Source organism: Paramisgurnus dabryanus, chromosome 6, assembly GCF_030506205.2.
Source record: "Paramisgurnus dabryanus chromosome 6, PD_genome_1.1, whole genome shotgun sequence".
Taxonomy (NCBI): Eukaryota; Metazoa; Chordata; class Actinopteri; order Cypriniformes; family Cobitidae; genus Paramisgurnus; species Paramisgurnus dabryanus.
In genome coordinates, this window is record NC_133342.1 from 9,078,050 (window position 1) to 9,150,138 (window position 72,089).

Consider the following 72,089-nt stretch of genomic DNA (forward strand, 5'->3'; position numbering starts at 1 on the left):
GTGGTAGCGAATGTCTATGTGTTTAGTTCTTGAGTGATCCACTGGATCACGATTGCAATAGCTCATTGGTTGTCCTCCAGGATCATTGTAGGCATAACATCCATTCCGAGATCATTCAGTAATAGTCTCAGCCAGGTACCCTCTTGTGCAGCTTGACTGAGTGCTACATATTCAGCTTCGGCTGTTGAAAGTGCAACTGTTGCCTGTTCCCTTTCAGTCGGTCACTACGACGTCACGTCGTGACCGACGAATTGGGAACCGCTTCGCGGGTGACCTATCTACTTCGAGAACTATCAGAAACGCCAATGAACTTGGCATGCAGGTATTTGGATAATGCCGGCGCCGCCCCGCCAGGTGCGTATATAAGGCGCAGGTGCATAATACCAAATCAGCTTTATTGCTTCGAAGCCGGCAGACATCTGCTCTCGAGAAGCTTTCAACTGATCTTCGTAGATCCTGTTCTGTGAGGGGAAGAAAAGATCTCAGCTTGCTGAAGTTGGTTGGGCAAAGACACCTCAGCGGAGGCTCGCAGTGTTTTCTCCACCCTTCTCTCTCTCTCTCTCTGTCTCTTTTTTTAGGACTTGAGTTCGAGTGAGTGCGTTTGCCTCTCCCTGTGTGTTTCACCAGCTCGCACAAAAGAGTGATTTCCCTGAAAGAGCAGCACGTTTGAGCTTTGTGTTTTTTTAAAGACAGCCACTCATTCGTGTCACGGTCGGGGTCGTCTTTTTAAAGATGGATTTCCGTCCGTGCTCCGTTTCTGGATGCGGTGTGTTCATCGCCCCCCGGGATGGCCACGAGCGTTGTCTTTCGTGTCTGGGGCTCCAGCACGCAGAGGCAGCGTTGCGTGATAGTTCATGCTCCGTCTGCGAGGGCATGACTATGGCGGATTTGCGGAGACGGGTGTCGTTCCTCCGGCAACGGCCCCCGCCTTCCCAGTCTGCTAAGGGCGCAGCTACCAGACTTGCGAAGGATGACCTCCGTATAACGGTGCTGGGTCGGTCTGCTGGTTCGTCCAGCAGCTCCCAGCGCCCTGATCCGTTGCCAGCGGAGGTCTCGATGGAGACGAGCGGCCCGTGTTCTACGGTGTTCTCGCGCTCTGTCGAGCGTCCACCTGACGCGATGTCCACCGTAACGTCGGAGGGGGGGTTGTCAGCCTCGGACGTCGATCCGGATCCGCTCCCGCTTTCGGGCCAGGTTGCAGGTTTTGTGTTCGACCCCGAGATGGCAGCCATGCTCGCTCGGGCGGCGGAGGCGGTCGGCTTGGAGTGGACTAAACCTCCCCCACCTGAACCGTCCCGCCTCGATGATTGGTTCCTCGGGGGTGCCAGGGCTTCTCAGTCCTCACCCCCGGTGCCTTTCTTCCCCGAGGTGCATGAAGAGCTGACGCAGTCGTGGAAAACCCCATTTTCCGCCCGGAACCGGCCGTTTCAGCCTTCACCCCTCACCTCTCTCGAGGGTGGAGATGCCAAGGGGTACACTGGTATCCCGTCAGTGGAGCGGCCGGTCGCGATGCAGTTGTGTCCGGCCGGTGTCGCTTCCTCCTGGCGGGACCAGCCTACTCTCCCCTCACGGGCATGTAAGCACTCATCGGGGCTGACCGGTGCTGCTTACAAGACTTGTGGGTAGGCAGCCTCTGCCCTGCATGCCATGGCATTGCTGCAGGTTCACCAGGCTAAGGCTCTGAGGGACCTGCACGCGGGAGGTCACGACTTGGCGTGCGATGTCTACCCTGGTAGTCCAGGAACGCCATCTCTGGCTGTGTCTGGTGGACATGAAGGATGCTGATAAGACCCGGCTCCTGAATGCTCCGGTTTCCCAGACCGGCCTGTTCGGCGAGACGGTCGAGGAGTTTGCCCAGCAATTCTCCGTGGCCAAGAAGCAGACTGAGGCCATTGCTCAAATCATGCCACGTCGGAAGCGTCCTGCGCCTGCCCCGTCCACGTCTGCGCCTCAGCCTGCTCCTCGCCGAGGGAGTCCTGCGGCGGCCGCCTCCGTTCCTCCCCGGGGCTCTTCTAAGAAGCGAGGAACCGGTCATCAGCAGCCCGCCCCGCCCGCTTCGAAGGGTGGAAAGAGGAGATCGAAGCGGCCCTGAGACGGGCGACCTAGAGATGGAGGGGATCGCTCTTCGGGAGATGGTGAAGGCACCACTCCCCCCACCGGAGGAGGGCCAGTTGGGGAATCTTTTGTTTCAATTTTCTGTTCCGCCGACTTTTCAGTCGGCACCCACAATTTCACAAAAAGAGCGAATTCCACTTCCATCTCTAGGTTTTCAGATGAGCGCCGGAGACACGAGCGGGCTCATAACCCCCCCTCGTTCTCCGACTCATCAGAGGAGAACGAGAGCGACGCACGGGCTCATAACCCCACCGCGCTCTCCAACTTCTCAGAGGGTAGGAGACAGCTACGGGCTCATAACCCATCGTCTTCCTCCTCCTTCGCCAGAGGATGCATCGAGTGGTGTGAGGTGTCTTCAGCAGAGCCCCCCTTACTCACCCACCCAGCAACGGACTCAGGTGAGTGTTATCACACACAACACTGCTGTCGGTGCGGCCATTACGCACACACCGGCGATCACCTCCATTGCGCCTGCCGCGGGTACACCGATCGTGCCTTTTGTCCCCCTCGCTCGGTATCTGGGGGGTGGGAACAGCTTCCCAGCCCGTTGCGTTGGCTTTTACGCACGATTCGTCTCGGCTATGCGATCCAATTTGCCCGGCGTCCCCCCAAATTCTCCGGCGTTCGCTTCACTGCAGTGAGAGCTGCCGATGCGCACGTCCTCCGTGCGGAGATCGCTGTCTTATTAGCGAAGGAAGTGATCGAGCCGGTCCCTCCAGTCGAGATGAGGTCGGGGTTTTACAGCCCTTACTTTATTGTACCCAAGAAAAGCGGCGGCTTGCGACCGATCCTGGACCTGCGTTCGCTGAACCGTGCACTTCACAGAATGCTGTTCAAAATGCTGACGCCCAAACGCATATTTCCATGCATTCGTCCAAACGATTGGTTTGCATCTATCGACCTGAAGGACGCGTACTTCCACGTATCGATTCTCCCCCGGCACAGGGCGTTTCTCCGCTTTGCGTTCGAGGGGCGAGCATACCAGTACAAAGTCCTCCCATTCGGGCTCTCTCTGTCGCCCCGTGTATTCACCAAAGTAGTGGAGGGGGCTTTAAAACCCCTGAGAGAGAGAGGTGTGCGCATTCTCGCGTATCTGGACGATTGGCTAATAATAGCTCAAACACGTCAGACGCTGTGCGATCACAGAGATTTAACTTTAAAACACCTCGCTCGTTTGGGTCTTCGGGTCAACTGGGAAAAGAGCAAGCTTTGCCCCGTGCAGAGAATCTCTTTTCTCGGAATGGAACTGGACTCGATCGATTTGATAGCTCGTCTAACAGAAGCGCGTGCACAGTCGATTCTGACTTGCCTGAATACATTCAAGAGAAAGAGCGCGGTCCCGCTGAAACAATTTCAGAAGCTCCTGGGGCATATGGCAGTAGCCGCAGCTGTAACTCCGCTCGGACTGCTTCATATGCGACCGCTTCAGCATTGGCTTCACGATCGAGTCCCGAGGAGAGCGTGGCTGCGCGGCATTCACCGTGTTATCATTACACCTGCGTGTCGTCGCACTTTCACTCCGTGGTTAGACCGTGCGTTTCTCCAAGCCGGTGTGCCTCTGAGACAGGTCTCCAGGCATGCGATAGTATGCACAGATGCTTCAGACACGTGGGTGGGGGGCCACGTACGATGGGCTTGCGGCTTCGGGGGTCTGGACGACACCCCAGCTGCATTGGCACATCTGCTGGGAAATGTGGGCTGTATATCTTGCGCTCGTCCGTTTCAGCAACGAGTTACGGGGCAAAGATGTATTAGTTCGAACAGACAACACTGCGACCGTGGCGTACATCAATTGTCAAGGCGGTTTACGCTCGCGTCACCTGTCGCATCTCGCCCGTCACCTCCTCACTTGGAGTCAGAAGAATTTGAGGTCTCTTCGTGCCATTTACATTCCGGGCACGCTCAATGTAGAGGCGGATGCGCTCTCTCGGGCTGCGCGTCCCGGCGAATGGCGGCTCCACCCCATTGCGGTTCAGCAGATTTGGAGACGTTTCGGCAAAGCGCAGATAGATCTGTTTGCTTTCCCAGAGACGACCCATTGTCGCCTGTTCTATTCACTAGCCGACGACTCGCTCGGCGTGGATGCATTGGCACACAGCTGGCCACGAAACATGCGCAAATACGCGTTCCCTCCGGTGAGCCTCATTGCGCAAACCCTATGCAAAATCCGGGAGGACGAGGAGAGCGTGCTGTTGGTGGCACCGTATTGGGCAACCAGGAGTTGGTTTCCAGAACTCTCTCTCCTCGCGACAGCCCCTCCTTGGAAGATTCCCCTGAAGAAGGACCTTCTTTCTCAACAAGAGGGCACATAATGGCACCCGCGCCCCGACCTGTGGAACCTCCATGTGTGGTCTCTGGAAGGGGCACGGAAGATGTGAGTGATTTACCGCAAGAGGTATCTAACACTATTGCTGCTGCTTGAGCGCCGTCTACGAGACAGGCTTACGCGCTTTAATGGAACCTGTTTGTCGACTGTTGTTCTTCCCAAAGTGAAAACCCCCGAGAATGCCCGATTAGTGTTGTGCTTTTGTATCCCCAGCATCGTTTGGAGAATAGGCTGTCACCATCCACTATTAAGGTCGATATCGCTGCGATATCAGCTCACCATTCACCCGTAAACTGTAGGACAGTGGGTCAGCACGACCTGGTCATTAGATTTCTCAGAGGCGCTCGAAGACTGAATCCTTCGCGTCCTCCCTCTATTCCTCCTTGGGACCTGTCCTTGGTGCTGAAATCACTCCAGGAAGCCCCATTTGAGCCTCTGCATTGTGTGAGTGTTAAATGTCTTACTATGAAAACATTAACTCTCCTTGCTTTGGCTTCTGTTAAGAGGATAGGGGATATTCATGCATTTTTGGTCGATGATTCGTGCCTTCAGTTCGGGCCGGCTGCATCCAGCGTAACACAAGGCCCCGGCCCGGCTTTGTGCCCAAAGTTCCCACCACTCCTTTCAGAGATCAAGTGGTGAATCTGCAAGCGCTGCCTTTGGAGGAGGCAGACCCAGCCATGGCTTTGTTATGCCCTGTTCGTGCACTACGTGTGTATATAGACAGGACGCAAAGTTTTAGGACCTCAGATCAGGTCTTTGTTTGTTACGGTGGTCAGCAGAAAGGAAAAGCTGTCACCAAGCAGAGGATGTCCCATTGGATTGTGGATACTATAGCCCTTGCATATCAGAAGCAGGACGTGCCTTGTCCATTTAATTTACGTGCTCACTCTACACGCAGTGTGGCATCATCTTGGGCACTGGCTCGCGGTTCCTCGCTAACAGATATTTGTAGAGCTGCAGGCTGGGCGACACCTAATACGTTCACAAGATTCTATAGTGTTCGTGTCGAACCGGTTTCCACTCAGGTTCTTTCTACTAACTCGTTAAGAATGCCGAGGGTCGGCTCGTGTGTCGGCTTGGAGCCTCTATTTTGGTGCTGTACATTTGCACCAATATGGAAGGGCATCGGGACAAAAACGTCACAAAAACTGTTTTTGCCTCTCCTCCACCGCCCTGATAGCTGGTGTTGCGGAGCATCCGCTGTCAACCTATCACTGATGTATTCTCTGTAAACCTGTGTAGGCTAGGCGTCCACATTTGTCCCCTACGTGGGGTTCATTTGTGTGTATAGTCCGTGGGTTTCTAATCCTCCACGTTTTTCCTTAGCAGAGCCTGCTCTGCATCTCTCGACATATAATGTATTGTTCAGAGACTTTTTTGAGCAACCTGTCGGTTGTTTCATATATTTTTATGTCATCCATTTAACCTTCTTAGGGGATGGCTTCCGCAGTGTTCTAGCTCCGCTCAGTTTAGACGCTTCCCCAGTTCGCTGCTTCACTATCGTGGGTTAAGGAACAGGTAGTGACCGGCCTTCTGCATTTCGCCTTAGGTTCCGCCCCTCTATGTGGAGGGCGGAGGGCTTTTGCAGGCACTGGAAGGGTTCAGCTGCAGTGGCGTTTTGGTAGGGATTCCCAATTCGTCGGTCACGACGTGACGTCGTAGTGACCGACTGAAAGGGAACGTCTCGGTTACGTATGTAACCCTCGTTCCCTGAAGGAAGGGAACGGAGACATCACGTCCCGTCGCCACAGTTTGCTGTTCCATTGCTGTTTTCAGGCCAGGCACTGTTGCTCGGCTTCTCAGCAATAATATAGCTGATTTGGTATTATGCACCTGCGCCTTACATACGCACCTGGCGGGGCGGCGCCGGCATTATGCAAATACCTGCATGCCAAGTTCATTGGCGTTTCTGATAGTTCTCGAAGTAGATAGGTCACCCGCGAAGCAGTTCCCAATTCGTCGGTCACGAGACGTGACGTCTCCGTTCCCTTCCTTCAGTGAACAAGGGTTACATACGTAACCAAGACGTTTTTCTGTGCTTTCCACTGCTTCTATTAATGTAAAGCTGCTTTGAAACATCACCAATTGTGAACTTGTACTTATAATGTACTTATAATGAAACATTATTCACAGATCACATCTCTTACCTGTTTCTCAGTCCTCTCTGCTGCAGCTGATACAGTTTTATGTTCATTGTGTTCATCCACCATACACAGATAACATATACAGAGCTGATCAGTTTTACAGTAAATCTCTAAAAGTTTCTCATGTTGAGGGCAGATCATCTGCTGAAGTCGTCCAGGGGCGTCTATCACTTTGTGTCTCTTTCCTGACTGAAGTTCTTCATGACGTTCGAAGTGAGTTTGACAGTAAGAGTTCAGACACACCAGACAGGACTTGACTGCTTTGTGTTTTCTCTCAGTACAGACGTCACACTTCACATCTCCAGCTTCAGCATAACTGTGATCAGGACGAGCAGCTTGTAGTTTTGTCTTCTTCAGCATCTCCACCACTTCAGCCAGCATGGTGTTTTTATTTAAATCAGGTCTTGTATTGAAGGTCTGTCTGCACTGAGGGCAGCTGTAGTTTCTCTTCTGATCATCTTGATTCCAGCAGTTTGTAATACAGCTCATACAGTAACTGTGTCCACAGGGAATGGCCACTGGATCCTTCAGTAAATCCAGACAGATTGAACAGATGAACTGATCCTGAATCACTGAAATACTGGATTCTGCCATTTCACCGTATTTACTTACAAACAATAAAACTAAACACACAACAGCCCAACAGTTTCAGTTTCTCTGAACTCAGGAATTTCCTGGTTGTGTTTATGAAACGTGTGCAAACAGTCGTGTCAGTCATATAATAAACAAGTCCACTAGATGTCAGTCTCATACAGAAAGTCACAGTCTCGAGCAGCCAAATCTTTGTGAAAATGCTCTGCCATAAATGCATAAATATGAGTGAAATTTGTGGTGAAATAAGAGAATAACAGATCAAATCCCTCTGATGTTTGTCACTAAACTGAGTCAACATTCAAGTCAGTGTGAGTGTTTGTCCTCTAGTGATGAGATATTTACACATACAATTCACATTTAAAAAAGAAAAATAAATAGAAGTTTAAACTACAGATAATTGATTATACACATTATTAAATGAATGCATTAAAACAAACATAATCTCCTATAATGTTTAAAATGACGGCCTGGTTTTACAGACAGAGATTACAGATAAAAAATCTTACTTACTTCAAAAGTTACTTCTCTCAAAAATTATTACATAGTTAGTTTCTGCAAATGTTTTGAGTAGGGGAGAGAGCAGAGGCGAAAGTACCATTTTTTATAAAAACTTGATTTTAAAAGATAATGTTTGAGAAAGAGATATATTTTTGCTGTGGTCAATAACTCACAAGGGTGGTCTTTCAACACCAGGTGGAATTTTGAACAAATGTAAAATAACTTCAGTATAATTTCACTTTGAACATATGGAGCGCATTGTAACTTTTGACCCTGACAGCAGGGACGAAAGTAACACACAGGTGAATCAAAAGTAACACAACAAAACAAAATAGATTTTTGTGTTACACTTGTTCTTAGTAAATATACATCACTATGAGCTTGTTAATATGTAACTGCAAACATATTTTGTAATTTATCAATATTTGTAAAAAATAATTAAACATTTTTTACATTTTCACTTTAAATTTCAGTTTTATCAAATGTTTCCAAAGCAACCGACAGTACAAACTTAAATTGTTGAGAATAAAACATTTTTTCAACAGTTTGAACAATATGAAAATGAAATTAAATCAAATTAGAATAATATAAATTCTCAACATATACAACAATATTAGCGGGACAAAAGTAACAAGTGTTACTTTCATCCTGACAGGATCTCTTCACATTTAAACCCGATTTACTTTTATTTTGAAAAACGTTGTCAAACTTCAGGATGTGTTAGAACACTAAATAACCTGTAGATTCATCAGTATTGTAACACACGAAAAACACAACGCGTTATATGAAAAAAATGACAGCTTTAGTAATTTACATATTATGGTTAAAACACCTTTCTGGATCTACACGCAGAAAACGGTGAGTAAATAACGCGATAATTGTCAGCTCTGTAAAGGGTTTCGTGCTAAAGATGCTGTCATAGTTTAGGATGCAAATGTTATCAGGGCTCGGAGAAAATCACTTACTTTCGGCCCGGTTCTCCCCTATTATCAACTTATTGAGACAGTGTAGCAGTAGTAATGGTATTGCAAGTGTTATTATTATTATTTTTAGTATAAGTATTTTTAGGCACAGCAAATTCACCAATGTTAATTTAACTCTATGAGAGTCATTTTAACACTTTTTGGTGTATATATAATCCACACTGGCCATAGTAATATTAACACTTTTAAAAGTATAAATGAATTAACACTGACTGTGAGTTCAATATTTCACTCTTATGGGAGTTAATCAAATATCTAAAAAAAATTAATCTAACTCTTTAGAGAGTAAAACAACACTACCCTAGATTTAAATTAGCTTAATTTCAATCTAACAAACAAATAGTTCAGATAAAAGTTGTAATTGAAAACTCATTTAATTTAGTTTAAACATTAAAAAGGCAAATACATTGTCAAAACATACACTGCCTATAAAACAGTAAAATAGAAATGCATCAAGTAGAACAACGTGTTCTAGTCTTACAATGGTTTAAAACTTACACTGCCTAAAAACGGGACCAAATGTACATATGTACTCAATGGAAATAAACATCAAATGGAACAATGTTATTTAGTCTTACAGTAGTGTAAACACTGCCTATAAAACAGTATAATTAATAACATGAACAAAATATGCACTATTTGCACTCTTGGTTTCAAAAACTTTGTTCAATCTTCTAACATTACAAAACTCTGTAAAGGCACAACATACAAATTCACATTTGGTCCATATGCACTTTAAAGGTCATAGGGTTTGTAATGCTTAAGATCATCAGCTGGAACAACTGCATCAAATTCATTACCATCAACCACTCTGAATGCATTATAATGCTCACTGAACAACTCTGTAACAAGTTTGTCAACCACAAAATACACATTTTCACCTTACTGAAAAACGGAAGTTTTTTTATTTTTTATATTAGTGCATATAACCAAACCAGGTCTATATTCAGTGCCATCAAGTTTTACCCAACTGGTAGAGTAAATGTCAGTCTGCACTGTGACTTGTAAAGCTCTGGCTAAATCTTCACCATTATCACAGTCATTAAGAGAGAAAAAGTTCATTGGTCCAAACTCTTTTCGCTGTAAACTCAGTGTTTCCCAGTGACTTCCTATTGCCATTTGATGTTTCCGTGCAAGGGACTTTGTGATATTCTTAAAACTTTTCAGCATATTTTTGAAAAGTTTGTGCTTGGCCTCAAACCTCATACTCCAGAAGTGGAACAGAGGTCCTATTTTCCTTATGCATGAAGGATAATGCACCATAAAATGATGCTTGTGTATCAATTTTTTGTGAGGGTACACAGATTTAAAAAGTTGATGATGCTCAGAGATCAAATGCTTCAAAAAACAGTCATGTAATAACAGGTGAAAAGACAAGTTTTATAATTTGCAGTAAAATGAGCAACAAGATCCAGTTTGGATTTCCGGGAGGCACAAGGTCACCAAAAATTAATGGTGTGTTTCTCATCAAACACAAAGTCTGAATTGAATTCAATCCAATAGAATTTCCACCATGTTCCAAGTTGACATTTGTTGGTAAATTTTTGCGCTCGGTGTATCCAAAGTCAAACGAATAAATCCTCAAAAGGAGATCATTTTTTGAGATTTTCAGTCAGGTATCCAAATAAAAGTTTCATCTCATACTGAGCAACACCCTCCAATATAGCGTGCATTATATCAAAAGAGTAATTGCTACACACGTGGAAATAGTGTAATGTGTTCAAAGAGTAGTTCCTTTAACTCCATATACTGAGTTCAACTGTGGATCTGACTGAATATCCCTGCAGTGCATTTGAAAGCTGACTTCATCACAAAACAACAACCTTGGGTCATCCTCACTGTAAACATGTTGGGCATCAGACTTCTCGGTAAAACATAAGCGACAATAGTAATTACTGTTAAAAGACTCTGTAAAACCAAGAATAGCATTCATACCTAAATTATCTCCAGAAATCTGACAAATTGAACCGTAAACCTTTTCAGATGAAATGGGCAAATCAATCCCCTCAACTTCAAGTATCTTAACATCATTGATCAAAGGTGCTAAAATTGCATCAAATCCATACTTTTAAAGGAATAGTCTACTCATTTTCAATATTAAAATATGTTATTACCTTAACTAAGAACTGTTGAATCATCCCTCTATCATCTGTGTGTGTGCACGTAAGCGCTGAAGCGCTCTGCGATGCTACGATAGCATTTAGCTTAGCCCCATTCATTCAATGCTGCCATTTAGAGATAAAGTTAGAAGTGACCAAACACATCAACGTTTTTCCTATTTAAGATGAGTAGTTATACGAGCAAGTTTGGTGGTACAAAATAAAACGTATCGCTTTTCTAAGCGGATTTAAAAGAGGAACTATATTTTATGGCGTAATAGCACTTTTGGGAGTACTTCGACTCGCCTGAAAAATCTGCACCCCTTCTCACTCTCATAATGGGAGAGGGAGGGTGTTACTGCGCCAAGTCGAAGTACTCCCAAAAGTGCTATTACGCCATAAAATATAGTTACTCTTTTAAATCCGCTTAGAAAAGCGCTATGTTTTATTTTGTACCAAACTTGCTCGTATAACTACTCGTCTTAAATAGGAAAAACGTTGATGTGTTTGGTCACTTCTAACTTTATCTCTAAATGGTACCATTGAATGAATGGGGCTAAGCTAAATGCTATCGTAGCGTCGCAGCGCGCTCCAGCGCTTACGTGCACACACACAGATGATAGAGGGATGATTCAACAGTTCTTAGTTAAGGTAATAACATATTTTAATATTGAAAATGAGTAGACTATTCCTTTAAACATCTTGAGAGTGAAAGAGAGAAACTAAGTGTATGTTTAGTACAGCAGAGTTGAACTTTGGTGGAAGATTTCTGAGGATAAAATATAAACAACCTATCTTGTGAATTCCATGCCTTGACCCCAGTGGATTGTTCGTCTCAAAATCATCATAATATAATTGGATTTTCAAAGAATTGTGTTGTGAAAACAATGGATGGCCCTTGCAGTAACTTCCATCACTAAAATCTTTGTATACATCAGGAGTGGTTTGAAACTCCGTTTGAAAATGCTTACAAATATCTGTTACGAAACATAAACTTCAAGGTATCCAAAATAGGGATGTAAACAAAAGTCTCTTTAACCGGTACCTGGTCATAGGTCCCAGTTCTTTTGTTTCGTCTACTGTCATACCGAACACCAAGAACTATTTCCAACGCAATTCCCCACCTTTCACTGAAGAACTTTGCTCGTTTAGCATCAGAATTAAAACTGGTGAATGGATTTTCAAAACACTGTGCTGACATTTCAGAGGAGTCTTCTGTAGCAAAATTTTGCTCCATTAATGATTGTAACTCTGTGGTAAACTCTTCCAGGTCACATATAACTGATGAAACTGATGTATTAGAGGCACCACTTCCCTGTAGTTTTGCAACAATTGAGGCACACATGTCCTTCAAATCCTTTTTAGAAGGAACTGGCCTACTTTCAAAACAAATAGCTTCTGGAAGAGATTCTTCATCTGATGGATTTTTAGTCACGAAATATAATTCCTAGCTACATTTGTATTATTTGATGAGTTACTATTATAATAAAATGGGGAGAAAAGAATATAAATAAAAAATGAGCAATCCTTAACTTCTTAACAAAAGTGTAAATCTTACGCAAGCTCAGAACAAACATTCATTCCAGGAACACAAAGATTTACCTAAAAAAAAAGTAATGTAACTTATAATGAAACACAAATCCAAGTCTGTAAAGTTTCATACTCTAATAATGAGTTTAGGACAATCAAAGTTTGATTTTGAATATGACTCAGTCCAGGGGCGTTGCTAGACATTAACTCTACTGGGGCACTTTTTCTTTGCTTAACCCACTATTCATACACTGCAAAAAGTACTGGGAAAGATAAAAACATGTATTTGAAAATATTTAAATTATATATGTATGGTGACATAAATATTTGGAAATAATGGCAGCAGAGAAAATATTTTCCCCTTCAAATTTGCATTTTAAATTATGCAACGATAACAATGACTAATAACTTTTTACAAGAACATTTTTACAATAAAACTATTTCATGAAACAAGTCACTACTAAAATAATCTTACTCATAGTTACTGCTAACTGTTTATGTAGTGTCCTAAAGCTAGTGAACTAAATATTAATTTCATATCTGAAAATACAGAACAGTATAACACACGTGTTGATTTTCTCAGCAACAATGCAATTTAATCGACTTTGAAAGAGGGCTTCCTGAAATTTTTACTTTAATGTTTGAGACCTGAGTGGGTGAGGATGTAGTTTTTCTTACCTGCCTTAAACACATCATCTCTCCTTTCTGCTTCCCTTTCCCTGCTTTGAGTCAAAATAAGATTATCATTATTATACAGAAACTTACTTTAGTTTCGTCATGTTTTTATAACTAAGCGAACTCAATCGCGTGGCGCCACCTGGACTTTTGTATGCAGCTGTGCGTGCATGCGTCAGTGCGATTGCTGCGGCGCTTTTAGAAGCGTGACTAACATAAATGCATAAAAAAACTACATTGCATTGTAACAAACATAACTACATTGTATATAGATCCGTTTTTGCCACGATTATGTTTGTAAATGAATACACTAGATAACTGCAAAAATTTTAACTTGACCCAGTAAAAGGGGTCTAGCGACGCAGCATTAAAGATATAAAAATTTATATTTTTACAGAATTTGAAATTATTGTATGCAGTGGCGAAGCTACGGGTGGGCCTGGCCGGGCCTGGGCCCGCCCACTTTGAGTTGTGGCCCACCCAATCAGAAGGCCATTTTCCAGAGAAATGTGTAAATAATTTAACAAAAATAAATACTAGTACTACGAATATACGTCTTATCACACTATAATTTCATATATGTATTACAATTATAAATATAATTAAAATATAAAATTTAAGTGCAAGTTAGTTTCGCAGTTTTCTTATACCCTATTGGTGCACACGCTTGTCAACATGAAACGTTGAATATGATTCGTCAGTCATTGTTAGTTCCGCCTACGCGCGATTGAACTGAATTTGAAAACAGCGAGTCGCAAATATCAAGTTTAACAACCTTTCCACGATGACATCTGCTTATGCCTGTTTACTTTTGGAGACGGAGACTATTACATCACTCATGGAAATGTTGGATTACTGAGGACATCTTTTCAAACGTCAACAAAATGAAACGAGCACGTATTACTTTGATAATGACTTCATGCTGTGTTGAATGACTGTTCTTCACCACATATTGTATAAAAAACCTATAACGTTACGCTCATCGATGATAAATGCTCGTCTGAGAAATGTATTTCTGCTTTTCTTTGCGCGAAGGGACATTATGATCATATTGGACTTTGTTATTATGAACTAGAAGCCCCGTCTCAGACTACAGGACATGTAATGGTGAGTTTAGACATTTTCTTAATGTTTATAGTGGTGTCATTATTATTTACAGTTTATAGTCAGGAGTATTACTCCAATCAACTATTTAGGGGGCTGTATGTTTAATGTTGTTGGAAAATTTACACTTAAATGACAACACATGCAATTTTGTATTGCGCCATGTTGTTTGATGGCCATTGTCTCATTAAATAACAATCTTTCGAACGAGTTCTTTAGTAAAATCACTACCTGTTGAATCTGTCGTAGCCTATGACGCTTTCACGTCATGCATTTTGCTGAGGAGGAATGACATATTGTTCGGATCTACGTTCACGCAACGTAAATAACGTAAAAACTAATTCCGTTACTAATTCAGTTTATGTTGAGTTCTGTGTTTTCAAGTGGATTAATAATTTGGTGGGGCACTGCTCATAGACTGTATAAAACAGGCACAGCCCCACCTGCCCATATACTGCAGACAAGCTGGTTGGTTATTTAAGTTGTTTTATAAATTTCCCCTTGAAACATTGTGCTGCCTGCATGGCATTAAGGTAACTTGGCTTAGGTAGCGTGCACCAAAGCTTTTAAACCTGGCTGAAAACGCCTGGAGGACGCCAAATGCCAGCTGTTTTTTCAGCCAAGCGCTTTGGTTGCTGTGATACTTGAGCTGTGAGCCGGTTGGTTGTTGTGATATTAGTCCCGCCCTTTCACCCACTGTGATTGGACGGCTGTGTGAGAACCTACATTGACAAGCTAAGCTTTTCATCCAGAGTTGAATATTTTTAGACCACAGCGCTGAAAAAATGGACAGCTGCTGGCTGTTTTGAAAAAAGCCGCACTTACATTGGGGAAAAAAATATACGCCGGCCATGGGCGTAAACACTCCCAATTTATGTACATTCTATGCTTTGCCCACCCTGTTTTATAAAGGCCCACTCACTTGAACATTTCTGGCTTCGCCACTGATTGTATGTAAGAAACAGTAAATCACAAAAAATGCCTTTAGCTAGGGTCACAGATGAAGTCATAAATATGTGATTTAATATTTTTACAAAACGTTCATGAAATTATGAAATATGATTTTATGTAGAAAAACGTAAATCTGTGTTTTCACAGGCAGGGTTACATATTCATATACTTTACACAATTGAATGTAATGTAAGTTGCTTTAGAAAAAATCCTTTGTTAATTTCATTGTGTTTATAAAATATATCTGTTATGGAGTCTTAAACTGTTGCTATGCTAATTATTATGAAAGCAAAGTATTGTGATTCAATGATTTCATACAAAAAGTAATGAAGTGTATAATTTTATGTTCTGTTAGTGAAATCCATATAGCTTTAAGAGTAAAAAAGTTCACACAAATCGAATCAGATGCACTGAGACAACAATCAGCCTATGGAACTCAACCATGGAGACAATCAACAACAAAGCTTCATGTCGCAATGCATGCTGGGTGCAAGGATTGTATAAAACTCATTCATAACTCCCATACATTGTTTATTTTCATTTATTCATTTATAAAGCACTATTAAAACAACAGAGCATTGACTATAGTGCCGTACAGTGATAAGATACTTCATAAAAGAAAAAAACTGAGAGATGAAATAAATTAACACAAATGCTATAAAACAAGAAATCTCCATATAGATACTTGAACAATAAAAGCATAACAAACAACTCAACCTACTACAGACTGAAATGGAAGACATAAAAAAATGAGCTTTCAGCCAACTTTTAATAATGGTTAGCATACGGGATGCTCTAATGTAAGACTGTTCCATCTCTTTGGGGGTGCCACTGGGAACGCCCGATCACCCTTTCACTTGCACCATGTTTGCTGGATAGCTAAAAGTAATTGGTCAGAACATCTTACATTTCTAGTAGGCTTGTGCCTTACTAAAAGCTCAGACAGGTAAGATGGAGCTGACAGATTCAAGGATTTAAAAACAAAAATCAAAAGCTTATAGTCAATCCTGTATTGGACAGGCAACCAGCCCAGCGAAGATAAGATAGACGAAATATGATCCCGTTTGTGAGTTCTCGTCAGCAGGCTAGGGGCAGCATTCTGAACTGATTGCAGTTGATTTAATGACTTTTGACAAACACCTACATACAAGGAGTTGCAATAGTCAAGCCTTTTAAGCATAAATGCATGAAACAGCTTCCCACAGTCAGTAAATGAAAGAAAAGATTTAACCTTTGACACCAGGCGTAAATAAAAGAAACTTGATTTGTGAACCGAATTTGTCTGTGTATCAAATTTTAGAGAGTTATCGAAAAGTACCCCTAGATTTTTAATAACAGGTTTACAAAAAGGGGTCAGCTCACCTTAAATTGAATTTTCAGAAGAAGTAGGACCATCAAACCAAATAAGCTCAGTTTTACTTTTATTCAAATTTTAAAAGTTTGCTGACATCCAGGCTTTGGCCTCATTTAAACAGTGCACAAGAGAATCTAAAGCATTTACATTGCTTTTTCTTAGGGGCATGCAAATTTGTGTGTCATCTGCATAAAAATGAAATGAGATCCCATACTTTCGAAAAAAGATCCTAATGGTAACATGTATAGAGAGAATAAAATGGGGGCTAAAATGGATCCTTGAGGGACACCACATATCAAAGGGGCCGATGATGAAAATATTTGACCTAAATTAACAGAAAAACTTCTGTTTCATAGGAACAGGGGCGTTGCACAAAATCTCGGGCCCTATGCATAGGCAGTCCTGATGGGCCCCCATGCCCCATATTATTGTAACAAGGGCTGCTTACAAGCGAGAGAGAACGAGTAGTATCCAAATGCTGGAGGTTTAATTAAAGTATCCCAAAAGGGCAGGCAAACAAATACAAAGGGCAATCCAAAAGCTTAATCCAAATAACCCACATGGAAAAAACATATATAAACATATGTTTCAATATAGGTTTTGATATAGGTTTTACATATATGTGACATATATAAAATTGGCCGTTTTCCTATATTATATGTACATATATGTACATATGTTAACCTATATATTGGTAAAATTATTAAAATCTGTAGCTGCTAATAAATTAAACATAAATAAAGGTCCAACCAATGACAGTCTGCACCTGCAGGACCCAGGATTCAAACCTCCAACCTTCCGATCACAAAAAAAAATGCAATCCCACACACCACTGCTGGGATTCGAACACCCAACCTTCCGATCATTAGACAACTTGCTCTACCATCTGCACTACTGTCGCTGTTAAATAACACTGAGCAGTAGCTGTTAAATTAAACCATTTTGTTACTTATAACATCTAAATGTAATACAGTCACTTAGGTGCTGTTTACTACCCGGTTGCAACCACCAAAGAATGCTCGGTTAGAACATTTATGATTATTTGTCCCTTTGATGAGATGTGCACACACCACTCACAGACCACTCTTGATAGAAATTGAACAGTTTAATCTTCATGTCTTGCATATCTTATGTTGATCAGAACAGGTGTGTATGGTTCTAGTTTAAAGAAACAAATAATACTGTATAAATATATGCATGTAATACAATTACAAATAATAAACACTTAAACTATCAATTAAGTTTAACAATAGAACCAATTAACATTTAGTTTAGTAATATGTCTCTATAGAAGTTATCATATGCACATGGTGTGCTGCAGCAATACTATAAGTACAAACTGAACTCTATTTCCAACATATAAAGATATAAAATGCACAAATATTGACTAAATACATCAACTTACTCTTTGATGCACGCAAACACAACATGAAATCAACAAGATGATGCAAATAACCATGTAGATGCAATCAGATTGTCACCAGCACAACATCCTTCCATATCAACATGTTACATGTGGCTCAACTGAAATGACATCATCAGAGGTCCTTAGCTGGGTCCTAATAAAGGTCAGTAACAATGCCTGATTTAATTACTCTCTCAAGAAAGTGTTATTGAATGTCCACTAGATGGTGCCATAAACATATACAGCTGGCCCTCAATTTACTACACATTTTGTTATACATATCCTAGACAGATCTTGTAAATGTTTTAAATGTGCAGACATCATAACTTTATTTAATAATTCACATAAGTTATGGCCTGTATATGGACATATATGCACCTCAATTTTGCATATATGCAGCATATATATTATCATATATGGGCATATATGCTGTATATGTGCAGCATATATGTGCATATAAGCTGCATATAGGTTTCATATATGCACATATATCCACATATAGGTTCTTTCCATGTGGGAACAGGCAAGGGTCAAAACCATAAACATGAACACAAGAAAACAGGACACAAACAATGACCATGAATACTCGGTAATGCAGCTGTTACACTAAACAATACTTCACAAAGTGACTGGGTGACTGAACAGGCTTTATACAAGACAAACAAGAAGTGAATAGTGAAGTGTGACATGACATGATTTCAAAATAAAAGACCAGAAACATGACTTCAAAATAAAAGACCTAAACAAACCAAACAGAACACAAGAACAAACCAAACCCTATAATCCAGGGGCCGTATTCACAAAGCATTTTATCTTACCACTAAGAGTACTCCTAAATCGCACTAAAAGATTTTAGCTAGGAGTTTTCTCTTAAAAGTTATTCACAACGCCTTTCAGACCTACTTTTAGTAAGGAAAAATGATAACTCCTAAACTAAGAGTGAGTCTTCGTTGCTACGGATGACGTCAATTCTCATGCACGAGCTGCCTCGCAATGACCACGGTGATTGGTTGTTAGATGACAGCTGTCATGCGTAACATAACACAGACGCACCAAATCATGGAATTACAACATTGAAATATGTCTGTGTCCTACACAAAATAATAATAGTAATGCCATCAAAATGCATATATTAAAGAGCACCTATTATGGGATACACGTTTTTAAACATCCTTTTGTGTGTAAGTGTGCATAAGTACATGCTAACGATATTCAAGACGTACATACCTCAAAGAAAACGATGACACGAGTTATCGTCTCTAACGTTCGAGGACTACAAAAAACACTCGGATTGTAGGCAACAGTTTACTTCCTGGGATTGGTGACGTAGATAAGACCAACATTATCATAGTTCAGCCCTCTCTGCTTTGCTTGGGTACGCCCTCAAAGACGAGGGTGGGGAGCGCCGAGTCAGAAGACAGCTAAAATGGCGGAGGTTGTGAGTTCCTGCTTTGACCCTGTTTGCAAGCTCTTGTTTCATTGTTTAAGCGATTAAATCTCTCGAGTAGACGCTGTCTCTTTAGATGCGAGGGCAAAATAGCACTTTATGGACTTCCACAGAGGACATCATGTTTAATACGGTTCCGGAAAAATCCAGTCAGAAGTTGTTCACGGAGTTTTCACAATAACTGCTTCTCATGAACCGAAGCTGGATTTGCGCGAAGTCTCCTCTTGAAAGTTGGATTACTGCACTTCTGGATCACAGGCTGTAAGTATTCACGTTTATTATTTGCCTTTTACTGTACATTACGTAACCGGTAACCGGAGATTAACATAATGTGCATGTAGAGCTAAGCTTGCAAGCTAATTGTCTTGTGTTGTAATACTGTATTTCATAAACAACGTACCATATTTACACACGTGTATGTTGAATTATGCAGACTATCGTTTTTTTTATCTATGTTGGTTTAGACATGTTTACAAACTTGCTAAGTTGCTAAGCTAAATACAAATACAAATACCAGCTAAACTGTTACCGGTAATAAAATTTGTTCTCATGATCAAACTCAAGAAACTCTAAGTACAGATGATTTGTTTAAAGTTATATGTATTTTACTGTTGTATTTACTTGAAGCTTTCTTAGATTTTGAAACGAAGTAAACACGTAATGTATGTTGCTAATGTTGGGCCTTGTAATATGTAATACATTAACGTTTTAATGAATAGTCTAACGAGTTATAGTCGTTGTACTCTATTGTTATAATATGTCTTTTTGACTGAATACATGTTTGTTTTATTTGTCTATATCCTAGATTCGCAGCTGGACACATCCTTCTACACTGTATGCAAACATGCAACATCATTACACACAGTACAAGGAGTCAGACTGGCATATGAGGAGCAAAGGTGTGTAACACACATGATGTATTTAGCTAGTGAAACCACTACCAGTCTTAGATGTATAACTGATGATGACAAAGTTTTTTTTCTCTGCATAATAATAGGAACCCAGGCAGTAGCATCGTTTCACAATGTTTCCATCACCATCATCAGTGGATGCCTTTGCTGTCCGTAGCCTGAGATTTCAGATTTGCAGCAAAAAAAAAATTATTTTCTCATTTATTGGAATGCTGTGCAGGTATTTAAGTATTTTAGTAACTGTGTTAAATAAAGTAGTATTTACTTTTACAATAAATTAATTGCTTGTTTATATTTTACAGGTATTTGTACCTTGCAGCCATCCATTACAATGTCACCAAGCCGTAACAAAAGCAGGAGAGGGAAAGTACAAGGCTATGTTCCCAAAACACACAAGTGACATACCGTAAGCAGTAATGTTTTATTTCAAATACATTCATAATTAAAAACTTAATGTATGAAGCAGGGAAATAAATGATCAAAACAAAAGATTTATTGACTGCAATATTTCTACAGTTATGTGGATGATGTGATCAGGCTTGTGTTTGATGAGGTATTTGAAGATAAGCTGAAGGAAGCCCTGATTCCAATGGACCTGGCATCACAGTTTGAGAGACCTTCAAAGGAGGACGTGATTGCATGCCATCTTCAGTGCAGGGGTCGTCGAAAGCCAAAATTGTGACCGATCTGATCAGGAAGCTCCAAGCGTATCTGGAGAACAACACACGACAGGATGATAACCTTATAGTGTCGTCTTAAATAGCACCAGCTGACAAAGCTTTGATATGCCATTTATCTGAATAGATAGCTGTAAGAAATGAATTGAACAATTTTTGAAACAAGAGCACAATATGGTTACTAAAGTATGTTTATTTATATATTGTTTAACATTTAAATATATATTTGTAATAAATAAAAAAAACTTTTGACTGACTATTATATTTTCTTTAAAGTTACATCTTTTGTTCTTTTGGGTACTTTGTTACTATAATGATACTTTAGTGTTATTGGTTTAAAAATGTAATAAAACTTACTCTAGTCCTGCACCTCAAAGGCTTATAGTCGGTACAATAAATGTTCTGTGTGTAGGGATTTAGACAATTTGTGCAAAACCTGGATGATGAATCACGCAGGTAAGAGGCCCTGGAACATGTTGCATTCTCCTTAAAACCTAGTAAGTAAAAACATAGCACAGTCTTTCATAATAAAGTTTACCATAGTAAAATAATGTAGAACTAACATTCATTTCAATTAATACTTTCTTTGTGCTACATTTGGTGTTTCCATATAGTTTGCACAGTAAAATAGTATGTAAGCAGTATTTTATAATTAAGTTTACTATAGTAAAATAATGTAGAAATTACCAAGTGAAATCGTTTTATAATCATTTTAACAAATAATTTATATGTGCTACATTTGGTGTTTCCATATAGTTTGCACAGTAATAGAGTATGTAAGCAGTCTTTTATAATATATTTTACTAGAGTAAAATAATGTAGAAATTACCAAGTGAAATCGTTTTATAATCATTTCAACAAATACTTTCTATGTGCTACATTTGGTGTTTCCATATAGTTATGTAGTACGTTATAATTACCTTTTGGATGTCTTTGCAACACATTTTCATCTTCGTTTAGCATTCTGGCAGAGCTAAGGACACCTAAAAAAGTTAAATCCAATCGCGTTCATTGACGGAGATCGTTTATATCGTAACGGCCGTCTGAACTCTCTGGATCGAGCTTGAAGTGGTAAGGCAGTACAGACACCATCGTTTATAGAGAAATATAGCGCTTGTTTACGTTGCCTCTGAGGCTGTGACTCTCAGTCAGAATCTGTGTCAACCCACGCGTAGTCAGGGGCGTAACCTTTCAAACACACGCTGAACCCAGCTGACCAATAACAGTTGAGTAGTCATCTGACCAATCCGATTACACTAGACATTTTGGGAGGCGGAGACAGGAACTAAACCGAGCGTTTTCCAGACAGTGGGAAATCGGTGAGGTATGTAAGCAATTTATAAGACTCACAATGCATTAGTTCAAGTTTTAATAACATGTATGTACTATGGGATATTGCAATAACGTGCTAACGTGCCAATTTATTAGCATAATTGGTGCTCTTTAAAGAAAAGTCATGAAATTAAATTAAATCAAGGTAGCCTAATACCCAAATGAAAACTGCCAATTGCCTAATAATAAAAAACGCAATTACATTAACACTTGCTTGATTAATTGACATCCTATTAGCCTAAATAGACTACTTAAAGCAAGGAAATGTTGCCCATATTGAAGAATCCTAATGTAATAAATAAATGACGGTGGATTATGAACTCGCCAAAACGGAAAAGAAAGCCCAACTGGATGCAGGATCAGTTACTGCTGCTGTTCCAGTTGGTGCTGGAAAAAAGAAACGTAATAAAAGGGAAATTCGGCACTGATATATCAAGCAAAACTAAGCGTGAGACATACGAGACAATGATGCGCGGGTCAATGTACAAAACAACCGGCACCCGACCAACGTTTTCAACTAACCCGCCCGCAAGTCGGACCGCAAAAAATCCGCGGGTGACCTCAGGCATCCGCTCATTTCGGATCAACCCGCGCATTACTGATGGGAGAGGATTTGTTGCAGATCAATGCAGCATTCCCGCTTGTGTCGCGGACCCCGGACGACTGCGAGAGGCGGTGGTATGCATTACAATCTGTAACACAGTCTCACCCCCAGGGCCTGAAATTAACTTTTTTGACCACCAGCCACTGTGGCAGGTGGATTTAGAAATCCACCTGCCACAGAGACTTTTTACCAGCCAGTTTTTTTTTTTCCCGAATAGTGAATTATAACACTGTCTTTATTGTATGAATTAAATATAAAAAAAATTCAGAGCTACAAAAGTGAATTTCTCTTTGTCTTAGGTTGTTTGATTAACATTAATGACACAGACTTAAGTAGGTTAATTGAGGTTACTGTCTCTTTAAGACCAGCACAGACTGGTTTTTGACTCTCTATACATACACTTAAGACATAAAGAAATGTTTTATTAGAAAATGAATACTGTTGAGATCATTTTGTTTATGTGCCCTGTCAAGAGCAGAAAGATTTTATGTACGCATGCTTTTAGGAACGCATCTCTCCGATGTGCCCTATTGAGTCCCCTTAAACCTGGCACGCACACAGAGACAGAGGGGGCACAAACTGCGCACATAAACGCCGCACATACGTTGTTTTTCATTACTATATTCGCAAAATGTATGTTAATGTACTACAGTATAAGGCATAGTAGCGCAACTCTCTCTAAAGTTTACACATCAAGAGTTCTGATCCGTCACAGCAGCACTATACATCTGTGCAACTGCGATTGTACAGTAGCCTATGTCAGCATTGCATTCTCTTCCCATCTCACCACCAGTTTAATACTTACTCGCACATCCAAACGTAGTCAGAGAAGTGCCTCATCTTCTTTCCAATCGCATGAACGTTGCGAAACAGCAGCCGCATCCTCTCAATGAATCACTCAATTTGCATCGGTGATATGCGCAGGTTGATAAGAAATGAGCGGGTGCCGGTTACGAGTCATCCAAAAATATTTTACTGATATTCAGGCCGCGGTCAAGTTTAAAAACTATTTTGAACAATTGCGGGCGGGGCGGGTTAGTTGAAAATGTCGGTCTGGAGTGGGTTGTTTATACAATGACCCGCGCATCTCTGATTCGCATTGGCTACCCGCCAATGTGGCTGGTAGATTGACAGTGTTACCCGCCAATTGCAAAATCCACCCGCATTTGGCGCGTGGTCGGGTGTTAATTTCATGCCCTGCTCACCCCAGTAGAGGGTTGAGATTGCAGCCTTTAAACAGACTAGCATGGCAACAGGTATGCCTATAATATTAAATATTTAATTTCATTATTGTTTCATGTAATTGTAAAAAAAACTTCCTGCTTGCCATGAATGTAATGAATTATGAAACAAATGTTATAAACAATATGCTTACATTAAAGTGTGCTTTTAAGTATGTGCAATGCTTTTGAGTTGGTGAAACTGTCCATGTTAAGGAGGATCAGCACCTAAGACATTTTAAGATCCTTTGTGAATAGGTCTTAGTGAGTTAGGAGTCCTCTCGACTTCTTTTAAGCTGTCCCAGACTTAGGTGCTACTTTTAGGGCTAAAATGCTTTGTGAATTACTCTTAGTGAAAAAAATTAGGAGTCCTAAATTTAGGAGTGACACGCCCAGTATTTTTAGGAGTTGCTCCTAAATTCGCCAGTTAGGAGCTACTTTTAGCCTTAAAATTCTTTGTGAATACGGCCCCAGACCTCTCAAGGGCCCTTTCTTCCTTTGGGCCCTGGTAATCTGTACTGGTTTTACCCCCAGTCTGACGGCCCTAAAATGGGAAAAAGTAGCAGGGCACATTACAGGAACCACAGGGCCCAAATTAAAGTTTCCAACCTCAGATCTGATTTTAGTGATCTCTACAAAAATAAATAAATAAATAAAGTTTTCACAAGTCTCAACAGACTCATCAATAAAAACTTTCTCACTTGGATTGATCACAGATTTATTAGTGCTGAATTATGTATTTTGTTCTGTTTAGAAGTTAAACTTATCATCCATATTCAGAAAATTAAACTAATGTCAAATTAAATGTTTGCCTTAAAAATAAGTGAATTGAGATTATTTTTGAATGTAGACCCATACATTTTGGATATATATGGGTCTAAATACACGGCTGTAGATGAATAATATTAACTGTGAATAACTACTGTACAGCTACCTCTGTTTGATAGGACAAAATACAATTATTAAATATAAAATTACAATCAGTTATTTAAAATTACTAATTAGTAAATGAAAGATTTATTATTTCTTTGTTGTTGATTCATCATGTTCAGACTTCTAATATGACAAAATTATTTGTAGACTCTCTGTATCATCTATATTGTTAGATCACACAGTTTCACTGATCCATAATCAACATTAAACCCAGGATAGAGAGGTTTAGTGAATGTGGTGTTGACTCTGTGGATGAGGGTCATTGTGTCAGAGACGCTGTAGAAGGACAGAGATCCTGAACTGTGATCCACATAAACTCCTATTCTAGAAGATCTGAACACTACAGGGAGTTTAGTCTCAATGTTATTGTGCCAGAATGAACAACTGAAGTCAGAGCAGCGCAAACTCCAGGACTGATCATTAAATCCAAACCAACACTCATCACCTCCCTTCCTGCTGATGCTCTTATATGACACTGAGATAAACACATCATTACCACTCCACTCAACCTCCCAGTAACAGCGTCCACTCAAACTCTCACTACACAACACCTGATAATCATCAAATCTGTCTGGATGATCAGGATACGGCTCTGTGTCTGGGAAAGTGCCAGTAATCACTCTGTTCCCCTCAGACAGACAGAGATATTCATTTGCTGTGTTTGGATCTGCAGTGAAGTGATGATAATCTGATGGAGGCAAATCATAAACATCATTTAAATGTAAAATTGTACATTTCAATAATTGAAATAAAATGTCAAGTCTTATTTATTTTAGTTTTTGAGGACTGTCAATGTGTTAAGAAGTGAACAGAGATCATTTACAGTATAGACAGAATCTAATCTGATTGTTTTACTGTTATATTCATCATAATCCTGTGTGTGTAAAAGGTTTGTGAATGTGTGAACATTGTTAAAGTCCATCTGTTCTGTAGTTGTACACTTTAAAATATATTTTATTATCATTTCATTTAAGTGTAGATAATTTATGTTTATAGAAAAACTTAATGGCTTATGAAATTTAAATATTAAATGAGAAACTTGATTTATGAACTGCTATTTGATTTCACGGTTATGTTTCATTGTGGACGAGCACAGTTATTTATTTTCTGTTTATTCTGCACATTCAGTTTGATTCATGAGTATCATTATAGAGGAGTTTAAAATGACTGAAATGAAGATTATCACTGTTCATGTCTTTATCAGCATCAGTGTGTTTATTTGTTGTTTATTGAGACTCACATTTTAGGAACTGCTCCCTGGGTTCAGGTTCAGGTGCTTCACTTTTATCAAATATCTTCTCTATCTCTTCTCTACAGAAATCCTCCAGTTTCTCTCTCAGATGAGACACAGCTTTTCCTACATCATCAAAAGAGATGAGAGAGCTGACAGTGATGCTGAGTGAGTCTGAAGATCCAGGAGGAACAGAGAGAGACTGGAAACTCTACACAAACACAAACATAAACTCATGACACTGAAAATATCATCTGAGTAAAACATGCTCTTCACTTCCTAAAGATCACTGATCTCTGTTACCTGGAGGAAATGGATGTGATCATCTGTGTGTGAAAGCTGCTCCAGCTCAGCGTCTCTCCTCCTCAGATCATCAATCTCCTGCTCCAGTCGCTTCAAGAGTCCTTCAGCTTCACTCACTGCAGTCTTTTCCTGATCTCTGATCAGCTGTGTCACCTCAGATCGTCTTCTCTCAATGGATCGGATCAGTTGAGTAAAGATCCTCTCAGTGTCGTCCACTGCTGTCTGTGCAGAGCGCTGTTAGGACACACAGAGAGAGGAGCATTAGAATCAGCAGCATTCATTCAGCTCTTACTGGTACATCACACAGTCTGTTACACACAGTGAACTTCAGTGAAAGTCATCCAGCACTGAACTCCTCACTGACTGATTGGATGAGAGTCCTAACTGAGTCTGAAACAGATCTGAAACAGCAGACAGCAGTTGTTCTTCTCATCAAAACTCACCTTATGAGTCTCCACAGCATCTCTCAGCTCCTGAAGCTTCTTCTGACTCTCCTGGATTCTCTGATGGTATTTTCTCTGCGTCTCCTTCAGTTCTTTCTGTTGGATGTGGAAATAATAATGAAATAGATAAAGTGATTTTTTACCAGTAAAACTCAGATCTGATCACATTAACACATCACTCAGTGTTTTCATCTCTTACCTGTTTCTCAGTCCTCTCTGCTGCAGCTGATACAGTCTTATGTTCATTATGTTCATCCACCATACACAGATAACATATACAGAGCTGATCAGATTTACAGTAAATCTCTAAAAGTTTATCATGTTGAGGGCAGATCATCTGCTGAAGTCGTCCAGTGGCGTCTATCACTTTGTGTCTCTTGCCTTTGAATAAATTCTCATGTTGTTCAAGATGAGTTTGACAGTAAGAGTTCAGACACACCAGACAGGACTTGACAGCTTTGTGTTTTCTTTCAGTACAGACGTCACACTTCACATCTCCAGCTTCAGCATAACTGTGATCAGGACAAGCAGCTTGTAGTTTTGTGTTCTTCAGCATCTCCACCACTTCAGCCAGCATGGTGTTTTTATTTAAATCAGGTCTTGTATTGAAGGTCTGTCTGCACTGAGGGCAGCTGTAGTTTCTCTTCTGATCATCTTGATTCCAGCAGTTTGTAATACAGCTCATACAGTAACTGTGTCCACAGGGAATGGCCACTGGATCCTTCAGTAAATCCAGACAGATTGAACAGATGAACTGATCCTGAATCACTGAAATGTTGGCTTCTGCCATTTCACTGTATGTACTCACAGAAAGAAAGATGAACATAACAGCCCATCAGTTTCAGTTTCCCTGAACTCAAGAACTTCCTGGTTGTGTTTATGAAACGTGTGCAAACAGGCGTGTCAGTCATATATTAAACAAGTCCACTAGATGGCAGTCTCACACAGAAAGTCATAGTTTAAAAAACAGTATGAAAATGCTCTTGATGTATGAATGGAAGAAAACGACGACAGATTTTTCATTTTTGGGTGAAATAATTCCTTACAGAGAATAGCAGATCAAATCCCTTTGATGTGTGGCACACTGCCCATCACCCCACCATTCCTTATTAGACATCAGGTGCAACTAATTTTGCACCTGCCTGGACCAGATAATGCAACGTACCGCTGCTATTAAGGCGACGGCAGACTGCAGTGCTGGTTTAAAGAAACTTTATGAGCAATTATTAGAGCCTGATGTGATGTTTCAAACAGTGTGCCGGATTGGGTACCTAAAGAAACAGCCGGTAAGCTCTGAAGCTTGTTCCTGTCAGCGGGTGCATCCCAATTCAGAGGCTGTGGCCTTCCAAAAGGCCATATTTGAAGGTCAATGATGTTACCGGGTCGCAACGAAGGTTGTCCCAATTTGTGGGCTCCTTCCCCTGCTGTAAAAACCTGGGCCCGGTTTCATGAAAGTTCTTAAGTGAGGGTTTCCCTTATAGGGAGAAAAATCCCTTAGGTTAGGGATTTCATTAAGAGCGTTGCAACAAACTTCTTAACTGTCACCCTTACCTAAGTGTTTATACTAAGCATTTCAGTAGTTTTCTTGCTAAAACCACATTTGTATTGATATAGTTGTGCTATGGAGAGTACAAACATAACAGAAAACAACGTAAATCAAACTGGACAGAGGACAAAAAAAAGAAAAAAATATCCAAAGCCGCTATAAACTTAAGTCACTCATTCGTACAAATCGAAAGCCTGCCAGGAGATAACAGAAAAAAATAATTCAGGAAATCATGCTGTCAAGCGAACAGTAAAAGTTACGAAGTATGAAAACATAGTGGTGAGTTCAAGAAAAGAAATGGCAAACAAAAAAAAAAGAATCTGTAAAGACCAATGAGTAATGTTCATGCTTGTGCCTGATTAATTGTTTAAAAAGGTATCGCGCTTAGTTTGGAACAATGTTACATATGTTAAGTTGTGTAAAGGGGGAGGGCCACCACCACAAGACCTATCTGACATCGAAATTGGTACAAGATATATTAGAAGGATTCCCCTTCTCTAGTCAGTATTCCAGGCATTCCTCAAAGCAGTTCGGGAAGCAGGTAAAATAATGCAGATGAGCGCTATAACCTACATATACATATATATACATATATATACATATATACATATATATATAGTGCCTTGCAAAAGTATTTTTACCCACTGAATGTTACAACCACAAAGAAAACTTTATTGCATTGGGATTTTATGAAATAGACAAAAACAAAGTGGCACATAATTGTGAAGTTGAATGATTTTAGTTTGTGGTTGTAACGTGTCAAAATGTGGAAAAGTTCAGTGGGTATGAATACTTTGGCAAGGCACTGTACATACGTATGTATACACATACATACATACACTCTTGTTCAAAATAATAGCAGTACAATGTGACTAACCAGAATAATCAAGGTTTTTAGTATATTTTTTATTGCTACGTGGCAAACAAGTTACCAATAGGTTCAGTAGATTCTCAGAAAACAAACAAGACCCAGCATTCATGATATGCACGCTCTTAAGGCTGTGCAATTGGGCAATTAGTTGAAAGGGGTGTGTTCAAAAAAATAGCAGTGTCTACCTTTGACTGTACAAACTCAAAAATATTTTGTACAAACATTTTTTTTTCTGGGATTTAGCAATCCTGTGAATCACTAAACTAATATTTAGTTGTATGACCACAGTTTTTTTAAAACTGCTTGACATCTGTGTGACATGGAGTCAACCAACTTGTGGCACCTCTCAGCTGTTATTCCACTCCATGATTCTTTAACAACATTCCACAATTCATTCACATTTCTTGGTTTTGCTTCAGAAACAGCATTTTTGATATCACCCCACAAGTTCTCAATTGGATTAAGGTCTGGAGATTGGGCTGGCCACTCCATAACATTAATTTAGCTGGTTTGGAACCAAGACTTTGCCCGTTTACTAGTGTGTTTTGGGTTATTGTCTTGTTGAAACAACCATTTCAAGGGCATGTCCTATTCAGCATAGGGCAACATGACCTCTTCAAGTATTTTAACAAATGCAAACTGATCCATGATCCCTGGTATGCGATAAATAGGCCCAACACCATAGTAGGAGAAACATGCCCATACCATGATGCTTGCACCTCCATGCTTCACTGTCTTCACTGTGTACTGTGGCTTGAATTCAGAGTTTGGGGGTCGTCTCACAAACTGCCTGTGGCCCTTGGACCCAAAAAGAACAATTTTACTCTCATCAGTCCACAAAATGTTCCTCCATTTCTCTTTAGGCCAGTTGATGTGTTCTTTGGCAAATTGTAACCTCTTCTGCTCGTGCCTTTTTTTTAACAGAGGGACTTTGCGGGGGATTCTTGAAAATAGATTAGCTTCACACAGACGTCTTCTAACTGTCACAGTACTTACAGGTAACTCCAGACTGTCTTTGATCATCCTGGAGGTGATCATTGGCTGAGCCTTTGCCATTCTGGTTTTTCTTCTATCCATTTTGATGGTTGTCTTCCATTTTTTTCCACATCTCTCTGGTTTTGCTCTCCATTTTAAGGCATTGGAGATCATTTTAGCTGAACAGCCTATCATTTTTTGGACCTCTTTATAGGTTTTCCCCTCTCCAATCAACTTTTTAATCAAAGTACGCTGTTCTTTTGAACAATGTCTTGAACGACCCATTTTCCTCTGCTTTCAAATGCATGTTCAACAAGTGTTGGCTTCATCCTTAAATAGGGGCCACCTGATTCACACCTGTTTCTTCACAATATTGATTTCTCAGTGATTGAATGCCACACTGCTATTTTTTTGAACACACCCCTTTCAACTAATTCAACTAATTGCCCAATTGCACAGCCTTAAGAGCGTGCATATCATGAATGCTGGGTCTCATTTGTTTTCTGAGAATCTACTGAACCTACTGGTAACTTGTTTGCCACTTAGCAATAAAAAAATATACTAAAAACCTTGATTATTCTGGTTAGTCACATTGTACTGCTATTATTTTGAACAAGACTGTATGTGTGATGTTTTCAGCCTGGATAGTTTTAAAACTTATACCAGGTAACAGTGTTATGTTGTTTCAATGGTGAAAATATGTGCATTATAAGTTCATGCCTGAGAGTAGGTGGATTCTAACTTAAAGTAATCTGTGTTGCACAATTTTAGTTCCGATGCTACATCGGGAGGTCATATAATGAATATAGTAGTTTATTACTGTGAGATGTGTATGACCCCTTAAAGTATTATCACACCCACCTCCTCATGCATTTCAGGTTTATGCCTGTATTTAGGCTCAGATACATCTCTAGTATCTGGACTCTTAAGGAGTCATAGAGATCCACCTGAAAGGGAAGATGTTAAGATAACAGACAAAGAAACATGCATTTCTAAACTTTGGTCAATTTGCATTAAGACATGGCATTATCTTTAGTTTCTACTGATGTCACTACCACACAGCTGTAAACGACAGCATAAGGTTGTAAATTCTTCCTGTTAAGAAGATTTTTATCATTACTTTTAGCAAATTAATTTCAGAGGCCAGATTATATTGGGAATTTTCTGTTATATTTGGCTATGTTGTTTCAGTATAGTCTGAGTGTATATCACCATAAACTGCACTTGCATTTAAACTGTGAGCATAAGAAGTCCCATTTTTGCTGGGGAAATTTCTGGATTTACTTTCAACTTAAATGACTTTACTCTGAGTTGTTCTCAGTTGCGTCAGCTCACATGTTTAACTGCTGTGATGTCTGTTTTCACATCTCTGTGACCTGTAGGACTGTAATTTCTGATGATTTAACATTTCCCACAGTTTTAGCCAACTATAAAAGTAAATTGACTAATCAGATTCAGTTTAAGTTGATGTTTTAAACTTATAAAAGAGTTGTTTGGTTTGCTATCTTGTGCCATAGTATTCTCTGTGCAAAGCAAAAAACAAAACCAAAAAACAAACAACAACAAACAAAAGCATACACATACCCCCGTTTTGGCACGAGATAGTGGGCCAAATAAATCTGAATCTAAATATTCCCTGGGCCTTTTTGTGGGTCTTTAATCATGTAAGTTTGAAATGCATGTAATGCATCATTTTTCACCATATTAGGCCTGTCTGGCCATTATAATATAATGTATATTATAATGTGATTATAATATAAATTACATTATATTAAAAATAATATTCATTAAAATAATTTTATTACTGGTCTCAAGGGCTTAAGAATGATAGTAAATTTGCAACACTGAGAACATGTTCCTGTGCATTAACATTTTCACTAACAACAACAGTTCTCTGTTGTGAATATAAAAAGTAATCAAGGAATAGGATGTAAAACACAAACTTTTGCTTTAAATTTTAAAGTCCTTAAAGAGTAACTAAACCCTAAACCAACTTTTTTTGGTTAATGATCTGTAAGAATGATGCTTTATTAGTGCTGTTCATTGATTTTAGTCAGTTTTTTGACATTTGGATATAAAGTGTTTTAATACTACAATATATGGTGTAAAAACGTCTGAGTGCTGCCCTCTTCAGGTTGAACGGTGGCTACTGCAGTTTAATTTTCCTATTGGATGTTGGGTCCAAAAAATGACTCGTGACGTAAGCAGGTTCAAGCTCACCACGCCCTTGTTACTATCTCACCACACACTTGATACAAGCTTGATACAGGCTCTGACCAGGGGTTTAGTTACGCTTTAACTTTCAACCTAAAAACATACAGAAGTGTAAAAAGACTTTTAGCTCTGACTGATTCAATTTAAACAGGAATTCTGTATTCCTGCTGTGATTTCAGGACTCAGTTATAAGCTCTATTTTTATGACTTTCACAATCTTTAGACAATTAGACAACAAATTGCTCATTAACAATTTCCACAATCTCATAGAGAACAAAGACTCAGCTTCAACAATCTCTAGACAACTGGACTAAATTGTTTATTTGACAATTCTCATAATCTCATAAAGAAAGGACTAAGCCTAGAACTTTTAACAGTGCTGACAACACTGTACTGTATATCATGATGTTAATCACGGCCTTAAATATCACTTTGATTGATTCAAAGAAAATAATGATGTATTTTATTTGTTACAACAAAGCTAAACATATTTCCCTTGAAACAAGGAGAAACAGCACATACTTTCTGAGAGGGGGGTTAAGCTCTTTGATCTCAGTGGTAATTCTTTCTCAGTGAGATAAGATCACATGTGTTTTATTGACAATTGTAAGAACAGTTTCATCATCATATTTCTGTGCATCAGTCAAAGCTTTAGCTCAATTTACCTTATTTCACAATGATAATTCTGCATTAATTTAGGAGTTTTAAGATTTACTTATTCCATTCCAATCCTGAGTGTTCTTTAGGAGATTCACTCACAAATTTCAAATCTCTCTCTCCCTACATGCTTAATATCCAACATTTAGTTCCACTCTGCATACGCTGAACCTCTAACTCCAACAACGCTGCAATCATTTATAAACTTCCATTTATCTTTCATTCACCATAATTATACTTATCTACTTAACTCATCAGGTATAGTTAATACACTGATGTTTGCAGCATTTAATGATTCAAAAAGGACTGCTATGAACCTTTGCTCTTTTCATATCAATCATGTAAACCCAAAATTCACTTATCATATGCAAACACATTAACTTACACTGTAGTATTCAATGTTTACCCTTATTTGAGAACCAGAATAAAACTTGGAAGATGTTAATCCATTTTAAGTTTATCTTTTGTTGCTTTAACAGACACAAGAACTTTGATTTGCTAACAAAGGGGATTTATCCTCATCTACACTGCTGTTGTCATGCTGTGTAACATTATTTCCATTAACAGTTATTATCGCCTGTTTTGCGCAGGTTTGTTTACATACATGGACGCATCGACTTGGGCACGGAGTTTTCTCATCTCATCCGACTGGAATTTTATTATTCACGGATATTCGCTAATACTTTACGGGTTTCCAATATAGTTGCGAGATCGTTCCAACGAGCAAATAGATAATCGCCACGGCGATGTTTCCACTTTAAGACTCAAATGTATGACTTTTCGTAATGTACCGCGATAACATTAAGTCATTAGTCCATGTAATATTCACTCCTTCTGAGTGTAAACGCAAGAGAAGATGTTTGATTCGGAGAGCAAGTTAATATATTATTTCATTATCTGCACTGTCACTATTATATCCCTGACAGCGGTGTTGTTGTTTTAATTCTTTTGCCCCACCGGATTTCTCCGGACTTTCACTGAGTTTACCAGTACCGCCCATTCTACAACATACGCGGGTGCGTTTATGCTCACCCTCAACATTTCTAATAGGCAAATAAAATCAACTTTCCAAAACATCTGCAGACAGAAAAGTAGACATTTAAACCTCCTATTTTGCGATGAATGGAATCCTCTGTTATGGTTGAAATGTCGCGCTGGAAAGCTTCCTGGAGTACCACGTCACTTGTTCGGGTGTACTACGTCACCAGAATTACGTCACCTGTGGTATACGTCATCACGTCAGGGTCACCAAGCTGTAAGACGCCACCCAATTGGCCCAACGTCGAAGTCCAATGCGTGGTGAAGGAATCACGTATTCTTTCCCTCCGTAGCGCTTCTAGAAGAGTAATTCCATTTATTTAATTTGTTTCTTTGACCTCTGTGGTTAAATTATAATCTGACTCCAATTTCTTAGTTACCAAAACTATTCTGATGCTGATCATAATTTATAAAATTATTATTATATTCATTTAGAATGAATTATATTCACTTAGGGAATAAGGTGTAATTCTGAAGGTGCTAAGGCAGTTCCATACAGCTGGGCATAGAGGCATTCTCCTTCTAACTTAAGTTAAAGTTAGAGGTTTCTCCAAACACATTGAAAATAAGAGGATCCATCTATGTTTTAGGTTGAGGTTACTCCATCTAACCTTAAAACGGGGAGGCAATTACTCCAGTAATATTTTCAATAGAGGCAATTCTCCTAATCTATGCCCCCTTCAATACATCTAACTTAAACCCTGAAAATATAATAAAGATTTGACAAGTTTTAGAATGAATAAAGATTAACAATTTATTTTGCCAGGCAGGTTACACTTAAATCAATAATTTGGTTATTCAAATCAACCAATTACAAATATATCAAAACATTCACTTAAAGATCAGCATGGAAAAATGAACATTTCACAAAATACAAAGCATACCTGGCAATTAAAGACACACAAAGTGGTCTAGGAAGATTCTTGTTAAAGATTTCTTCCATTATGTTTTAATATACACACAAAGTGTGGAAGCTCCTGGTTACAGGATCCTCCATAAGGTTTGAATACACACAAAGTGTGGGAGCTTCTGGGTACAGAATGGCTCCCAGAATATCTAGCCAGGCCACCTTTTATACACAGCGTGAGACAAAGACATCGTAAAACTACAAAGTCCAGTTTGACCTGCACCAAATGATCCTAAAGAACATCTGGTCAAAATAGCCAGAGGTGTCCTGGCAAAAACCCCACCTCTCAAAGAAATGTGTCACCAGGTGACTATGGGAGGGCGGGAACCAAAAGTGGCGGAGAAAGGTTCCGCGAAGATGGTTTCCGCCCGGGCCCGATTTTTAACTGCACCAGTTTACTTCCTGGTCTCCCTGACGACGAAAATAATGAGGAAACGAGCAACAGGTGTGGCGACTCAGTGAAGCAGCACATGATTGGAGGAGAGAGTAAAGACAAGATATAAAAAGGTCCAAGAAGCACAAAGGAAGAGAGCTGTTTTCGGGCGTGAGTCCCTTTATGCCTTGGGCAAACCGAACCACATGCCCCGTCCCTGGAGGAGCCACAGGGCGCCGTTGATCCGTGAGTCACCTATGGTGGAAGGAAAGAGTGCGGCCGCCAGAAGAGGCGAAAAGGACGGGGCTGTGACGAAATTAAAGGGACACCACACCGGGGTGCTTGTGGTGTACTTGTCTACGCTGTGTTGCTGCTTTGCAGATGGACCAGGCTGGTTGGATCGTGCTATTGGGGAAGAGAGAGTTTACCAGTACCGCCCATTCTACAACATACGCGGGTGCGTTTATGCTCACCCTCAACATTTCTAATAGGCAAATAAAATCAACTTACCAAAACATCGGCAGACAGAAAAGTAGACATTTAAACCTCCTATTTTGCGATGAATGGAATCCTCTGTTATGGTTGAAATGTCGCGCTGGAAAGCTTCCTGGAGTACCACGTCACTTGTTCGGGTGTACTACGTCACCAGAATTACGTCACCTGTGGTATACGTCATCACGTCGGGGTCACCAAGCTGTAAGACGCCACCCAATTGGCCCAACGTCGAAGTCCAATGCGTGGTGAAGGAATCACGTATTCTTTCCCTCCGTAGCGCTTCTAGAAGAGTAATTCCATTTATTTAATTTGTTTCTTTGACCTCTGTGGTTAAATTATAATCTGACTCCAATTTCTTAGTTACCAAAACTATTCTGATGCTGATCATAATTTATAAAATTATTATTATATTCATTTAGAATGAATTATATTCACTTAGGGAATAAGGTGTAATTCTGAAGGTGCTAAGGCAGTTCCATACAGCTGGGCATAGAGGCATTCTCCTTCTAACTTAAGTTAAAGTTAGAGGTTTCTCCAAACACATTGAAAATAAGAGGATCCATCTATGTTTTAGGTTGAGGTTACTCCATCTAACCTTAAAACGGGGAGGCAATTACTCCAGTAATATTTTCAATAGAGGCAATTCTCCTAATCTATGCCCCCTTCAATACATCTAACTTAAACCCTGAAAATATAATAAAGATTTGACAAGTTTTAGAATGAATAAAGATTAACAATTTATTTTGCCAGGCAGGTTACACTTAAATCAATAATTTGGTTATTCAAATCAACCAATTACAAATATATCAAAACATTCACTTAAAGATCAGCATGGAAAAATGAACATTTCACAAAATACAAAGCATACCTGGCAATTAAAGACACACAAAGTGGTCTAGGAAGATTCCTACCTGTACAAGTGAAGCTCTGTGTGTGTACGAAGATCCCCAGTGCTGTGAGCAGGGCCGGCCCTGGGCATAGGCGGAATAGGCAAATGCTAAGGGCGCTGCCGACCCCTTGGGGCGTCCGTGCGCCCAAATTATTATTTTTTTAATATATGCATATAAACATTTAACTATAAATATTTAATTTTGCACAAGAAAACAGCAGTTACTGATGAATTATTAGTAGCATATAATCTCGGAAGATTGTGCTTGTTATAGCTCTGTGGCTATACTGCACTGAAGCGGCAGTTTAAAATATAAACCCAGAATTCAGCAAACGTCAAGGACAAGAAAACGGAAACAACAATCAGACAGAGACGCGGAATTTACATAATGTTACACAGACCATGTTTAAATTTCAATGTTTCTAGACAGAAATAGCAACTTGTTCACTTTGTTTGGTATTAATAAGCTGCGCATTGGAGTGCTGGCCGCGGTGCTGAAGACGCGCTCAGACAGAGTACTGGTGGCAGCACAGATATTTACGTGCAACCTATTGGAAACTATTATTCGTTATTATATAATTATTATTCGTTATTTTACTTTATTACTTCCACTTAAGAAGAGTTTTGCACTTTTATTTCAATATTTCTCTTTATATAAATACTATTTTGTACTTAAATCTATAATTTCATTATTTTACTAACCAAACTCATCTGCGCTTTCCGATAGGTTGCACGTAAGGAGAAAAGTAGCTTACTTCCCCTTGAGAAGGGTTGTGTGTTTTAAACTTTTAAAAACATATATCTCTTTACAAAAAAACTTTTTTCTTCTATTTAAAAGCTATAATTTCGTTATTTTACTAACCCAACTAATGACTCCTCCGCTTTCCAATAGATTGCACGTAAATATCTGTGCATATGTGCCATCACGCGCCTTCAGCACCGCCACTGTGCAGCTTATTAATACCAGACAAAGTTGGTATTTCTGTGCAGAAACATTGAAATGTAAACATGGTCCGTGTAACGTAATTTAAATCCTGCGTCTCTGTCTGATTGTTGTTTCCGTTTTCTTGTTCTTGACGTTCGCTGAATTCTGGGTTTATATTTTAAACTGCCTTTTCAGTGACAATGTCAAGACCAAATGCCTGAGTGACAGGGTATTGTGTGTATGTGTGCGTGTGCGTGCGTGCATGCGTGTGTTTCCAAAATATTTTCAAAATTAAGAAAAACTGTGCATTTTTTTCTGTGTAAGTTTATGAACAAAATGATTCTAAAGGGCACCAGGTGAAATCTTGCCTAGGGCAGCAAATTGGCCAGGGCCGGCCCTGGCTGTGAGTAACGTGACCTGTGAAGTAAACCTGTTCTGTGCTTATAGCAAATACCTACCTGTACAAGTGAAGCTCTGTGTGTGTACGAAGATCCCCAGTGCTGTGAGTAACGTGACCTGTGAAGTAAACCTGTTCTGTGCTTATAGCAAATACCTGCCTGTACAAGTGAAGCTCTGTGTGTGTACGAAGATCCCCAGTACTGTGAGTAACGTGACCTGTGAAGTAAACCTGTTCTGTGCTTATAGCAAATACCTACCTGTACAAGTGAAGCTCTGTGTGTGTACGAAGATCCCCAGTGCTGTGAGTAACGTGACCTGTGAAGTAAACCTGTTCTGTGCTTATAGCAAATACCTGCCTGTACAAGTGAAGCTCTGTGTGTGTACGAAGATCCCCAGTACTGTGAGTAACGTGACCTGTGAAGTAAACCTGTTCTGTGCTTATAGCAAATACCTACCTGTACAAGTGAAGCTCTGTGTGTGTACGAAGATCCCCAGTGCTGTGAGTAACGTGACCTGTGAAGTAAACCTGTTCTGTGTTTATAGCAAATACCTACCTGTACAAGTGGAGCTCTGTGTGTGTACGAAGACCCCCAGTGCTGTGAGTAACGTGACCTGTAAAGTAAACCTGTTCTGTGCGGATAGCCAATACCTACCTGTACAAGTGAAGCTCTGTGTGTGTACGAAGATCCCCAGTGCTGTGAATAACGTAACCTGTGGAGTAAACTTGACCTGTGTATAAACCCTTACTTACCTGTTCTGCCGAAGGTCCCGGGTGGACGAACAGCGTTTGACCTCGAAGTACTTTACCTTGTTTGACTTTTGTTTGATTCTGCCTCCAGGAGAAGCGGAGCGCGCCACGGATTGTTGGGCCAGAGCCCCTACGGAGCCCCTGTCCCCAGTCTTTCCCTCAAGTGGCCCTGGAGGCCAAGAAGAGACACATTAGTTTTAAATTGCCCTTCCCCCTTTCCCCCCTTTTCCTTTTAAATATTTAATAAAGTTTATTTTAATTATAGTATACTCGTCTGTCTGGTCATTGGGGTGGTCTTGGGAAACTCCTCGAGGTGGAAGAGTTGAGAGGGGTGTGACCCTTAGCATAGTTGGGTCCGCCCTCGGGGTGTGACAAATGCATCTTCTATCTAAACCCTTGAACCATCTTATTTTAGATATATAGAAATGAGACCTTTTTACTCATCGCACCATGACCTTTAAAATAATATTACACATGACTATGTATGTAAAACACAATCTTAGAACCACATAATATGTATACATTACATTTCAGCAGATACTCAGTGATGTGAGCCTAAAGGCTAACAGTTCAAAAACCTTTGCGATGAATAGATTAACACATCAAAGAGTTGTATATCTGAAGACCTCTTTCATCTACGGGTCAAATTTGGGTTAACAACACCCCCTGAGGTTTAATTGTTTTGCAGTGTCTCTTCATGAATAAACTTAAAGTTGATGAATTATAATCCAGTATTACAACAGTTATGTTTCATTGTGGGCGAGCACAGTTATTTATTTTCTGTTTATTCTGCACATTCAGTTTGATTCATGAGTATCATTATAGAGGAGTTTAAATGACTGAAATGAAGATTATCACTGTTCATGTCTTTATCAACATCAGTGTGTTTATTTGTTGTTTATTGAGACTCACATTTTAGGAACTGCTCCCTGGTCTCAGGTTCAGGTGCTTTACTTTTATCAAATATCTTCTCTATCTCTTCTCTACAGAAATCCTCCAGTTTCTCTCTCAGATGAGACACAGATTTTCCTACATCATCAAAAGAGATGAGAGAGCTGACAGTGATGCTGAGTGAGTCTGTAGATCCAGGAGGAACAGAGAGAGACTGGAAACTCTACACAAACACAAACATAAACTCATGACACTGAAAATATCATCTGAGTAAAACATGCTCTTCACTTCCTAAAGATCACTGATCTCTGTTACCTGGAGGAAATTGATGTGATCATCTGTGTGTGAAAGCTGCTCCAGCTCAGCGTCTCTCCTCCTCAGATCATCAATCTCCTGCTCCAGTCGCTTCAAGAGTCCTTCAGCTTCACTCACTGCAGTCTTTTCCTGATCTCTGATCAGCTGTGTCACCTCAGATTGTCTTCTCTCAATGGATCGGATAAGTTGAGTAAAGATCCTCTCAGTGTCGTTGTAAGGAACCACCCACTGGTCCAACGACGGAGTCCAATGGCGTGGGGAGAAGGGATCTCGTGTTCTGAATCTCCTCCTTTAAGAATTAAAACATTCATTTAAATTTAGTATTTTATCTTATTTGACTCTGTGGGTTTCCCAATCTGACTCCAAATTATATAATTAAACGTAATACATTGTTAATATTAATTTAAATTATTGATTATTTATAAATTCCCATAGTCTTAGTTATTCGTTCATTAGGGACCCGGTATCGCACAGAGTATACGCCGGCCGTTGCGTATATCTCACGGACACAAAATTGTCAGTCTGATCTTAGTCAGAGGTTGCCGGGAAAACTAATATTTTTATGGTTGGCCCCTCCATGCTTGTTCCGATCATAAAAATAGTTACTTTAGTTTAGCGCTCATGCAACTTGCTAAGACAGGTGATAGACATAAATCTGAGAGTTTTAATGAATGTGCCCCATGCTCCATTCGACCATCAAAACACCAGTGTGATCATATCCTGACAGAATAATCTTGCAGTAATACCAGACTCCTTCTAATCTACTAGTCATAATAATTTCTGAAAGAATTAAAATAAATCAATACAATTTCTGACGAATTTAGATGAATCAAATGTAACAATTTATTATACCAGGCAGGTTCCAGCTTCAAACATCAATTAAAGAATATCATACAGAATATGATTCAATTCCAATTAATTAAAATGATCAACAGTTTCAAAAGTTACAAACTCATGCCTGGCAATAGACACTCTGGCTACAGAGTACTTCCATCGTGGATATAATACACCTAAAATGGTGTAGGAAGATTCTTGTTAAAGATTTCTTCCATGATGTTTTAGTACACACACAAAGTGTGGGAGCTACTGGTTACAGGATGCCTCCATAAGGTTTGAATACACACAGAGTGTGGGAGCTTCTGGGTACAGAATGGCTCCCTAAGGTTTGTATAGGCTACACACAAAGTGTGGGAGCTTCTGGGTACAGAATGGCTCCCAGAACATTTAGCCAGGCCACCTTTTATACACAGCGTGAGAAAACTACCAAAATCTAGTTTGACCTGTACCAAGTGATACTAAAGAACACCTGGTCAAAATCCAGTTTGACCTGTACCAAGTGATACTAAAGAGCACCTGGTCAAACTAGCCAGGAGTATCTTGGCAACTGGTCAAACTAGCCAGAAATATCAAGGCAAAAACCCCACCTCTACAAGAAATGCATCTTCTATCCAAAGTTCTAAACCCTTAATCCATCATATTTTAGACTTATAGAAATGAGACCTTTTTACTCATCGAACCATGACCTTTAAAATAATACTAAACATTAATATAAAATACCATCTTAGAACCACATAATATGTATACATTACATCATATATTTCAGCAGATACTCAGTGATGTAAGCCATAAGGCTATCATTGCCAAAGCCTTTGTGATGAAGAGATCAGGAGAACAGAGAGTTGCATGTCTGTAAAGAGTTTCACCTAAGAGTCAAATTTGGGTTAGCAACACCACCTGAGGTTTAATTGTTTTATAGTGTCTCTTCATAAATAAACTCAAAGTTGATTATTTACCAGCCGTACTACATCGTCCACTGCTGTCTGTGCAGAGCGCTGTTAGTACACACAGAGAGAAGAGCATTAGAATCAGCATTTCACTCAGCTCTTACTGGTACATCTGTTACGGGAAAATTGGTATTGTCTCTTTAAGAATATGGGGCTTGTACTGCAGACCGTGCTGAACTCTGGGTAATGTAGTCGAGAGCACTGTGCTCGCATGTCCGTTACTGATAGTGGTACACTGAAGGAAATACGAGCTGCTTTTATGTTTATTTAAATTTTATTTGCAAGTTTTGTTCTGCAACCCGGGCGTTCAGATGATGTAAAACTGATAAGCTTTGTCTGCTCATCACTGCGCGTAAACAAACGTCAAGATAGCCGAGGAGGATTATAAAAAGGTAACATTGGGGGCATTGTCCGGGATCTCGCATGTGGTGAGTTAAATGGACATTTTTGATCGTCAAGAGGAAGTTGTTATGTCAGATAATGAATGTCAGATAGTGAAAAGCTGAGGAAAAACTCCCATATAAATACGAGTTTACGTTTACGTGAGTCCTACGATGTCAACACAGCATGATAAGAAACAAACGTCAATTTCATTTGTGGACTGGCTAAATGAACTGTATGCTCAAACAGTAAACACTGAATCAAACTGAATCAAACCATTTTAAAAGTGTAATGGAAAATAAGGGTTATACAGGATAGTGGATTTGACACACTGGGTTGTGAGCACGCCAGCAAACTCAAACTTCCAACTCGCTGGAAGCAAAGAACAAACAGATAAACTTACATTTCAAGACACACCAAAAATGAATCACAAACTGTGATTCAGACTGTGTGGAAAAAACCCTACCAGATGTCCTGTGATCTGTCATCAGACAGTGGGGAGGAATGCAGTACAGTTAAAGAGAGAATTCCCACACTTCGACCAGGTCAGTTTGATGGCTCCACTTCATGGAGAGAGTTTCTAAACCACTTTGAAGATTGCGCCAGAGCTAATCACTGGTCTGATAGGACAATGACTGTGCAGATGAGGTTCTGTTTAGTAGGTGCAGCAGGAGCTGTGATTCATAAAAACCCCAGATAAGGTCGAAGGAGTTACGCCCGCATAGTGGAAGAAATGGAAGCTGCTTATGGCCCATCATCAGAACACGTGGCTGCTATTGAAATAGAGCTGAGACAGAGGGTCTGCAAAGCAGGTGAGCCACTTCATGTGCTAATAGATGACATATATGAAAAAGTCTCCATTGTCTATGCAGATCGAACAGAGAAGGAGCAGGATTCTATCAGTGTTAAGGTGTTTACTAATGCTATGGGAGATGAGGAGTATTGTACAGAGACTGTTGGAAGAGCGGCCGCGCACATGATATTGCATACAGGTACGAAACCACACGCCGAACAGCCACTAGTGTAACACAAATCATGCATTCTACCATAAGACATACAGAACGTAGAATTAGAGCGGCTGCAATCTGAGAATGCCCTGAACAAAATGAAAGTGAAAATTCAGTTTATTCAAACACAGAGTGGAGACCAAAACACCTGAGACCACAGTTTAATCCCTGACCACAAAGACTCTCTAAGCGAGGAAAAATTGATTGGGAAGAAATTATCTGACACAATTGCCAGGGCATTGGCCATATGAGACGGGACTGTCCTTCACCTAGGCTTAACCTGCAGCACATAACTCCAGCCTTACCGCAGCATTCAGAAACTCAACCTACTTCTGAAGTTCTCAGAGTTAAAGGCAGCAGCCCTGAAATGTGTATATATACACTGCTGTATAACATGAAAATATGTGCCCTTTTGGATAGCAGCGCTTGGAGAAACGTATTGCCTTGCCATTGCTATGAGACCATTACAGCCAATGTCAGACCACCACTTCGGCTATCAACCGTACAGGCCCTGCAGGGAATAAGCTTTTTAAATGTTTATGTTCTTGGTGAAGTCGATGTCCTGGTACAGATAGGAACTCACACAGTCAATGTCACTTTATTGTTGCAGATGTAATGGAAGACACAAAGGCTATTCTTGGACATCCATTCCTAGAACAAGCCAGAGCAAGTCTTGACTTTGGCCGTCGGAAAATCATACTTTTTGGTGAGCAAATACCTCACTTCACTCCAAAGAATAAACCTAAAGTTCATGTAGTGCGAACAGCACACACAACTGTTCTGGAAGCGGGATGTGAATATGTCGGCGATGTACTGCTGAGTCCAACCAAAGGCTTCATGGAAAGGCATCAGGTGCTTGTGGCGAGGATCGTAGTCAAAGCCCAGTCAGAAAATCAGATTCCCATCAGGCTTTATAATCCTGGCCCTGCAAATGTGAAGGTAAAGATGGGAGTCGTTGCTGGCATTCTTCAGCCAGCAGAGGTAATGCAGACTACCACCTCATCATTGTCTCATGCAGGCCTTATCTGCACGACTGTCCCGAATCATTTACAGTCGCTTTATGCAGAGGGCAGATCTGAAGGGTACAGAGCAGCACAATCTGACCAAGCTGCTCATCGCCTATGGGGATGTTTTCTACAGTGACAGATCTCAGTCATACAAACGTGGTCCAGCACGACATTCAGACCCAGCCGGGTCCACCTATAAAACAGCCCCCTTGTAAAATGTCGTTTGAGAAGCAGAGAGATGCTGACCGACAGATTCTGATTCTGGTGTAGCCTCTCCTAGCAACAGCAGCTGGGCTTCACCAATCGTAATGGTGTAAAAGAAAGACCAAACATATCGGCTATGTGTGGACTATCGAGCTCTTAATGAGCGCACAATTAAAGACGCCTACCCACTCCCACAAATCCAGAACACGCTGGACACATTATCAACAGCATGTTCAGCACCTTGCATTTAATGTCAGGCTATTGAACTAACTCCAGAGGCTAAGCGAGTCGCTGCATTCTGTAGCAGGAAGGGGCTATTTAAATGGAACTCCATGCCGTTTGGGCTTTGCAACGCCCCAGCGACGTTTCAATGCCTAATGTATCGTGTCCTGGCTGGAATGCAGTGGGAAACATGCTTAGTCTATTAGATAATATCATAGTGCTGGGAAAGGATGTGAAGGAAATGCTCCAGTGGCTGTGTAAGGGTGGATTCACTACAGTGGTTCAGTCTGTAGGAACGCCGAAATGACTAAGAAATGTTAACAGCAAGATATTATAAAACTGTATATTTCTGGTCAATTATCACCCTTCTGCAACCTATACCAACGACGGAAATAAGTGCAGTTATAATAGCAAAATATGTGGGAGAGCATTGCTAGAATATAAATATATTGAATTGCAATACGTGGCGTTTAAGTATTAACACTAAATCAAAACTAAACAACAGATTTGTAAATGAATAGGTTTAATAACAGCCCTGACTTAAAGTTACAATTGAAATGGTTACACTATAAATGCATGAAAATGGTACTTAATACAAACAATTAACTGTTTCCAATGTATGTTAGATATTACCTGATAAAATAGAGAAAGAAAGAAAGAAAGAAAGAAAGTTTAGAAGAAAGAGAATGACCATTAAGAACTGGAATCTTGGCCTAAAGGCCTAAACCCAAGAACTCAGGTAAAGAAGAAAAGCAGAGGGCAGAAAGCAAAAGGCAAATGCCAAAAGGCAAAAGCCCAGAGCTCATGAAAACCAAGACCTTTATTCTCTATCCTTTGACCATGTGACCAAACCTAACATGATACATTCAGACTGACCAATCAGAAGACCACACCTTTAACCCCCACTGTATTGAACAAACAGCTGTAACAATAGTCTTTGTAAGCACAGGAATGCAGATGGTACAGTAGGGAAATGGGGGTTGTGACAAGTTCTGACGAAGTAATAAATTCCTATATTTTTAATATTACAAATTATTTAAATATTTTCAATCCTACAGCTGGCACAGGTGTTTGAAAGGCTATGCCAAGCTAATTTAAAACTCAAACCTTCCAAGTGTTGTCTGAAGAAGAGTGGGTGCCAGCATACGGTAGCCGAAGATTAACACCAACAGAGAGAAATGATTGCACCACCAGGTGAGAGCTGTTGGCTGTAGTGAAGTTCACATCACGTTTTCGCCAGTACCTGCTCAGCAGACCTTTTATTGTATGCACAGATCATAGTAGCCTCAGTACAGACGTCACACTTCACATCTCACACATATTAAATGTTTGTCTTGAAAATAAGTGAATTGAGATTAATTTCAAATTTAGACCTAAACATTTTAATGTCTTGTATAACATTTTATTCATAAAAGAATACACAGCTGTAGATTAATAATATTAACTGTAAATAACTACTGTACAGCTACCTCTGTTTGACAGGACAACATACTATTATTAAAATATAACATTACAATCAGTTATTTAAAATAAAAAATTAGTAAATGAAAGACTTAATATTTCTTTGTTGTTGATTCATCATGTTCAGACTTCTCATATGACAAAATTATTTGTAGACTCTCTGTATCATCTATATTGTTAGATCACACAGTTTCACTGATCCATAATCAACATAAAACCCAGGATAGAGAGGTTTAGTGAATGTGGTGTTGACTCTGTGGATGAGGGTCATTGTGTCAGAGACGCTGTAGGACAGAGATCCTGAACTGTGATCCACATAAACTCCTATTCTAGAAGAACTGAGCACTACAGGGAGTTCAGTCTGAATGTTATTGTGCCAGAATGAACATCTGGAGTCAGAGCAGCGCAAACACCAGGACTGATCATTAAATCCAAACCAACAATCATGACCTCCCTTCCTGCTGATGCTCTTATATGACACTGAGATAAACACATCATTACCACTCCACTCAACCTCCCAGTAACAGCGTCCACTCAAACTCTCACTACACAACACCTGAAAACAAAAACCAACAAATCTGTCTGGATGATGAGGATACTGCTGGACTCTTTTAGTGAAAATAATCACTCTGTTCCCCTCAGACAGACAGAGATATTCATTTGCTGTGTTTGGATCTGCAGTGAAGTGATGATAATCTGATGAAGACAAATCAAAAACATCATTTAAATGTAAAATTCTACATTTCAATAATTAAAATAAAACTTTTTTGAGGACTGTCAATGTGTTAAGAAGTGAACAGAGATCATTTACAGTATAGACAGAATCTAATCGGATTGTTTTACTGTTATATTCATCATAATCCTGTGTGTGTAAAAGGTTTGTGAATGTGTAAACATTGCCAAAGTCCCTCTGTTCTGTAGATGTACACTTTAAAATATATTTTGTTATCATTTCATTTAAGTGTAGATCATTTCTGTTTAAAGAAAAACTTAATGGCTTATAAAATTTAAATATTAAAAGAGAAACTTGATTTATGAACTGCTATTTGATCTCACAGTTATGTTTCATTGTGGGCGAGCACAGTTATTTATTTTCTGTTTATTCTGCACATTCAGTTTGATTCATGAGTATCATTATAGAGGAGTTTAAAATGACTGAAATGAAGATTATCACTGTTCATGTCTTTATCAGCATCACTGTGTTTATTTGTTGTTTATTGAGACTCACATTTTAGGAACTGCTCCCTGGTCTCAGGTTCAGGTGCTTTACTTTTATCAAATATCTTCTCTATCTCTTCTCTACAGAAATCCTCCAGTTTCTCTCTCAGATGAGACACAGATTTTCCTACATCATCAAAAGAGATGAGAGAGCTGACAGTGATGCTGAGTGAGTCTGTAGATCCAGGAGGAACAGAGAGAGACTGAAAACTCTACACAAACACAAACATAAACTCATGACACTGAAAATATCATCTGAGTAAAACATGCTCTTCACTTCCTAAAGATCACTGATCTCTGTTACCTGGAGGAAATGGATGTGATCATCTGTGTGTGAAAGCTGCTCCAGCTCAGCGTCTCTCCTCCTCAGATCATCAATCTCCTGCTCCAGTCGCTTCAAGAGTCCTTCAGCTTCACTCACTGCAGTCTTTTCCTGATCTCTGATCAGCTGTGTCACCTCAGATCGTCTTCTCTCAATGGTTTGGATCAGTTGAGTAAAGATCCTCTCAGTGTCGTCCACTGCTGTCTGTGCAGAGCGCTGTTAGGACACACAGAGAGAGGAGCATTAGAATCAGCAGCATTCACTCAGCTCTTACTGGTACATCACACAGTCTGTTACACACAGTGGACTTCAGTGAAAGTCATCCAGCACTGAACTCCTCACTGACTGATTGGATGAGAGTCTTAACTGAGTCTGAAACAGATCTGAAACAGCAGACAGCAGTTGTTCTTCTTATCAAAACTCACCTTATGAGTCTCCACAGCATCTCTCAGCTCCTGAAGCTTCTTCTGGCTCTCCTGGATTCTCTGATGGGATTTTCTCTGCGTCTCCTTCACTTCTTTCTGTTGGATGTGGAAATAATGAGCAATCATATAAAATGTACATTTTTTTTATAAGTTAAACTCTGCAAATCCACCCCTGGGCGATACTGTAAGACCAAAATGGCATCTTCACAATGTCCTTAACTTTATAAATCAAAGGAATGTGATGTATGTGTTACCTTAAGGTATAAAAATCTTTAGTAATGTAGCTTTGGTGTCATTATAATGAAACATTTATCACAGATCACATCTCTTACCTGTTTCTCAGTCCTCTCTTCTTTAGCTGGTATGGTTTCATGATTTTTGTGCTTTCCCACCATACACAGATAACATGTACAGAACTGATCAGTTTTACAGTAAATCTCTAAAAGTTTCTCATGTTGAGGGCAGATCATCTGCTGAAGTCTTCCTGTCACATCAATCACTTTGTGTCTCTTTCCTCTGTGAAAAGCTTCATGTTGTTCAAAGTGAGTTTGACAGTAAGATTCAAGAAAACTAGGTGTGAAAACTAGGTGTGAACTAGGTGTGAAAAAACATTGTCGTTAACTGAAATAAAAATAAAAACGAGGCATTACAAAAAAACGATAACTAACTAAAACTGTAATGTGTGTCTGGCAAAACCAGAGGTGTAAAAAGTACTCAAAAATTTGACTCAAGTGAAAGTACAAGTACTGAGTGTAAATTTTACTCAATTAAAAGTGAAAGTATCTGGCCAGAATCATACTTGAGTAAAAGTAAAAAGTACCACATTAAAATTGTACTTGAGTATTAAAAAAGTAAAAGTAACCGGAAAAAGAAAAACGAGAGATATGTTTAAGCTTTCTCTAAAAACATGAAGTGAATGAACCACATCCAAGGTTTTATCATTTACAACTGTTTGTATTTAATTGTATTTCATTATCAAACTATAAGACTACTACATAATTTCCAACATGATCTCACAAAGTTCAGTGGTATAGTCACAGAATTTTTTGCTCATTTATCTGTGTCATTGTCACGGATCTCCGCATTTTTCCCTGTCTGTCCCACGGACTTTCTTTTACGTGTCAGTTTCACGTATTGATTACTCAATTGTTTTTCCTATTTTTAAACCATTTTCACGTGGGTTTGGGGTTAGATTTGGGGTTTGTGTTAGGATGTCACTTTAACTATTGGTTTATACAATTTTTTTCCATACTTTTAAACAATTGTCGCCTGACGTTAGGGTTAGGAGTTGGTTTTGGATGTTATTTTACGTTACAGAAAGTTCTAAACCCGAACCCACGGGAAAATGGTAAAAAAAATAGGAAAAACAATTGAGTAACCAATACGTGAAACTGACATGGAAAAGAAAGTCTGTGGTACAGACACAGAAAAATGCAGAGATCCGTGACAATGAATTTTAGTATGCAACATGCTACTCAAAATTGTAAAACCCTCGAACTTAACTTAAATTTCAAGCTCTATCCAGCCGATGCAGGATAAGGTGTATTAGACCTGTTTCACACTGTAAATATCCGATAGGAAACCAATCACATTTAGAACGGTGGACGGCTAAAAACCACATGAAATCTGTTTTTCTAATCCGTTTCAGGCTACATCCAGAGGTGGTTTGAAATCCATTTCAGTCTTACCGTCCTGATCGCATTTGTGTAGCTTTTCGGTTACGTCATGCTGTCACGTCACATAAAACACGTCAGACGTCGAGGCAGATTGTCATGCCAGTGCGACGTCATTGCCATAGAAACAGTGCAGATAATCCGGAAAACGGCTACAGGATGAACAGATCAGATCTGAACAGTTGTGAAACACAATGGGCTCTATTTTAACGATCTGAAACGCAAGTGCGAAGCGCAACGCGCAAGTGAGTTTGTGGGCGGATCTTGGGCGCTGTTGCTATTTTCCCGGCGTGAGAAATAACTCTTGCGCCGGGCGCAAATCAATAAGGGGTTGGTCTGAAGTAGGTTCATTATTCATAGGTGTGGTTTGGGCGTAACGTCAAATAAACCAATCAGAACGCTAGCCAACATTCCCTTTAAACGCAAGGGCGCAAGTTCCGTGGCGGGTTGCTATTATTATGACGGATTTACCAGGCGCACGCCAGGAGCGGTTCACAGCCGAGGAGACCGACGTCCTTGTACGGGGGAATCCCACGCTTGCCAGCATAAATCGGGCTCGCCGTGTAACGGGAGGTGGATCTGCCTCAGGACTTGACGCCAGCAGAGGACATCGCTGCGTCCACCCTCACCGCTGAAAGGGTTTGGGGGCTTTGAAATCGGACCCAAGAAACGCAAGCAAGGTCCAACCCCAACGTACTCTTACAAATCAAGTTCATATACATTAAGGTTTCTTATGAAAACATTTTAACTATTATTTACATAAAATAAACGTAATACAGCCACACAACAAAGTTATGAAAATATTTTAATCGTTATTTGCATGAGAATAAATAAAAAATATCACCACAATGCTCACCACTATGATTCCCCTTATCTCGTGTATTAATATTTTTAAGTGTAACAATTTATGATTTGCAAAAATAACTGTTGCATCTGTGTAGATTAGATAAGCAAAGTGTATGCGCGTTGTGCACGCTATACATTATGGTCAAGCATGCGCCCTTAAAATAGCATAATGAACCACGCGCAACGCGCCACTGACTTTAGACTAGTTTTTTTTGGTTAGTAGCGCAATTGTTTTTTGAAACTGCAAAATAGCATAAGAGATGGTTTGCGCCGCAACACGCCTCCTTTTTGCGCTGAACCGCCCAGGGAGCGCAAGTTCATTCCCTAGTATGCTGACGTGCATCTGTGGAGGGAAAAACCCCGCTGTGCGCCGGCGCAAAATACGAATGATACATGCGTCACTGACAAAGTCAATTGCGCTGGGTGCAAGATAGGGCCCAATGTGTACAGTGAGGCTGTCAAATTAGATATGCACCAAAATTTAGACTGACAGTGTGAACAAGGTATTAGTCTTGATAGAGAGGCGGCAAACAGCAGGAAACGTGTCACACTTCATGTGTTGTCGATTTCAAAGAAGCAAAAAATCTTCATCATTAGATGAACTGTTGGCCAATTCCTTAGTGTGGCCCAAAGGCTCCAGAATAAATAACATTTCAATAAAACTGACCATCAGCGCAATTCATTGGTTTGACAGAGCAAGCAAAAATAGATCTCTAAAATAGAAGTACTTTTTGACTGTAAATAAAATTGTAAGGAGTAAAAAGTACTTTTTTTCTTTAAAAAATGTAATTAAGTAAAAGTAAAAGTACTGATTTTTAATTGTACTCAAGTAAAGTAAAAATCCCCAAAAATAATACTTAAGTACAGTAATCAAGTAAAATTACTCAAGTACTTTACACCTCTGGGCAAAACTAACTAAAATAAAATAAAAATAAAAATATAGATTAAATGTCCTTAGTTTTTTGTCTTTTATAGAGCAAATAACATTCAGCTTCAAATTCCTTTCCATGCGTCTCTCACTCACGCGGTGTCACTCACACACACACACACACACATTCGCGAATTAATGACTCGTTTAAGTTGATTCCTTACAAGGTGTTGCAAATAAATGAATCTTTTGAGTCGATTCTTTACAAAAGCAAACGGGCCAAACGTTTTGAATTGGTTCGCGAATCAGTTTAAATGAATTGTTTAGATCGCTGCAACAACTGAATCGTCTGATGCGGTTTTGCTTGTGTCTAGAAACACGCAGAACATAAAGTGTGTTGTATTACGTGAATATGAATTTACTAATCTTTTAACTAAAAGCTAAACTTAACACGTGTACCCGCCATTATATACACTCGACCTGTTCGTCATCAGAAACATTTAAACGCGTGCAAACTTTAGAAGCACTGTGTACACGTGACTGAATGAAGAATGTGGCCACGTTGAGACCATTAACTCAGAAGTGTTCAAGTGAACTGTGTCCTAATGCATTAATTGTTCACACGTGTGTAGTATCAGTTTGATCCATTTCTTTTTAGTTTTGTGTTTGAGTACAACATACAAGTCAGCATTAAAGGCTGTTTTTCTTTGTTGTTAAAGCATGTGTTGAAACATAATCAAAGGTTGATTAAATGTGACTTCTGTACTTCTGACACACTGATATTCATCTTACCAATTTCTGGTCTCCACAGCAAAGTTTTGTCTTTACTGTCCTGATATTTATGTGTGCACTGTATACTGTTTGTGCATGTATGTGTGTATTTTTTTCTCAAGAGTAACTACTAACTCGCTACTTGAGTATTTATTTCTTTAGATTACTTCTTTTCACCTCTGGTTATTTGTCATGGTCTTGTCTCAGACTGAGCTCTCTGACAATCTGACAGAAATGTCTTCTTGTGCCTCAAAAATGGGTTGAATACATGTGGTTCATGCATGTCTTCTTTAGTCTGTTGGCTCTTTAAGTTTTTTACTGGCACACATCACATTTTCCACTTACTGTGGAGTGTTGAACTTGAGACTGTTAATATTTTGTGCCCATATGTACATTTTATGTACTGGTTTTATTTTTGAATTAATATTTTCTAAAATTGTATGATGTTTTTGTTGAGTTATTATTACACAATTCTTTTTCTGACCTTTTTGAATCTTGCCCCTGACAAATAACCCAAATTATGAAAAAGACTAAAACTAATAAAAACTAAACTAAAACTAAGCATTTTCAAAAAATAAAAACTAAACTAAACTAGCAAACCCACTTCAAAAACTAATTAAAACTAGACTGAATTTGAAAAAAAAAAGTCAAAACGAAATAAAAATAAAAACTAAGGAAAAATGCAAAACTATAATAACCTTGAGACACACGAGACAGGACTTGACGGCTTTGTGTTTTCTCTCAGTACAGACGTCACACTTCACATCTCCAGCTTCAGCATAACTGTGATCAGGACGAGCAGCTTGTAGTTCCCTTTCAATACGGTTCACTTCGCATTGCGTCAGTTAGCTGACGCTATGGGGGAAACTCCTGTTTACTCCGTGACTGAAGCCTATTGGTTAACGTCTGTACAAAGTACAGACCAATGACGTTTGAACCCGCGCGCGGGAGGAACGCGTCCCTATATAAGCGCGGTTCAATCGTCAGGAGCTCATTATTTTCTCCTTCAGCGCGAACCTCTCGCTGCTCCGAAGAAAAAGAAGAAGCCTTACCTCGCCGTTGACAAAAGCCCTGCAGCGGAGTCCAGGCCTAGCGTCTTCCCCTGCCGTTTTCCGGCTGAGAACCGAAGATAGCAGAGTCCAGGTCTAGCGTCTTCCCCTGCCGCTTTCCGGCCGAGAACCGAAGATAGCCTTCGCTTGCCGTGGTACGAGCCCTGTGCAGCGGACACACGCCTGACAAGGTCTCCCCTGCGGCCGCCCGGTAAGATCAATATTTTGAATATAAAGCTATAAGCTAAAAGAGCAGGCGCTGTTGTAATAGCGTCCAGCACAGCGGCTCGGTGAGCCTCTCTGCTATGAATTTCCTCCGAGCGCGTTACCGGTCTGGCACCTCCCACGCCGGGACCGCGCTTATGCTTTGGTTGTCTTATCCATGTTTCGTGCTCCCCCTGCTGTTCCTCTCTCGCCGGGATGAACACACGGCGAGCCATGAGACTAGATGGATGCATAGACAAGCACACACGGACTAACCCCCCCTGTGTTCTGTCACACCGCAACCGTTCATGCTTACAGAGTCCCTTCGCTCCTCTCACATTCAGTGGCGAGATCTCTGGCACATATATTAATCCCCCGAGTGCATCAGGTGATACCGTCACGACGCATGGCTGTTCTGTCTGTGTTGCTGCTCCCCTCTGCCGTTCCTCTCTTGTTGAGATGAACAAGCGGGGAACCGTAGACCTGGATAGATGCATACGACAAGCAAACACGGGCGGTCTGCCCCTGTCTCTGTCATAGCACAGCCACTCGTGCTCCACGCTCGCGGAGTCCCTTGCTCCTTTCCCCACAGTGGTGAGGTCTCTTAACGGCTTAGCTAGCACGCGGTATTACGGCTCGCTGCCTCTAAATGCAGCTGTCCAGTGTTCAACGATTACAGAGCTTCATGCCCCTCCCCTCCTGGAGCGGCGCGATCTCATTCGTCTGCTTGATAGGGCCGATTCGCCGCTATTGGAGCACCAAGAACACTCATTATAAGAGAGCTTCATGCCCCTCCCCTCCTGGAGCGGCACAATCTCATTCGTCTGCTCGATAAGGCGGACACGCCTCTATTGGAGCGCTAAAACACTTATTATAGAACTTTACTGACCTGAGCCGATCTCACTTCAGATAGCTCATTCTTCGTCTGCCTGGTAATTTCTCTCTGGTTTAGACGGAATCAGAGGCAGAACGAATTTGTTTATAATATACTGAGGCCCGAATACCTCCCTTTATTCAGTCCCGTCCTATATCAGTGCGCTGAATATTGGTACATTCTTATATATATACCCGGTTTTTCTGCCCTTTTAATAAACGGCAAAAGCGCGGGCCTCACGGCAGACTTCCTCTCTGCGATGGGTTCAGTCTGACATTAAACCACCTAGACATACTGCTCTGCTCCGTGAGCCGTTCGGTCACCGTCACTACTGAGGCTTGTGCACCTGAACGGCTGAGCTCTGGTCTCCGCCGCACAGCTGCATGAACAGAGAACGAAACTGTCTGGGAGAAAAGGGGTTAAGTCGCGCCTCGGCTGGACTGCCCTGAAATGTTTTCTGTGTGCTGTTTATCCAAACATACTGTGTAATACTGTCGGTTATGCGACCTCACTATAGTGGCGAACGGTATTTAATTCCTCTAAAAAGAGTAATTTCCGTGCTTACTATACTGTGTATTGACACCCACGGTTGTACGGTGTCTCTAAACACTTTATCGCCTTACTGACAAGCAATCAGTAATACGCACACACGGCCCGCTGTCCATAATTCTATCGACGCTTGCCGAAAAACCCCCGGTTTGGCCATATACTGTGTATTGACACCCCACGACTGTACGGTGTTTCTAACACCTTTCTGCCAAATTCGCTCGCAGCCCACCTCAGTTTCTCCGCTACGATGCTGATGGCGCAAACGAGCACGGTCTTACGGCTGTTATTCTCTCTTCCTAGAGGAAGGACAGCCTCAGACTTTTGCATGGCTCCAAGCGTTTGAATCGCGCCCTCTCCGGACGGCCACTCAAAGGCTTACAGCCAAGCGGTTTATGACGTTTTTCGGCCATATAGCTGATTTATATTAGCGGATCCGAAGACGCTCACACCTCCGCTCCAATACTCGGAGATATTAAGGGTAATATCAACCTCAAGTGAGCTTGCTACCCGCCACAATAAGTTTCAAAGCTTAAAGCGCGTGCACAGTCAGACGCGCGCGGCATCTCGTTTAAGACGGGCACACGTACCCCTCTAACGAGCCTCAGAAAGCTGAATATCGTGGCATTCTGTTCATAAGTCCACTTCAGTTTGACTAAGCAAAGGTCCCGCCCCGAGCTGACGGCCGGGAAGCTTGCTTAAGTTACACACGGCTGCATGAAGTGCTGTCATTACGAGCTAGCCCAGCATTTGCTGTGGGTTGAACACGCTTTACGACGGCAATCAGACTTCGGCGCGTGGAACGCCGTTTGTCTCATATAAATCACCTTGTACTGTGAATACGGTACATTAAGAGGATGATTTAGCACTGCAGCACTCTCGACCGTGTTATTGTGATAATGCGGTCGGGCAATCTACGGTGGTTTCATTATTTACCGAACCAGACTGAGATCTCGCCCCCTGAACAAGCTGACGAGTCATCTCCTTTATAAACTCATTGCATCGCTTTATAAGCTATGTTCAATCAGAGTGATACGCATCTCATGCTTAAACTACCAATATTAACCCATTACGATGGGCGTGCGGAGATGGCATCCGTGGGACACGACCTACATTACGTGCCTTATGACACATTGACACAAGCTGCTAGGACCCCTTTCACGAGGCGTCCTTATGCAAAGTCTGATCCATTCTGTCTAGTGACATTTGAAAGTCAAAACCCCCCGCGAATCGCCGGTGGAACACTTTTCTCCTCACTACAGAGGCACGGCGCTCTCTCCCCTACCTATATCTATGTGGCCGTGATAACAGCGAACCACGCTTTTACGACCGACCATTCATTTAATTCACAAGCCTGTCATCTCTCAGGTCCCCGCCGTCCACGTTGTCAGTTTACAGCTTCGACATCCCTGCTTCGCGCACTACTGAGGTTTGTTGCATTAAAGGTGCGCCCATTAGCTCACCTGTATGCACGATATGGTTTTTAATTATATGCGTCCACCGTGCGCTTAGAGAAGCTCACATGTACACGCTATAACATTTTGGTATACAATAAGATGCGCTTGGGAAGGCTCACCTGTATACACAGCTGTGTTATGCTTTGTGACACATACATTGTTGTTCATCTGTGTACGTTCATGGTGCGTTGGGTGCCCACCGTTACGTTCATCGATCATATCTGTACACATTCACGGCGCGTTCTGTGCACTGATTTATCTATACGCATTCACGGTGCACTGAAGAGTTCACCCGTGTGCGCACAATTTATTATCAGAACACATGACGGCGCGCTCGAGAATCTTGCCGGCCTGTGCATTATAACACTCTGATTCATCTATATGCATTCACGATGTATTCAAGTGTTCACCTGTGCCCGTGCAATTTATAGTCAATACACATTTACGGCGCGCTTGGAAAGCTCACCGATCTCTGCACTATAATACTACCTATATGCATCCCGATGCGCTCGAGGGTGCACCTGGGTTCACACTATTGTGGTATCTGTATAATCCCACGCTACGAACCGTTCTGCCGCATATTATAGTCAGATCGGCCGTTCGTGAGCTTCGCAGATCACTCACTACGTATGTCTGTTGCTAACAGTGGTTATTTAGATGGATCGTTGAAACCATCGCACTGGCTCACGCCCCTCTATGAGCTATGTCCTATATAGAGCCCACTCTGTGCGAGTTTGGCTTCTTCATGAACTTGGTCTACAGGGGTATCTATATCTATATTTGATATCTGCTACGCGGCCGGCTGGTCTTCGCCGTCTACGTTGTCAGATTGTACAGCTTAGACGTTCCTGCCCTACGAGCGCAGGTTCTCTCGGCTCAATCATGCACGCTCATGCGTTTTATGTGTACACCACGGTGCGCTCAGCGAGCTCACCAACGTGACTCTGCATTTACTTATCTCGCACAGCCGCGGCGCGCTTGGTACCTCGCCGTCTTGTGCTATGTTATGTGCCCCCGGTGCGTTTAAAACCCCACCGTGTGCGCGTCAACAATTTATATGGTGCTTACACATTTGCTTTTAAAGCTGTGAATATGCCGGGTATAGGGCCACACGCAGTGTCTCTCCGGTAAGGCACTTCAGTACGTTGTGTATGCACGGCGTGATGGGATTACGTTCCCCCATAGCGTCAGCTAACTGACGCAATGCGAAGTGAACCGTATTGAAAGGAAACGCTTAGGTTACTCACGTAACCCCGGTTCCCTGAAATAACGGGAACGAAGCATTGCGTCTCTTGCCGTGCTACAAACGTCTACGCAGCGAGTGTTATTCGGCTGCGCGCTTCAGTCGAATAAATAATGAGCTCCTGACGATTGAACCGCGCTTATATAGGGACGCGTTCCTCCCGCGCGCGGGTTCAAACGTCATTGGTCTGTACTTTGTACAGACGTTAACCAATAGGCTTCAGTCACGGAGTAAACAGGAGTTTCCCCCATAGCGTCAGCTAACTGACGCAATGCTTCGTTCCCGTTATTTCAGGGAACCGGGGTTACGTGAGTTACCTAAGCGTTTTGTCTTCTTCAGTATCTCCACCACTTCAGCCAGCATGGTGTTTTTATTTAAATCAGGTCTTGTATTGAAGGTCTGTCTGCACTGAGGGCAGCTGTAGTTTCTTTTCTGATCATCTTGATCCCAGTAGTTTGTAATACAGCTCATACAGTAACTGTGTCCACAGGGAATGGTCACTGGATCCTTCAGTAAATCCAGACAGATTGAACAGATGAACTGATCCTGAATCACTAAAATACTGGCTTCTGCCATTTCACCGTATTTACTTACAAACAATAAAACTAAACACACAACAGCCCAACAGTTTCAGTTTCTCTGAACTCAAAGTATTTCCTGGTTGTGTTTATGAAACGTGTGCTAACAGGTGTGTCAGTCGTATAATAAACAAGTCCACTAGATGTCAGTCTCATACAGAAAGTCACAGTCTCGAGTAGCCAAACCTTTGTGAAAATGCTCTGTCATAAATGCATAAATATGAGTGAATTTTGTGGTGAAATAAGAGAATAACAGATCAAATCCCTCTGATGTTTGTCACTAAACTGATTCAACATTCAAGTCAGTGTGAGTGTTTGTCCTCTAGTGGTGAGTTTACACTACTTACACATACAATTCACATTTAGAAAAGAAAAATAAATAGAAGTTTAAACTACAGATAATTGATAACTGTGCCAATCGGTTTATGCAAAGCAAAACTGATTTTGATATTTTCTTTTTGTGTTGTTATTAGAAGTGTCTGTAATTTAACAATGTTTCTCTTCCGTGAATTTATGTATTCTTAAAATTCTATAATAAAAAACATATTTTTAAAATAATTCCTTAAAGTGAATAACAGATCAAATCCCTGTGATGTTTGTCACTAAACTGATTCAACATTCAAGTCAGTGTGAGTGTTTGTCCTCTAGTGATGAGTTTACACTATTTACACATACAAATCACATTTACAAAAGAAAAAAATAAATAGAAGTTTAAACTACAGATAATTGATTATACACATTTTTAAATAAATGCATAAAAACAAACATAAGCTCCTATAATGTTTAAAAAGACATGAGCTGGTTTTACAGACAGAGATTAAGTCCGGAATAAGTTTTATTTAATGATGACATTTAAGTAGTTTTTAGTTTAAATGTGTCTCAGATAAAAACAGGAGTCTACTGGTGTGCAGTACGACACAAAACAATGACAGTGAAATATTTTAAGATCAGTCAGTGTAAGTTGTTTTCAGTTAAGAGGGCACAAACATGTATTTTAGTCTAGAGTTTGATGAAGTCTTGTTTGTGAATCCGGCTCAAAGTGATATAGGTGGGAGATTTGTAGATTGTCAAAAGAGGGAAACATAGCAACACAAATGATCAACATTTAGCCAGAAGAGCCTTTATCACCTTACCTTCATTGTATGCCACAGTATTTACATGATAATATTTTATAATAGAAACAAGAATTCAGAAGTAAAATCATTAATAAAAGCTTAATTTAATTTTTATAAACTGAACTGTTAAAGGCTGTTTAGGTCTGTGTGCTCAATAAAAAAAAATTATCAATACGTTTTTTTATTATTGTAGCTTATTTGTGTTTCTCAGATTTTTAACAAATATCAACACTTTACAAAAGGAGCACTTTTAGTTTGCATCACTTTGATCTCAGGTGCAGTAAATGATGATTTTACTGCGTGTTTAAGTGATCTTCAACCATACAGTACAATATAGTTCTCATTTATCCACTGAAAATCACCATGTTTTATTTTGTGCCACCATACTGCCCTACAAAGCCAAAAGGCAGTAACTGCGTTTTTGGTCAAATATTAGTTATTGATATTTTTGGGACATTCAAGACCTCCTTTATCATGTGGATAAGTATCGAGGTCAATTTTGTTGTTGTTTTTTTTTTCGAGAAAATCAAAATTACTCATGTAATTCACATCTTTAACAGAAAACATGAAAGTCATTGGGGGCTTCTTAATTCATTCCTGTTCACTATCAATGATGTTATTTTCTACTATGAATATCCCAAAATGTTTTTCCATGAAAATACTGTTATTTTTTATTTTATATGATACATTTTTATCCACAATCAAAAATGGCTTAAATCCCCTTTGAAATAAGGTCCATTGTTTTATCTCTAAGAATATTAAAGAACAATTAAGAGAAATGTACACTATTTTTGAAATGCTATGATTTTATTTTTTATTTATTTAAAGATGTAACTGAAATTATGCACTTTTATGAACTTATTAATCCGTATAGTTTATTACTGTGCATATTGGTTTGTGCAAACCAAAACTGACAAGACACCATAGAGAAAATATCAAAATCCCAGTAAGCAATGTCGTATAAATTAATCTTCATAGCTTTCAGATATTGCATCTGTAATCATGAATATAAGCCATAACTTGTTTGTGTAGTCAATTAATAATTGTCACAACATATTGATACTTTTACAAAAATACTGAAATTACAAAGTTTTTTATATGCATGCCTTGGCCTGAATATGGAAGAAAAGCAGTCAATAAGAATAAAAATGCTTAAAAATGTGAAAAAAGTTGGTGGCAGAATTGACTCAATCTAAAATCTAAAATAATTTGTTTTAGATTTTTAGTCAGTAAATATAATTCCTATAGCTACATTTGTATTATTCTATATTTTGATGAGTTACTATTATAATAAAATGGGGAGAAAATAATATGAATAAAAAATGAGCGATCCTAAACTTCTGAACAAAAGTGTAAATCTTAGATCAAAAACTCATTCCAGGAGCACAACGATCAAAACACAGACATGATGCTGTAAAGTTGCATGTAACTCATAATGATCCCAGTCAACACGTGAGATCACAGTGAATTCACACCATTTTCATACCGTGATAATTCACAGTGTGAGCTTTATTTGAGCTCATTGTGAATTCAGAATGTTGAGTTCATGATATGAGTGCACAATGAGTGTACCATGATGAGCAAACTTTAAGTGTACCATAACCTCACATCATGACCAAAGTATGAGTACACAGTGAGTGGATCATAACCTCACATTGTGAACATGAGCAAAGTCAAAGTATCTCCCCAGGAAGAAATTTGTTTTGGAGATAAGGAAATTGCTACAGGACAATTAAAACAACGACACAACACAGATACAAAGATAAAACAGATAAAAATACAAAAAGAACATAAAACGTTAGGACAGAAACTGCAAAATTGCAATCCACCGTTTCTTAAAAACAATTAGTGCAAAATGATATCATATCATGATCCTAAATCCTGTCTCACCTACATTGCTGCTTATTTATAAGATTAATTGAAAGAGGAACCAGTGAGCACTTATACCTATTATATTTACACAGGGGGACCCTGTACCTCTTTCCTGAGTTTAAAAGCTCAAACTCTGAAAACAGCACATGAGAGTTATCTGATATAATGATCTTGGCCTGCCTGATTATTGTCTGATCAAAAAGTTCCCCCAGATTTAGGGGTGCTGGTGTACCCATGATCTTTCCTGCCGTCTTGACCAACAGTATCATCTGAAAGTTTTACTATATATTGATTTGGCTCAGAACTGATACAGTCATTGGTGAACAGTGTGAACAAGAGAGGTGAACTGAAAGACCCCTGGGGAACGCTAGTGTTGCACACTGTTAGATCAGACAGAGAAGAGTTGACAAAAAGGAGTGATACCACCTAATTAAAAAACGGTTTAAATTTAACTGAACTAGTTTCCTAAGAATGATGTCTGGCTAAATTGAATTAAAAGCAGAACTAAAATCAACAAAAAGCAATCTAGCATATGCAGCAGGACTTTCTAAGTGCTTCAAAGTTAAGTGCATAATAGTTGATATGGCATCACTTGAGCCACGATTTTCTTTATAAGCAAATTGGTATTTATCTAAAGTTTTTTCCACGTTTGTGTGAAGTTTCTCTATCATAAGCTTCTCAAAAGATTTAAAGACATTGGAAGTAATGGCCACTGGCCGATAGTCATTATTCTCTTGGGGACATGCCTTTTTTGGTACTGGAATAATAATAGATTTTTTCCCGAGTGTTATTCCTCTCGAGTTTAAATAAAGGCTCAAGTTGTTCCTGGGTTTTAACGGGCATTTATTTAATGACAGAATCTTCAAACATGTATTCAAATGTCCCTTTATAATCAGATGCACCGAGACAACAATCAGCCTATGAAACTCAACAATGGAGACAATCAACAACAAAGCTTCAATGCATGCTGGGTGCATGGATTGTATAAAACTCATTCATAACTCCCATCATGCATTGTAATATGAAAAATTTGTGCAACTTTCTTACCATTTACTGTCACCATGGTTGAGATTCGTATCAGAAAGGTTGGTGTCTCAATTACTGTAAGCAAATAAATAAATCAAGCGTTAGATCAGTCTTGTGTCATTTGCATAGATGATTACATTTATATGTTTTTATAGTATCATGTTTTAATTGTTTACACTATATTGTATAAACAAAAAATCTCAGATGATCTGATTAGTTTTCTCTCTACATCAAGCAATGAACAACTGATCTTAATTAAACACTGTTGTATTTGCTAAAAAGAGAAGAGTAAGTTCAGTGAAGGGACAAATGCCTGAAGGAAACATAACTCACCATAATAGTGACTTGAACCCATAACAAACACAAAGTGGACATTTAATAATGATACATTTTGTGGTAAATGTTCATATTAGTTGTGATTACATCACGTCTGTAAACAGAAAGATTTGTCTACTAAATCACGTGTGTGGATGCTGGAATAGTTGAGCACTTGTATTTTGTTCTTACAGCAGTTTAGCAGTTAAACTTATCATCCATGTTAAGAAAATTAAACTAATGTCAAACTAAATGTTTGACATAAAAATGAATTGAGATTATTTTTGAATTTAGACCCACGCATTTTAGTGGCTTGTATAACATTTTATTTATAGCGGTTTGTACACATAAAAGAATACACGGCTGTAGATGAATAATATTAACTGTGAATAACTAATGTACAGCTACCTCTGTTTGACAGAACAAAATACAATTATTAAAATATAACATTACAATCAGTTATTTAAAATTACTAATTAGTAAATGAAAGACTTATTATTTCTTTGTTGTTGATTCATCATGTTCAGACTTCTAATATGAAAAGATTATTTGTAGACTCTCTGTATCATCTATATTGTTAGATCACACAGTTTCACTGATCCATAATAAACACAAAACCCAGGATAGAGAGGTTTAGTGAATGTGGTGTTGACTCTGTGGATGAGGGTCATTGTGTCAGAGACGCTGTAGAAGGACAGAGATCCTGAACTGTGATCCACATAAACTCCTATTCTAGAAGAACTGGACACTGCAGGGAGTTTAGTCTCAATGGTATTGTGAAAGAATGAACAACTGGAGTCATAGCAGCACAAACTCCAGGACTGATCATTAAATCCAAACAAACACTCATAACCTCCCTTCCTGCTGATGCTCTTATATGACACTGAGATATCCACATCACCACTCCACTCAATCTCCCAGTAACAGCGTCCACTCAAACTCTCACTACACAACACCTGAAAACAACCATCAAATCTGTCTGGATGATGAGGATACGGCTGGACTGTGTTAGTGTAAGTAATCACTCTGTTCCCCTCAGACAGACGGAGATCATTATTTGCTGTGTTTGGATCTGCAGTGAAGTGATGATAATCTGATGGAGACAAATCAAAAACATAATTTAAATGTAAAATTCTACATTTCTATAATTAAAATAAAATGTCAAGTCTTATTTATTTTAGTTTTTGAGGACTGTCAATGTGTTAAGAAGTGAACAGAGATCATTTACAGTATAGACAGAATCTAATCTGATTGTTTTACTGTTATATTCATCATAATCCTGTGTGTGTAAAAGGTTTGTGAATGTGTGAACATTGTTAAAGTCCCTCTGTTCTGTAGTTGTACACTTTAAAATATATTTTGTTATCATTTAATTGAAGTGTAGAGAATTTTTGTTTATAGAAAAACTTATGAAATTTAAATATTACATGATAAACTTGATTTATGAACTGCTATTTGATCTCACAGTTATGTTTCATTGTGGACGAGCACAGTTCCCTTTCAATACGGTTCACTTCGCATTGCGTCAGTTTGCTGACGCTATGGGGGAAACTCCTGTTTACTCCGTGATTGAAGCCTATTGGTTAACGTCTGTAGAAAATACAGACCAATGACGTTTGAGCCCGCGCGGGGGCGTGGCACACGTCCCTATATAAGCCGGTGAAATACGTCAAGAGCTCATTACTTTTCTCCTTCAGCGCGAACCTTCTCGCTGCTCCGAAGAAGAAGCCCTTACTCGCCGTCGATCCAAGCACTGCAGCGGACTACAACACACCAGCGTGTTCCCCTGCCGCTTTCCGGTGAGCCTAAAAGAGAGTATCTAAAAGAGCAGAAGCGCGTTGAGATAATGTCGCTTCGGCATTGCGGCTCCTGCCGAGCCCCTTTGCCTGTGGAGGATTTCCACAAGGAGTGCGTCATCTGTCTGGGTCCTGCCCACGCCGAGGCCGTACTCGCCGAGGCGGGCTGCGCCCACTGCGAGCTCCTTCCTATCGCGGTGCTGCGCTCCCGCCTCGAGATCTTTAAACGGAAGGCTTCCCGTGCTCTCCCGCCTAAACAGCAGCGGAGCCGTGAAGCTGGAAGACGCCCTGAGACCGAGTCCACGCCGGCTCATCCCCCGCGTGCTCTGTCTCCCCGCCGTCACCCTGTCACCTTCGCCCATGAAGACCTGCGCCCCCTGCCGAGTGCTAGCGGCATGGTTTCCTTTGGGTCCGGTGACAACTTGGAAGTGATGTCATCCTCTGAGGAGTTAGAGGATTGGGCGGCTTCGGATGACGACGCCCACGCAGCCGCCGCTGATGAACCTACCGAGTCGCGTCCTCACGACTCTGAGCTCATCCGCATCTTGACGCAAGCTACGGCGGAGCTCAACATCAAGTGGTCGCCGCCGTCAGAGCCTCAACTCAGCCGGTTGGACGAGTGGTTTCTGCAGCCCGGGCGCCGTCAATCGTCCCGCCAACGGCCGGCGCCGTTTTTCCCTGAGGTTCACCAGGAGCTCACCAAATCTTGGCGTGCTCCCCACTCCACCCGAGCTCAGAGCGCCGTCTCCCACGTCCTCTCCGTAGTGGACGGCGCCGACGAACACGGCTACTCCAAGATGCCGCCGCTCGAGGAAACTGTCGCCGCCCATCTCTGCCCGTCTTCAGCCGGCGGATGGAGGGCGAAGTTGAACCATCCATCAAAGCCCTGTCGCCTGACATCGACCCTGGCGTCAAAATCTTACGCCGCTGACGGCCACGCTGCATCCGCTCTCCATACGATGGCGGTGCTGCAGGTATACCAGGCAAAGCTCCTCCGTGACATGGACGAGACAGGTCCGGACCCGTCGACCTTTCAGAACCTGCGCAGCGCGACTGATCTGGCCCTTCGCGCCACTAAAGTCGCCACTCAGGCTGTAGGAAGAGCCATGGCCAGCCTGGTTGTTCTGGAGAGACATCTGTGGCTGAACTTGACGGAGATAAAGGACACGGATCGGGTTGCCCTTCTTGACTCGCCCGTGTCACCGTCGGGGCTCTTCGGCTCCGCTGTGGAGGGGTTCACCCAGCGCTTCACTGAGGCACAGAAATCGTCGCAGGCTATGCGGCATTTTCTACCTAAACGATCTGCCTCAGCGTCTGAGACCGGCCGCCCAAAACCGCCGCCAGCTCAACGCCCTAAGCCAGCACCAGCTCAGCCCCAGCAGAGAGCTGAACCGGAGGTCAAGCGCCAGCGTCCTGCACGACCGGCTGGCCCGCCTCGACGCCGCGGTCCCCGTCCTCGGATTACGCTGGACCCGACGCCGGCGCCGCCTCCCTGAAGAGAGTCTGAGGAGGAAAAGAGGCTCTGGTCCCGCTTCGGCCGGCCCGCCCTCGAAAGTTCTGCGTGTTTCAGTCCCCTCGGGCGCTGGACACACCCTCGCTGTAACAGCGAAACACAAATTTTTACCTTTTCACAAAAAGAGCAAATTTCCTCCTCTGTACACACAAACACACACACACGGCTTAACGTCCATAAGCATATCGACGCTCGCCGTCAAATTTCACGTTTGGCAATCCACCCCCGGTATGCCGGGCTGGATTCTAAACGTAATCCAACACGGTTATTCACTCCAATTCGCCCGGAGACCACCCCGGTTTCGCGGCGTTCTCTACACCACTGTCCCAGACGATCGTATGCAGATCCTCAGGGAAGAGGTGCGTTCTTTATTACTAAAAGACGCGATAGAGACGGTCCCGGCGGATCAAAGCGAATCAGGCTTTTACAGTCGTTATTTTCTCGTTCCAAAGAAAGACGGCGGCCTCAGACCGATATTGGATCTACGCGTTTTGAATCGCGCTCTTGCCAAACGGCCGTTCAAAATGCTTACAGCCAGACGAATCATGGCGTTAATTCGACCGGGCGATTGGTTCATATCAGTGGATCTGAAAGACGCTTACTTTCACATTCCGATAGCGCCACGTCACAGGCCGTTCCTAAGATTCGCGCTCGACGGGACAGCATACCAGTACAAAGTTCTGCCCTTCGGATTATCTCTGGCACCACGCACATTTACCAAATGTGCGGATGCGGCTCTCGCCCCTCTCAGACAGAGCGGCATCCGCATATTGAATTACCTCGACGATTGGCTTATTCTAGCACAGTCAGAGAGGGAAATTACTGCGCACAAGACCGTTGTACTCCAGCATTTGGAGAATTTGGGGTTCAAAATCAACCTCCAGAAGAGTTTGCTCACCCCCACGCAGCGAATCGCGTTCTTAGGCACGACGCTCGACTCATTAAAGATGCGGGCATGGCTTACACAGGAACGCGCGCTCACGGTCAGACGCGAGGCGGCATCGTTCAAAGCGGGTTCACATCTCCCTCTCAAACGATTCCAAAAAATGTTGGGTCTGATGGCAGCAGCATCCCCACTAATACCGTTGGGAATGCTGTTCATGAGGCCGCTTCAGTTTTGGTTGAAAGCGAAAGTTCCGCCCCGTGCTTGGTTGTCGGGCCGCTTATTAATCAAAATCACGTACAGCTGCGTGAAAGCGCTTTCGATATGGACATCCCCTCACCTTTTCCTCTCGGGCACGGAGCTCGGCTCCGTGAGCAGGAGGAAAGTGGTGACTACGGATGCGTCTGCGACGGGTTGGGGCGCTCACTGCGACGGCGAGCTCGCCTTCGGTGCGTGGAACAACCAGTTGTCTCAGCTACATATCAACCACCTCGAGATGTGGGCGGTTATCTTGGCGCTACGACACTTTCGACCGAAACTCCAACATCAACACGTTCTAGTGCGGTCGGACAGTATGACGGTGGTTTCGTTCATAAACCACCAAGGAGGGCTGAGATCTCGCTCCCTATCCAGGCTGGCGAAACGGCTTTTATTATGGGCTCACGCGAACGTACGTTCGTTAAAAGCGACTCACGTACCGGGTGTAGCCAATACGGGTGCAGACATTCTCTCGCGCAACGGTCCGCCGCCGGGAGAATGGAGACTGCATCCTCAGACGGTCGAGAGAATATGGACCGTCTTCGGCCGGGCGGAGATCGATCTGTTTGCATCAGACGAGAACGCGCATTGCCCGATCTTCTTCTCGAGACATCACGATGCCCTGTCGCAAGCATGGCCGGCGTGTCTTCTGTATGCTTTTCCTCCGGTGGCCCTGTTACCACAGGTCCTTCAGAGGATAAGAGAGACGAAATGCGCGATAATTCTGGTCGCCCCGTTTTGGCACAATCAACCATGGCTCCCCGACCTATGGCAGCTGAAAACATCAGCACCATGGCCAGTACCGCTGAGGAAAGACCTCCTATCTCAGGCGAGAGGGACGATATGGCATCCACAGCCGGAGCTATGGAATCTACACGTTTGGTCTCTGAACGGCAACCATCACGCCTTTCAGGACGAGTGTTAAATACTCTAACTGAAGCTAGGGCCCCATCTACCAGGCGCCTTTACGCTCAAAAGTGGTCTATTTTTTCTGATTGGTGCACGACGAAAGACTTAAACCCAAACACCTGTGAAGTGGAGCATATTCTCTCCTTTCTGCAGGAAATGCTGGACAGCGGTCGCGCGCCCTCGACGCTTAAAGTGTATGTGGCGGCGATAACGGCGAATCACGCCCTTATCGCCGGTCGCACCGTGGGAAAACATGATCTCATCATTAAATTCCTCAGAGGCGCTCGCAGGTCCCGTCTTGGGATCTGTCCACGGTCCTGAAAGCGCTGCGCGGTCCCCCTTTCGAGCCCCTCGAACAGGCTGACCTGCGCGCTCTCTCGTTTAAAACCGCTCTCCTCCTGGCGTTGGCATCGGTTAAACGAGTGGGCGATTTACACGCGTTTTCAATTGACCCGTCGTGTCTGGAATTCGGTCCTAACGATAGCAAAGTGATCCTTAGACCGAGAGCGGGATACATTCCTAAAGTTTTGACCACGCCATTTAGAGTTCAGGTGGTTTCACTCCTCGCCCTTCCGACGGCGGACGGCGAACAAACCCCGAACACGCTCTGCCCCGTCAGAGCGTTAAGAATATACACGGACCGTTCTGCCTCATACCGCAAGTCAGATCAGCTGTTCGTAAGCTTCGCGCAACATTCCTTAGGTATGCCGCTCACTAAACAGAGGCTATCTAAATGGATCGTCGAAGCCATTGCTTTGGCTTACGCCTCCCTGAATGAACATTGTCCAGTTGGTTTAAAAGCTCACTCCACAAGGGGTATGGCTTCATCTTGGGCTTGGTCTACAGGGATTTCTATCGTTGACATTTGTAACGTGGCCGGCTGGTCCTCGCCGTCTACGTTTGTCAGATTTTATAGCCTGGATGTCCCTGCCTTACAAGCACAGGTCTTATCGGCTTAATGATTCACGCGACTGCGTTTCTGTATGCTTTCACGGTGCGTTGCTAGCTCACCGTCATGGCTACCTATTAATAATTCACGCACAGCTCACGGCGCGCTCAGGGAACCCGCCGTCTCGTGCTCTATTGTATATGCATCATGGTGCGTTTAGAAACTTCACTGTATGCGTATTACTGTCTCATATATGGTGCTTACACTTGCGCTCGCTAGAGCTATGTATATGCTGGGTTAGGGCCACATGCAGTGTCTCTCCGGTAAGGGCACCTCAGTCCGTTGTGTATGCACGGCGGGATGGGATTACGTTCCCCCATAGCGTCAGCAAACTGACGCAATGCGAAGTGAACCGTATTGAAAGGGAACGCTTAGGTTACTCACGTAACCCCGGTTCCCTGAAATAACGGGAACGAAGCATTGCGTCGCTGGCCGTGCTACAAACGTCTACGCAGCGAGTGTTATTCGGCTGCGCGCTTCAGTCGAATAATAATGAGCTCTTGACGTATTTCACCGGCTTATATAGGGACGTGTGCCACGCCCCCGCGCGGGCTCAAACGTCATTGGTCTGTATTTTCTACAGACGTTAACCAATAGGCTTCAATCACGGAGTAAACAGGAGTTTCCCCCATAGCATCAGCAAACTGACGCAATGCTTCGTTCCCGTTATTTCAGGGAACCGGGGTTACGTGAGTAACCTAAGCGTTATTTATTTTTTGTTTATTCTGCACATTCAGTTTGATTCATGAGTATCATTATAGAAGAGTTTAAAATGACTGAAATGCAGATTATCACTGTTCATGTCTTTATCAGCATCACTGTGTTTATTGGTTGTTTATTGAGACTCACATTTTAGGAACTGCTCCCTGGTCTCAGGTTCAGGTGCATTACTTTGATCAAATATCTTCTCTATCTCTTCTCTACAGAAATCCTCCAGTTTCTCTCTCAGATGAGACACAGATTTTCCTACATCATCAAAAGAGATGAGAGAGCTGACAGTGATGCTGAGTGAGTCTGTAGATCCAGGAGGAACAGAGAGAGACTGGAAACTCTACACAAACACAAACATAAACTGATGACACTGAAAGATTTTATAGAAAATATCATCTGAGTAAAACATGTGTCACAGGTGACGGTTTGTGAGGGCGGAACCAAAAGCGTGGAAGACGATGGTTCCGCCTAGTGATGTTACGTCTGACACCGAAGCTTCGATGCTTGCTTCGGACTCGAAAAGTCCTCGCAATGAACCACTGTTTCGGAGCTTGTATCGTTACGTCACTAGTCACGTGAAATACGACGTCTGAAGCAAACACACTGGTTCATTTCTCTAGTGAACCACACGACATGCTTTGACAGCCCAATCCGGCGTTGACAGGTTTGAAACTTGACAGCTTTATTTTTCACGCAAGTGAAGCCAAACCATAGAAAAGCTTTCTAAACAATTTTGTGTACTCCAGCATCATCTGTTTCATGCGAGAGAATATTCTCCAAAGCTGGTGAATTTGTAAAAAAAAAAAAATCGCCCACATCACCAAATGTATAGCCTAACGTTAGGCTATATTATAAAATTATTAAAAATATAAACACGTATTATAATTAATATAAAATTATATTTCTGAATAAAAACCACAACATTTAATGAATACCCTCCTCCACATTATCCAAGCCCTGTCCAGTTGCCCTCTGCCACATTATAAATACATTTTTAAATGCATAAATGCCCAGTTAGTAAGTTGTAGAGTGCTGTATTCTACAGCTAAATATTCACACACAAACACATCTCAGGCTCAATGTTTTATTGAGGATTTGAAACATGAACACAATGTCAAAGCTCTGACAGCCAAAATGGGGCGGGTACATTAGCCTACTCGCATTGTCAGCTTTGTTGCATTACATTAACTTCACCAGCAGATGGTGGTGTGCATTTTCTGTTTGAATGAAGCTTCGAGTAATGAACCATTTTCGGCACAATTGTATCGGAAAGCAATAATGCTTCGAAACGCTTCATTTGGCCATCACTAGTTCCGCCCGGACGTTTTTACTCTGAACACCGGAATTTCCGGGGTTTCCCCGGAGACGAAATCAAGCCTGATTTCGCCCAGGTGAGGATAATTTACACAGCGGTTGCTGATAGGCTGATGAGGAGAAGAGGTAGAGGATTTAAAGACCTTTGAAGACATCAAACGGGGTGCTTGTTGTGTACTTTGTGTACGCTGTGTTGCTGCTTTGCAGACGGACTACGCTGGTCAGATCGTTCCCCTGGGGAAGAGAGAAAAGGAAAAGTCAACTGGGCGAAGGAATACTGGGTGATTTCACTCGTGAGTGAGCGGATACAGAGCCATTGAGTTTGCAAATACAGGAAACTATTGACAACGAAGAGTGAGTAACAGCTGTAGTACTTTTCTGTGCAATATTTGGAAGAAGAGTTGCTTGGTGTGTGTCTTTTGTGTTTGAGGTCCCTGGCCCCACTGGAGAGGGAAGCGTGGGCGAGCCGTGGGTTGACCGGAAACACGGACGAGATATTTGGTAAGAAGCGCCGGTTACTAGTAAAGCAGTGGCCCTGCGGGAAAAGGAAGCGCGGGTGAGCCAGAGGAGTGAAAACAACACGCTGGGGCTGTGAATAACATACATCTTACTCTCATCGGTAGCTTAACTATTGGCCAACTATCCTCTCGAGGAAGTCGAAGCCAGGTGGCTAGGTCGATTAAAAATCACGTGAAGTGTGTACAAGAGTGCTGTGGGTGAGTTTCACTTATTAATGGTGTTTACGTTATGCTTGCTGTGTGTATGCTGTGCTTGTAGCGACCAAACTGCCCAGCCTCGGACGGTCGCGAGAGGACGACATTTGTTGTGGCCTGAGTCCTACGGAGCGAGAGAAAACCTAGTCTTTGGCCCCGGGTGTGTCAACGAGAGCTTCACTCCTCTAAAGAGCAGGCAGTGGTGAAGCCCAGTGGTGGATAGGAGTGAGTATTGTATAAAGTGTACCGTGCGGATTGAGGATCATAGCTGTGTGTACTGACCTGTCCAACAGAAGCCCGTGGTGTGCGGAGCCTCGACGAAAGTTCGCCCCAACTCGTGACCCCGGTCGTGGAAACGGGAGGGGGAGTTCTGGGAAGCGTTCGGCTCCGTGCCACTGGATCCATCAGTCCCTACGACGCCCGACAAGCTTGAGTGGACGGGTGAAGGAA

The 72,089-nt window shown here is 41.2% G+C and overlaps 3 protein-coding genes, 1 long non-coding RNA gene and 1 pseudogene across 4 annotated transcripts; 1 reads left to right on the forward strand and 4 right to left on the reverse strand.

Annotated features, from left to right (window-relative positions):
• Positions 1-6,555: 6,555 nt before the first annotated feature.
• LOC135744100 (E3 ubiquitin/ISG15 ligase TRIM25-like) lies at positions 6,556-7,607 on the reverse strand. The gene has a single exon (XM_065262072.2). The coding sequence runs from the start codon at positions 7,180-7,182 to the stop codon at positions 6,568-6,570; it is 615 nt and encodes a 204-aa protein (XP_065118144.1). The 5' UTR covers positions 7,183-7,607; the 3' UTR covers positions 6,556-6,567.
• Positions 7,608-18,948: 11,341 nt separating this feature from the next.
• Positions 18,949-21,138, forward strand: LOC135744109 (uncharacterized). The gene is made up of 5 exons (XR_010530665.2): positions 18,949-19,489; positions 20,034-20,127; positions 20,226-20,359; positions 20,442-20,545; positions 20,656-21,138. It is a non-coding gene; the product is annotated as an uncharacterized lncRNA (long non-coding RNA).
• Positions 20,711-28,548, reverse strand: LOC135744101 (E3 ubiquitin/ISG15 ligase TRIM25-like). The gene is made up of 7 exons (XM_065262073.2): positions 27,082-28,548; positions 26,883-26,978; positions 26,440-26,673; positions 26,146-26,347; positions 21,737-25,593; positions 21,174-21,310; positions 20,711-20,850 (listed from the first exon to the last, which is right to left on the reverse strand). Exons 1-5 carry the CDS (start codon positions 27,706-27,708, stop codon positions 25,067-25,069), a joined length of 1,686 nt encoding a protein of 561 aa, XP_065118145.1. The 5' UTR covers positions 27,709-28,548; the 3' UTR covers positions 20,711-20,850; positions 21,174-21,310; positions 21,737-25,066.
• A 17,562-nt stretch (positions 28,549-46,110) lies between these two features.
• LOC135744336 (E3 ubiquitin/ISG15 ligase TRIM25-like) lies at positions 46,111-58,666 on the reverse strand. The gene is made up of 7 exons (XM_073814916.1): positions 58,005-58,666; positions 53,023-53,116; positions 48,489-48,726; positions 48,157-48,252; positions 47,714-47,947; positions 47,420-47,621; positions 46,111-46,887 (listed from the first exon to the last, which is right to left on the reverse strand). Exons 1-7 carry the CDS (start codon positions 58,261-58,263, stop codon positions 46,361-46,363), a joined length of 1,650 nt encoding a protein of 549 aa, XP_073671017.1. The 5' UTR covers positions 58,264-58,666; the 3' UTR covers positions 46,111-46,360.
• Positions 58,667-62,905: 4,239 nt separating this feature from the next.
• The window catches only part of LOC135744107 (tripartite motif-containing protein 16-like protein), a 13,923-nt pseudogene continuing 4,739 nt past the window's right edge, over positions 62,906-72,089 (reverse strand).

What these genes read in the sequence shown, in the direction of transcription:
- LOC135744100 (XM_065262072.2), bottom strand. Translation starts at nt 7,182, where the DNA reads ATGGCAGAATCCAGTATTTCAGTGATTCAGGATCAGTTCATCTGTTCA.
- LOC135744336 (XM_073814916.1), bottom strand. Translation starts at nt 58,263, where the DNA reads ATGGCAGAAGCCAGTATTTTAGTGATTCAGGATCAGTTCATCTGTTCA. An exon ending in GCCGTCAAGTCCTGTCTCGT is followed by an intron (nt 48,727 to 53,022) that starts GTGTCTCAAGGT and finishes TTTCACACCTAG; the next exon opens with TTTTCTTGAATCTTACTGTC. An exon ending in AAGAGAGGACTGAGAAACAG is followed by an intron (nt 48,253 to 48,488) that starts GTAAGAGATGTG and finishes CACATCCAACAG; the next exon opens with AAAGAAGTGAAGGAGACGCA.
- LOC135744101 (XM_065262073.2), bottom strand. Translation starts at nt 27,708, where the DNA reads ATGTTCATCTTTCTTTCTGTGAGTACATACAGTGAAATGGCAGAAGCC. An exon ending in CAGAGAGGACTGAGAAACAG is followed by an intron (nt 26,979 to 27,081) that starts GTAAGAGATGAA and finishes CACATCCAACAG; the next exon opens with AAAGAACTGAAGGAGACGCA. An exon ending in ATCACATCCATTTCCTCCAG is followed by an intron (nt 26,348 to 26,439) that starts GTAACAGAGATC and finishes GTGTTTGTGTAG; the next exon opens with AGTTTCCAGTCTCTCTCTGT.